Here is a 72,089-nt window from a genome sequence, read left to right as displayed (position 1 = left end):
TGTTGTGTTTTCTATCTGTAAACATGGAGCAATTCAGTGTGTGAAGCAGGAGCGGTCACACCTAGACTGACTGATGTTAGCCAAAAGTAAAACTAATTCTGATTGGCCAGGGCAGCCACTGCAACACACACCCAAAATGATAGCAGGAGTAGGGGGCTTTAAAAGAGCTTGTACCTTACCTTGTGAGCGGGCGCTGAGTAAATGTGGGTGCAATTGTGCTAAATAGCAATACTGTCTTCACGAGGGCCAGACAACATTGGTACTATACTGACAATAGCGCCAATATGTTGGTAATCTCACCCAATTGGACAGGCATCAACCATTTAACACAACCGCAGATCAATTAAGTTGAACACATAGGGGGTTGCCACACAAAATGTTGTGTTATCCACAGTAGTCAAAATAAGGATCAACCACAAATCAGTCAAATATATCAGTCTTGTTAAAAATAAAAATGTAACTATCAATTTGAAACTCTCATTAATAATTAAATGAATAACTACAACCAAAGTTAGTTTATCAATAGTAAGGTTGAAGATCTTTGGAGTTTTGAATAGAAGAGGTTGGCAGCATTCATTCTTGTGTAACATCAAATAGACCAGCGTATATATATAATCAAACCATTTATAAACACAATCAGAAATAAAACACAATATGTAATCTAAATAAATGTATCTAGATAATGAATTAAAGGAGGTGTGTGTGTGTGTGTGTGTGAGAGTGTGTGTGTGTGTGTGTGAGCTGGTGTGATCGAGTATGCGCTGTCGGGTGCACGCCAGAAAGAATCTCTGTGTGTGTTTTATTCGATCACCGTAGTTCTGCGTGCATGTCTGTGCTCGTTCGTGAACATAAATGTGAACAAAGGACGGCCTATGTGAAGAGCAAAGTTCAAGTGTTCCCTTCGCGTGTGTGGCTATGTGAAGGCCGATGAATCCGTGTGATTACAGTGCCAAGTTATGAAAGGGAAATGGTTAATTATGCATGCAAGAACCTATGTCTCTAGGAAGCAATCCAACATTAACTTGGATGGTGTGGCAAGGCCAACTACAAAATTGTCAGGATTCTTGGACTGCAATACCCCTCAGTGTTCCCGTTTGCCAGTCACATGTTTGAGTCTTGTCTTTATTGTGTCATTATGTTCACCTGAGCCTTGTTTGCCTGCTTATATGAGCCTCCTTATTTTCTGTGTCTGCTCAGTCTTGATTTGACACCCTGTGATGACTTTGCGTGAGTTTAACTTTTTTTTTTCTCTAAGATCTTTGTTACCTGTTTTTGGATAACTTTTGTTGGAACTGTTTAACTGCCTGGACTGAGTTTCCTTGCCTGGAGGTTTTCTGAGGTTTTTGTTTGCCCTGTTTTTGGATATTTTACTCAAGTAAAGACTCTTTGACTTGAACAAATCTCTACTGAACTTCACCTTGTCTCTCCATCTGAGTGTCTAACACCTCCAGATGAGGACCATTTTCTGCATTATCTTCAGTCTGTTTTACGGTAAGCTCTATGCTTGATATGTTAACTAAATGTAATCTTACAGGCTATTAGTAAGCTTAGTGCATAGCCTTATGTTCATGAATGTTGAGAATCCTGATTTTATGTTTGTGGACTCACATATATGCCCTTGGTCCTGTCGAACTGGCTGACCTGATACATCCCAGAATAATTTCAATCACTTGTGGATGTTTTTATTCAATCCTCAACAAACTGCTTTCTGAATTATAATGAAACGGTTTATGATTAAATAGTTGTGTCGGAGAGGAGAGTTATTCTGTAGTGTGCAAAATGGAAAAAGGATTGGGGGGGGGGGGGGGGACTTTGTCCCCAGGCCGAGCAAAACACATGATGGGTCTGCTGGTAAATTTGCCTTTACAACATACTGTAGGTCACATAAAAGTGTCACATGGGTTGAAGCAGTGCGGTGTATAGGGTTTACGCTGATATATTAGCAGAAAAAGAATATAGTATTCATTATCATGTTTTAATTAGTCTATAATCACCTGTAACTACAAAGTGGTGTGTTTCCGTCAGCTTAGAATGAGTCCTTCATAGCTACACAGGGAGCAAGTCCGCCATGTTGCGCCATCATGTTTCAACTGTAGCCCAGAAGGGGCAAACCAACACACCGGCACTAGAGAGGGCCTTTCACCTTTTACTTTGTGCTGTCCATCTCCAATAAAGAGCAACTGGTTTACCACAAATGCCAACAATTAGGCTGCATCTCATGAGTCAAGTCAAAATGAACACAGGTCAATCAAAAACTGTCTAATCATTACACTCTCTAACTAGTCTTTTTGCAAGTTGTGTTTTGGTCAAACTTTGAAAATGTCATTGGATAATGATATGCCTGTGGAAATTTTAGCTTGTATTTTTTTTTTTTTTTTTTTACAACAGCATGAAACAGTAATTTCTCATGAAACATTGGCATCATAATAAGTGAATACATATCTGTTTCTTTTCAGGGGTATCCTCAAAAACCATCAATGTTGCCTCGAATGGGATACTATCTTTACAGCCCCTGGTTGAAGGAGAGATAGAAGACATTCTGTGGAGGCACAATGGCAACAAGATGGTGGGAGTGGGACAAAAAGGCTGGAAACGTCAGAGAATATTTAAAATTCAAGGGGCGGATTAAGTTGGATGTAAAAAACTGGGGATGCAACTATTATAAATCTGGCCAAAAGATGACAGTGGATTGTATGACGCAGACATTATAATTCAAGGAAGGTTAATCAGCATAAAGCACAGCGTTAAAGTAACTGGTAAGCAAAACCAGCTTTATTCCACCTAATGGCCGCATTCTGAAAGTGGAACAGTCATTCTGTAGTCTCTTTACAGTCCTTTCCATGTTGTCAGACACTAACATTATGAGCCTTTCATGGACGAAAACAAGCGGTTTACTTTGATACAGATTCTTGCCCCATGGGATTACGTCGTAAAGCAATTTTGCGGTTGCCGTTATAGCGTTCTAGTTCAACACTGGACCAATTTTTATGGTTAATTGTCCTAGTGAAAGTTAAGACTCAAAAAGATCTTAAAATAGTGCCCTGGTTGAAAAATCCCCAAAGTTTCCATTTAAGGAATTGTACAGACGACAAAAATACCAGTACTCTATGTTTGTGTATGAGATGTAATTTGATGTTAAATTAGATAATTTTCAGGCTCAGTTTGATAAGCGTTTGACTTACAAACAATTCAAGCAGTAATACAAATAATTCCTATAACCAGGAAGATCAAATAAATACATTCAAGATGTGTGAATTATGCAAATGTATGTCCTGTTCCATCTATCACAGTGAGATGTTAGATCACACAAACTCCTTATTAAATGCCCTCTCGTCCCTGTCTTGTGATATCTCATAATACTTTTGTATCATTTCATCTGTTTGTTGTAGACCCTGTCACTGAAGCTAAGGTCACCTGCCTAAGCAATGCAAACACTTCACTGTGAGGCAGAGGGTGACTCTCTGGACTACAGCTGGTCTGGGCCTGGACTGAAGACTGCAGAGATGAGGGTCAGACTGGACCACAGATCAGTATGGAGAACCAGGACTCAGTCTACACCTGTGTGGTGAACAACCCAGTTAGTGACAGCAGTGTGACCTACCATGTCAGGGACTGCTTTACCTCAGGTGATTATTTCCATTTCATGATATAACTATCTACAATCCTCTTATGGAAGTGTGATGGTATTGCTGTTAGTTCCACATTGTACAGGCTATTACATGTTAGATGGCCACATGGAACTTTAAACTAAAACACCTCACCATTCACAGCAGATATATCAATAACAGTCATTCTGTTGTAGACGCAGGAGATCACCAGCTCATCCTAGGTGTAGTGTGTGCTGTTGCTGTTATTGGAGTTATTGGTGCTGCTGCTGGGTTGGGCTATTACTGCTACAAGATCAACTCAAGAGGTAACTCCCTACAAACACAAACTATTATATATGATTAAATATGTAGACTGAAGATTAATCTAAATGTATCAAAGTAATGTATTTATTTCTGAATAACAGGGCAGAAACACACTGGAAATGAGATCAAACATGAGACGGATGGAAAGATTATACCCAACCAAAAGAAGGAAGAGAGTGTAGTATTGCTCACTGGAAAACATCAAGCTTCATCTTGTGCAGTTACACAAAATACCTGTAATCAATCCTTAAACTCAATTGAACCTACAGGTAAAAGGCTAGAGGAGAGTGTGAATGTAGGAGACAATTCAAGTGGAAAATCAATTATAACAGGCAGTCAAGCTACTCACACAGCAGCAACAAATACCTGTGACGGGTCTTCAGACGCTGAGGATAGAGTTACAGGTGATGTTCAAGATGACAAAATGGATACCACTGTAAGGCTCAGCAATGATGACGTCACCAATATACCGACACAAGAAGGGCAGAAAGAGAGAATAGGGGACGGGGGGAGTTTAGATGGACAATCAACAAATTCAGTTCAGGATGAACCTGCTGTTCATGATGGAATGAAACAGCATGAAGAAGTGAACAGCATTCCCACAGCTGTAAATAGGTTTTTAAGAGGAGTCCTGCTAAAAGTATTTGATCCAAGTATTACAATGAACCTACCAGCTTGTAATTTGATCAAGAATGACCCGGGCCCCTTTAAGCAATTAGACTCTGCACCAAGGTCTGATGAGAGTGCTGAGCCTTCCCCAACAGTTGTAACATGCCCACATGCCGATTCCTCCTCTGGATCTCCCAGACAGTCCAGATACACTGATGCTGTTAGAGATGCAAATAAGTGTTCAGGTAACATGAATATGGAGGGGACCTGTGAATATGAGAGAGGAACAAACACAGTAACAGAGGAACAGAACCAAACCGCCGACCCGTCACTCTCTGGATCAGCAGGAAGCATCAGGAATGATGACATCATCAACACATTACCACATGGAGGGCAGGAAGAGGGAATCCAGGTTGACGATAGTTCAGCACACTTCAAAAGTGAATGAAGATCCAACATTTCCTGAAGAACCAAACGCATATGCTAATTCTTCCAACACTACTGTAGACAAACCTACAAGTGAGGATTAAGCTGAAATATCAATGACTGAAGGTAAAAGTAATTCAGCATCTGTGAAGTGCTCAAATACTGACACTGATCCCACTGAAGAAGCCAGCTTCCCCCCAGCTCAGCCAAATGATGAACAGAGTCCTGGTGAAAACACTAAAGAATCAGTATCTGACTAAAAGCCTGATGGTGAAGCTGAACGCTCTCCAAAGATACTTGAACCCAGAAGCAGAGGAAAACCCAAACTACAAAAATGAGAGCGAAAGACTGATGATCCAGTGATTACACAATCTGCGGCACACAAGTTCATTCACAAAGTGATACACTTGACACAAGTCACCTCTCTATAGACACCCCAATAGGACCCAAGACCAAGTCAAAATGCTTGTAAAAACTGAAAGAACCTTCAGGCAACCCTTAAGCTTAAGGTATCAAATCAAATAAATCTAAAATTATTTTATTTTATAACCTGATTGTATTTCGTTGTCTTTTTCTGCAATCCTATTTGCACATACTGTATGTATCTGGATGATGCATGGGGCAATATCTTAATTCTTGGCTTTTAGATATGTGTTACTGCGCAGGGCCCCCCTGTAAGAAAAAAAAAGGCAAACTAAACAAAAACTGCGGACAGAAAAGGTGATCATTGTACTGAAACCTCATGGTCAGGATATCATTCACTTAACTAGCCACACACTTCTTCATGTTCACTACAGAAGAACTGGCCTGTTTATGATTCTTTATGGCTCACAGAGACAATCTGCTGTGAAACAGCTCTTTCATTTTATGACATGTAGCATGTGTGATATGTGTCCTTAAAAACCTGCATATGTTTAGTAGCCTTGCTAGATGATCACTAAAGAAGTCCATCTTACCAAGCATCTTCATCAGTCACAAATAAATTCTACTGCTGCAGTTGGAGTGTCAGTGTCAATGATGTGACAACAAGCAGCTATATTTTCTCTCATAAATGTTGTACGGCAGTTCATGATATTGGCTACACTACCTTTTTATTTTTTTTTTTTTAGGGTCTTTTGATATATTTACTCAATATTTATATCGGTTTCAATGCAGTTTCTCTGATTTTGTTTTTATATTTAAAGCATTTCTATATTCATTCATCATCTCATTTGTAAAGCACTGAATTACCATTTTGTATGAACACAAATAAACTAGTGTTGCCTTGTCGGTAGGGAAAACGTATGGCTAAGGAATGTGTATAAAACCGGATGTCGTCACTTAATCCGGTCTCTGGTTGGATAAAACTTTTCAACAGAAATGGACAAGGACCTTTACTTTTTAGTTGAGGTTGTGTTGATCGCCTGACATGCAAACGATCGGTTTTCTTTAAATTATTATTATTTTTGTGAAGTTATACGGCTTATGTGAATAAAGCTATCTACACAACTTTTTATATGTCTACATTGACTCGTTTAGTTGTTCATGTGGTACACGTAGGTCTTAACTGAAGCTAACGCTTAGACCAACAATCCATTGGAACACATAGTAGCTAGCTAGCCTCGCTGCTAATAAGTCTAAGGTTAGCATGCTGATATGAATAGACCCATTTATAGTCAGGTGGCTTAATGCTCAATTGACTTGTTAACCGAACTTTTACGAAGTCATACAACTAAACACACAAGTGACTTGTTAACCTATGTCTACATTGACTCGGTTAGTTGTCCATGTGGTACACGAATGTTGCAGAGTATTGTCCTATTGTAGGACTTAACTGAAGCTAACGCTTAGACCAACAATCCATTGGAACACATAGTAGCTAGCTAGCCTCGCTGCTAATAAGTCTAACGTTAGCATGCTGATATGAATAGACCCATTATAGTCAGGTGGCTTAATGCTCAATTGACTTGTTAACCGAACTTTTACGAAGTCATACAACTAAACACACAAGTGACTTGTTAACCGAACTTTTACGAAGCTATATGACCAAACACAAAGCTAGCACTGTTAATTCCGCTATAGCTAGCCAGGTCAATTAGCTCGCCTAAGATACTGCAATTTAAGCTAACCAATTACCTCATTTCCCCCAAAACCCATCGATTACATGTGTTTGTGATGTGTAACATATATCCTTAATCAGTCATTCAAGTTATTAACGTTTATTTACCGCTAGCGATTACACGACACAAGGATAATTCAATCGCTATTCATGTTGAACTTGAACTTCAACAACGTCACACAACATTAAAAGTCAGGCATCGGCATGGTTCCTAAAGAATAAATCAAAGGTCCTTGTCCATTTCTGTTGAAAAGTTTTATCCAACCAGAGACCGGATTAAAGTGACGACATCCGGTTTTAATACACATTCCTTAGCCATACGTTTTCCCTACCGACAAGGGATAGTAGTCCCTCACATTGCGCATGCTCAGACACAAACGGTTTATGGCATAAGGCTCAACATAATCGCGCATGCTCAGACAACAAAACGGTTTACAGCATAAGGCTCAACATCAACATCAACATATCTGGCTTGTCTTAACGCATAATGTAGGTTTATTTAACGTAATATTTAATAATGTTGTAAACGGTTTAAACGTCAACATAAACATATGGGGCTTGTCTTAACGCATAATGTGGGTATATTTAATTGTAAACGGCTAACAGCATAAGGCTCTACGTCAACAGATGAAACGAAACTGGGGAGAGACTTTTTGATCCTCCACCTCATCTGTTTTGTCCACTGTGACAACATCTTCTTTGTTTTTAAATAAATGGTCAAGTTTTCAAAAAACTGGCTTTCGTCGCTTTTCTCCATGATTGAAAACGGATCTGTCGTTGTGACGCATGCGCGGCTTCGCTGTCGACAGTGTCGCAAAATGACGCATGCGCAATGTGAGGGACTACTATCCCCCAAAGGACTACCATCATCGACAGCCTGTGCCGGCAAAAAGTACAGGCCAATGGCAGGAGGCGGGACAAGGCAGTGAGCCGCCAATCAGCATCATCGACCGTTGACATCCAATTGCACGAACGAATACCGAGCGAGAAGTGTTAAAATTAAATGATTAAATTAAACAGGATTAAATTAAAGTTCGTAGTTAAACTGCTATTTAGCTACAAGCTAATAAATGTTGTGGTAGACCTACCGTGTGTTGAATATTAAAGTTTCAGTACGTATAACGTTATAGTTTGATGAACGATAACAAGCTCCTTTTAAAGTCAAATAGGCTATTGCTTTTACCGTGGTAAAGATAATTTCAGCCTTTGTATTTATAATACAACAGAGCAATCCGGCATAATTACAATACGGGTATGTTAACTCCACTCCAGTGTGTGGTATTAAAGGCAAAAAATATTCTCGATGCCGACTGTGCGTCGAAAACTGTATTTATTTATTTTATGAAAAGCTAAATATTTGACACCACAATCAGATCTTTGCCTCAGTGCTTACCATCTTTTCTGTGATTTTCTCCAGATTGTGATTTAGCCTATATTGTTACTGGACTGTGTGTAAAAGTGTCAATCAATAAGACTGTGCTCTACATAAACAAAACCACAAATCACTTTTTATCATAAGAACATTTAATCAGGACGAAACAATAAAAAAAAATAGTGCTTTATCAAAAAAACAACGTATTACACACACACCGACCAACCATGGCACACAAACATATGGCAGTTTTTATAGAGTAAACAAAGGTACATCAAAACAAGAAACATTGATGCACAGAAATGCATAACATTTTAAAATAGAACTTAAGAGTAACAGAGGCACTACAGTTCACCATCGAACATAGCATGAACTTCGAGGTCCTGTTGATCCGCACAATCTTGGAGAAACACCTCCATGTCCGCTTGTTGTGTGAATATGAACAAGAAGGGGTCTTTAGCCTCCAGGTCATCGGTGGTTCTCAGCGTGCGCAGTGCATCCTCTTTTTCCACCTCTGTCATATAAACAATTGTGGGAAAGGAGACACGTCCCTGGAACCGAGTCATATGGCGCCTTGTCCACTCCACTGCAGTTGTCAGGTCTGACATGATGTTGGTGGTCTGGGTTAGGGAAAGGGAAAGGGAAAGGGAAAGATAGGGTTAGGGGGGCTGGACTGACCCAAACAAATCAAATACTGTTTTGCTCCTGATCCACCAATCAAAACGGAGTCTTATCATTTGAACGCAAGTTGCACCCAAGCTTCCGAGTATAAAAAAAAACCGCAGGCATGGTAAGCGCTCACCCTGAGACAACACTCTGCAGAGTTTGTTCAATTTCTCTTGTTTCCTCTATCATTCAGATATTCATTGCTTTTTAAACAGTCTTTTTAAAGACTCACTCCTTCCTTAGTAATACCTTACTGCACTTGCAGTAGGTCTATTCGTAGCCTATTCTAAGGAGTAATTTGCTCCACAGTCTTTTGAAAAAGCTCGTAGCCCCAAGAGCTAGCCTAGCTAGCTACCTTCTTCCAACTGCAGCTAGCCCTTTTCTCCTTGACACCTACCTTTACATTTTTTGATCATCCACCGTGTTGCAAACAATAAAACACCAGCACTTGAATACTATTTTGTGCTGTCCGTGTCTACATTGTGTAGCAGTTCGTTTTGTTAGGAATCATTGCCTAGCACAGCCTTATCCATTATTTCGTGGTGCAAGTCATTCACAACCACACATCACAAGAACACAACGTTGAAATTAGAACTTTATTAACTTCACACACACTGTATTAGCAAACAAACATAACTATGGACAAGTTTCTGATTCGCAAAAGTCAGAAAGAGAAGCCTGTGGACTTCTTTAAACATAAACGAGATGGCTCCAGCAACAACGAACCACCATGTCCAAGCATAGCACTGTCTCCAAGCAGTGTCTGGAGTACGGTGTTTATATTAGGACATCCTCAGATCTCAGACTCAAGTGTCAGACTCAAACGAAAAGGCGTCGTCTCGGACCAAAAGTAGTCAGACTCAGGCGAAACGGCTTCAGTCTCAGAAAAACCTCTGTCATCCTCACACAAAACTTTGTCAAACCAAACGCCGTCATCCTCACACAAAACTTTGTCAAACCAAACGCCGTCATCCTCACACAAAACGTTGTCAAACCAAACGGCGTCATCCTCACACAAAACTTTGTCAAACCAAACGGCGTCATCCTCACACAAAACTTTGTCAAACCAAACGGCGTATATTATTTATATTTTGTGTAAACACACTGAGAGTCACTTTACCAAGTCAAATTCCTTGTTTGTGCAAACTTACTTGGCCAATAAAACCTGATTCTGATTCTGATTCTGATTCTGAATTGAATTCTGTCTGTCTTTTTCTTTTTTTAAACCCGGGAATATTCAATGCCATGCTTGAACCCGTCCAAGACAAGAGGATAGTGGCTACAACCAAAGAAGAGTGGAATGGGTTTAATAGTTGGCTTGTCTCTTTAGTGCATTACATACGCATCTGTTATGGATATGGCAATTGTAGGAAGTCAGTTACTGATAATCTAAAGAGCAGGATTCAGTCAATGTCAGTGGTTTAGAAACCAAAGTAAATGGTTATGTTGTTTCAATCTGATCCCCTTACCTGTGATGTGTCCCCTCTGCATCTCAGAGGCAGGCTGTCCATGAGTCCACCAGGGTGGAGTGGGAGTTCTCAGTGCCCTGCCTGAAGCCATCTCTGGAGGGAGGGACGTAGACTGCAGGTGGAGAAAGAACACCGTTACCCCATGATCAGTGTGACGTACACACGTCACAGGATAACATTTACCAGCCCAACATAGCAGTGTAGGTACAACGGGTATCAGCCTCACATGGGCACCAGAATAATGTAGGTACTGTCGCGTCCAAGCAAATTCACCACGCGGTGATGAAACAGAGAAGTCGAACAGCAGATTTAGAATTTTTCAGCACGGATTTATTGCAGAGTTTAAACCACAACTAAGAGAAGTCTCCGGAGCGTTCTACCAGAATAAACTTGCGCCACCGTATTTAAAACTTTATCTGCCACTCCCACTACAGCCCTAACTGGCTGACCCTTTGACCAATGAAACCTCTGACCTCTCATCCAACTCCTTCCAATCAGAAAGCTTAAAATGTATCCAATGACCCACCCCTTAATTCCCGTATGCCAAATAAGTCCATCCCCTTATTTCAAGTAATACCATTGGTTCTCACCTGTAGCCAATGAATTTCAAGACCTGTGCTTAGAGTAAAATCTTACCCAATTGGTTACTGAATCCACCCGCCCAAATATGAAAATCCCAAGTAACTCATCTCTGTTAGATCTCATTCTTACTAATAGGCCACAGCACTACCTGCACACCTGTGTGTTTCCCTTGGATTTTAGTGATCACTGTCCAGTGGGCTGCATCAGGGATGGACGGAGAAAGGGTGCTGCCCCTTTAATTGTTTATAAAAGGTCCCTCAAAAATCTTGACGATCAGGCATTTTTATTTGACTTGCTATCCAGCAATCCTACCTCTATAGAGCTTATTCCGGACGTAGGTGTTGCCTTGAGTCATTTCCTGTCGGTTTTTCATGCTGTCACTGACAAACATGCACCTTTTAAGAAATGTAGGATAAAAAATCGTTTTAATCCCTGGTTTACTCATGATATAAGTGAGGCCACTACTAATAGAAATAAGGCCTGGGCATTAGCAAGATCCACTGGCTCTGCTGCAGCTTGGCAATCTTTTAGACACCTTCGTAACAAATGCACACATCTGGTAAAAATGGCCAAATCCAAATACTTTGTGAATCATTTGTCTGCTTGTGGTAGTAATCCAACAAAATTCTGGAAAACAGTTAAGTCTCTTAAAGGGGTTTCCCCACCTACACTACCCCAGCAGATCATGCTGGAAGATAAAGCAATTAATGATCCTAAGGAAGTTTGTAATGCTTTCAATAATCATTTTATCCAAATGCGGCACTTTGTTTGACCTTTCTAATTTCCCTGATGTACCGGATGGAGTGCTAGATAACTTCACTGTTGATGCCAGGTCACTGGGAACTGACCCAACCACATCCTTCTCTTTAGACCAATACAACAGCATGAAGTCCTCTCTGCTCTTCGTAATTCTAAATGTATGAAGAGCTCAGTGGGTGCAGACCAGTTAGACCCACGTCTCTTGAAGCTTGCTGCCCCCATTATAGCCAGACCCCTGACCCACATTTTTAATCTATCACTTTTTTCTGGCTACATTCCTAGCATCTGGAAATCTGCATTAGTGGTGCCCCTTCATAAAGGGGGAGACCCAAATGAAATGAACAATTATAGGCCGATCTCCAAGCTCCCATGCCTAGCCAAAATGTTGATGAGCAAATTAGCTCTTTTCTATCTTTAAACTCAATTTTATGCCCCTTTCAATCAGGTTTCAGAGCTGGCCACAGTACCATTACTGCAACAACCCTTGTGGTAAATGACATAGCCTCTGCTGTAGACAAGAAACAATGTTGTGCCGCTTTATTTATTGACCTGTCGAAAGCTTTTGATACAGTAAACCATGAGATACTTTTTGGCAAACTGAACTCCCTGGGATTTGATAATGTCTCCCTCAGATGGTTCAAAAACTACTTCACGGGTAGAACACAATGTATAGATGTTGCAGGCCTTACATCTGAGGCCCTAGTAATTAATTCTGGTGTCCCTCAGGGCTCTATTTTAGGCCCGGTATTGTTCTCACTTTACATTAATAATATCTGTGACCATCTAGAACATTGCAAAGTCCATTTTTATGCCGATGATACAATTTTGTATGCCTCAGCGCCCTCTATAGATCAAGCAGTTTCAAACCTTCAAACATGCTTTTGATTGTGTACAGGATTCCCTAAAGTCCCTCAAATTGATGCTGAATGAGTCTAAGACTAAATTCATGATTTTCTCCAATGGTAGAAATAATGTCCCCTCCACCCATAGGATATGCACCCGTTCTGGGACTAATATTGAGCAAGTTCCTTGCTATAAATACCTAGGTATCTGGCTAGATGATAGGCTGTCATTTAAATCACATGTTCTTGACCTAGCTAAGAAGGTTAAAATTAAACTGGGTGCTCTTTATAGATAAGATCTTGTTTTACTTTTGAAAACCGAATGGAAATAGTGCAATCAACAATTTTGTCAGTTCTTGACTATGGTGACATTGTTTACATGTATGCTGCACCCTCTACCTTAAAACTCCTGGACTCTGTTTACCATAGTGCTATTCGCTTTGTTACAGGAGACGCTTTCAGGACCCACCACTGTAACTTATACAAGAATGTTGGTTGGTCCCCTCTAGCAGACAGGAGGGAAAAACACTGTCTTTTATTTGTTTATAAAGCCTTAGTGGGAAAACTGCCTAATTATCTCATGTCACTTTTAAAATTAAAATCCATCTGTCATAATATACGGTCACAGAGCCTCATCTCCCTTGAAATCCCCCTTACAAAAACTAATATAGGTAAAATAGCTTTTAAGTTCTTTGCTTCCCATAAATGGAACACTATTCAAGTGGAGTTGAAATTAACCAAGTATTTGTCTGTCAACCAATTTAAGAGCCTTTTAGATAATAAGGATGTGCCTCAATGCTGTTGTTTTGAATGATTCTCTGATTTAATTTTTTTTACTTTATGTTATTTTATTTATTTATTTTTTATGCTTAATTTCTGAGTTGTTTGGTGTGTTTTTTTTTTTTAATGTATTTTGTCTGTTTCGTTTTGTTGTGGTTTGTTTATGTATTGTTCTTCTGTACTATGTGGCCTCAATCAGGGCATTGCTGCAAAAGAGCCCTGTGCTCAGTCAATTTCTCCCTGAATAAACAATGATGATGATGATGATGATTCATTCCTTTAACTTTAAACTAACTTACCTACCACCACATAAAATGACCTATTAACATACTAGCATTCCTACAGTACCTTACCTTGTGAGCGGGCGCTGAGTAAATGTGGGTGCAATTGTGCTAAATAGCAATACTGTCTTCACGAGGGCCAGACAACATTGGTACTATACTGACAATAGCGCCAATATGTTGGTAATCTCACCCGATTGGACAGGCATCAACCATTTAACACAACCGCAGATCAATTAAGTTGAACACATAGGGGGTTGCCACACAAAGTGTTGTGTTATCCACAGTAGTCAAAATAAGGATCAACCACAAATCAGTCAAATATATCAGTCTTGTTAAAAATAAAAATGTAACTATCAATTATATAATAATAATTCAATTAATAACTACAACCAAAGTTAGTTTATCAATAGTAAGGTTGAAGATCTTTGGAGTTTTGAATAGAAGAGGTTGGCAGCATTCATTCTTGTGTAACATCAAATAGACCAGCGTATATATATAATCAAACCATTTATAAACACAATCAGAAATAAAACACAATATGTAATCTAAATAAATGTATCTAGATAATGAATTAAAGGAGGTGTGTGTGTGTGTGTGTGAGAGAGTGTGTGTGTGTGTGTGTGTGTGTGAGCTGGTGTGATCGAGTATGCGCTGTCGGGTGCACGCCAGAAAGAATCTCTGTGTGTGTTTTATTCGATCACCGTAGTTCTGCGTGCATGTCTGTGCTCGTTCGTGAACATAAATGTGAACAAAGGACGGCCTATGTGAAGAGCAAAGTTCAAGTGTTCCCTTCGCGTGTGTGGCTATGTGAAGGCCGATGAATCCGTGTGATTACAGTGCCAAGTTATGAAAGGGAAATGGTTAATTATGCATGCAAGAATCTATGTCTCTAGGAAGCAATCCAACATTAACTTGGATGGTGTGGCAAGGCCAACTACAAAATTGTCAGGATTCTGGGACTGCAATACCCCTCAGTGTTCCCGTTTGCTTGCCAGTCACATGTTTGAGTCTTGTCTTTATTGTGTCATTATGTTCACCTGAGCCTTGTTTGCCTGCTTATATGAGCCTCCTGATTTTCTGTGTCTGCTCAGTCTTGATTTGACACCCTGTGATGACTTGGCGTGAGTTTAACTTTGTTTTTCTCTAAGATCTTTGTTACCTGTTTTTGGATACCTTTTGTTGGAACTGTTTAACTGCCTAGACTGAGTTTCCTTGCCTGGAGGTTTTCTGAGGTTTTTTTTTGCCCTGTTTTTGGATACTTTACTCAAGTAAAGACTCTTTGACTTGAACAAATCTCTACTGAACTTCACCTTGTCTCTCCATCTGAGTGTCTAACACCTCCAGATGAGGACCATTTTCTGCATTATCTTCAGTCTGTTTTACGGTAAGCTCTATGCTTGATATGTTAACTAAATGTAATCTTACAGGCTATTAGTAAGCTTAGTGCATAGCCTTATGTTCATGAATGTTGAGAATCCTGATTTTATGTTTGTGGACTCACATATATGCCCTTGGTCCTGTCGAACCGAACTGGCTGACCTGATACATCCCAGAATAATTTCAATCACTTGTGGATGTTTTTATTCAATCCTCAACAAACAGCTTTCTGAATTATAATGAAACGGTTTATGATTAAATAGTTGTGTCGGAGAGGAGAGTTATTCTGTAGTGTGCAAAATGGAAAAAGGATTGGGGGGGGGGGGGGACTTTGTCCCCAGGCCGAGCAAAACACATGATGGGTCTGCTGGTAAATTTGCCTTTACAACATACTGTAGGTCACATAAAAGTGTCACATGGGATGAAGCAGTGCGGTATATAGGGTTTACGCTGATATATTAGCAGAAAAAGAATATAGTATTCATTATTATGTTTTCATTAGTGTGAAATAACCTGTAACTGCAAAGTGGTGTGTTTCCGTCAGCTTAGAATGAGTCCTTCATAGCTACATAGGGAGCAAGTCCGCCATGTTGCGCCATCATGTTTCAACTGTAGCCCAGAGCGGGCAAACCAAAATGCTGGCTCCCGTGCAATGCATAACTTTCTCTCCCTTTCCAAGTGTGTAGGAGAGGCTATGGTGGCCATCAGGTGCCATAAAAAGGTGAAAAGCCTTCTTTAGTGCCAGTGTTTTGGGTTTCCAATTCTGGCCACTGCAGCCTCTCCTACACACTTGGAAAGGGGAAGAATCACAGACTGTGTTTTTAAAGAAGTTGCCTTGGCTTAATGTTAACCCTTTCAACAACTGAGTCGCCACTAGCAGTCAAAGCAAATTATCTTATATGGCTGTTTTATGATTTAAATCAGTGGTTCTCAAAGTGGGGGGGCGCGAACACTCTCCAGGGGGGGCGCGATGTCACAGACGGAGAAAAAAAAAAAACTACCGCCGACCTGTCACTGGTTAGTGAAAGCTCCCTCAGTGGCGAAATGCAAGGGGCTGGACTGACCCAAACAAATCAAATACGGTTTTGCTCCTGATCCACCAATCAAAACGGAGTTGTATCATTTGAACGCGAGTTGCACCTAAGTTTCCGAGTATTAAAAAAAAAACGCAGGCATTGGTAAGCGCTCACCCTGAGACGACACTCTGCAGAGTTTGTTCAATTTCTCTTGTTTCCTGTATCATTCAGATATTCATTGCTTTATAAACAGTCTTTTTAAAGACTCACTCCTTCCTTAGTAATACCTTACTGCGCTTGCAGTAGGTCTATTCGTAGCCTATTCTAAGGAGTAATTTGCTCCACAGTCTTTTGAAAAAGCTCGTAGCCCCGATAGCTAGCCTAGCTAGCTACCTTCTTCCAACTGCAGCTAGCCCTTTTCTCCTTAACACCTACCTTTACATTTTTGTATCATCCACCGTGTTGCAACAAATAAAACACCAGCACTTGAATACTATTTTGTGCTGTCCCTGTCTACATTGTGTACAGTTAGTTTTGTTAGGAATCATTGCCTATCACAGCCTTATCCTTATCCATTATTCGTGTCGTTCACAACCACACATACAAGAACACGACGTTGAAATTAGAACTTTATTAACTTGACACACACTGTATCAGCAAACAAACACAACTATGGACACGTTTCTGATTCGTAAAAGTCAGAAAGAGAAGCCTGTGGACTTCTTTAAACATGAACGTGATGGCCTCCAGCAACAACGAACCACCATCTCCAAGCAATGTCTGGAGGCATCTTATGTAGTTGCTCATAGAATTGCTAAGCTTGGCCAACCCCATACAATTGCTGAAACACTGATTTTGCCGGCCGTGCAAGACGTGTAGAATAGGAGCTAAACTCAGCGCAATACCTATGTCAAATGACATTGTATCACGCCGAATATCAGAAATCAGTTTGGGTCCTATTTCAAAGAGGACTACCGTTCATTCGCCTAAGTTCGGGATCCATTTCTCTGCTCAGCAGACGAGCTGTCAATAGACATGAAAGAGCAGCTGAAGAGTGACAGTAGACTTAAGCATCTCCCCTATTTCGTCATTCTGGATAGCAATGATCAGCTTTGCGACATAGCCTTAAAAATGCTCCTCCTTTTCGCGTCGACATATTTGTGCCAGGCAGGCTTTTCAAGACTGACTGCGCTCAAAACTAAATACCACAACCGCGCACAGATCGAGGATGACCTGAGGATATGTTTGTCAAACATTGCCCCAAGATTTGAGAACCTTTGCAGTGCAAAGCAGGCTCATGTCTCACATTGACAGACCTGTAGGATTTTTTTTGTAAAGATCACAAGAGGCCCATAATAATAACAGTATCCAAATGATAGCAATAATAACACTAATTATTATTATGATAATAATACAATAATAATAATTGGTCGATAATCATTAATTATAATAATAATAACATAATGATGGTGATAATAATGAATAGCCTACTAATAGGCCTACTATTACTGATGATAATAATAACAATAATAATAATAATAATAATAATAAATAGTTATAATAATTGTCTGTATGGGCCTAACAATAGCCTAACCTTGACATGTCAGGCCTATCAATAACAATATGCTATCTATCTATCTATCTATCTATATATGGTGGTGTAGTTGAGGGTGGTGGCGGCGGGCCGCGCGCTGGGGGGGCCCCAACTACCCCTAACCAGCTTTGGGGGGGCCCAGCTTGCAAAAGTTTGAGAACCCCTGATTTAAATTAATACTGAGTGATTGTATTATACTGTATATCTCATAGGCTTTGTGCTGTCCATCTCCAATAAAGGTCAAGTCAAAAAGACCACATGTCGATCAAAAACTGTCTAATCAGCACACTCTCTATGTAGTCTTTTTGCATGTTGTGTTTTAGTTAAAACTGGAAAATGTGATTGGCTAATGATATTCCCCTGTGGACATTTTTGCTTGTTTTTGTTTGTTTAACAATAATATGAAACAGTAATTTCTCATCAAACATTGCCTTCATAATAAGTGCATCTTTGACCCCTAAATGATTTCTAATATCCTTTTTTTTCCCCAGGTGCATCCTCAAAAACCATCAATGTTGCCACAAATGGAAAAGTGACATTACAGCCCCATGTTGAAGGAGAGATAGAAAACATTGTGTGGATGCATGATGGGGACAAGATGGTGGACTGGGACAATAAGGCTGTAAACGTCAGAGAATATTTAAAATTCAAAGGGCGGATTAAGTTGGATGTAAAAACTGGGGATGTAACCTTTATTCGTCTGACCAAAGATGACAGTGGATTGTATGAGGCTGTAGTGATAATACAAGGAAGGATCATCAGCAGAAAGCACAGAGTTGAAGTAACTGGTAAGCAAAACAAGCTTTATTCACCTAATGACACATTCTGAAAGGGGAACATTCTCTACAGACTCTTTACAGTTATTGAGGTAAACAGACACAGATCTACGTATATCTGTATGGATCCTTTCCATGTTGTCAGACACTTATAATAACATTATTAGCGTTCTAATTCAATACTGGACCTATTTAGATTGTTAATGGTCCTTAGTAAAAGTTTAGATCCAAACATATCTAAAAAAGGGCCCAGGTTGAAATATCCCAAAGTTTCCTTTCAAGACGACAAAAATACCTTTACTTGTGTATGTGTATGTGATGTTAAATTACATAATATTCAGGCTCAGTTTGATGAACGTTTATGACTCACAAACAATCCAAGCAGTTATGCAAATAATTCCTATAACCAGGAAGATGAATTCAATATATTCACCAAGATTCTTAGTGTGAGTTATGCATTTTCTATAATTACACTGTACTCAATCATTCACTTCTATATCCTGTACCATCTATCACAGTGAGATGTTAGATCACACCAAAACCCCCCCCCCCCCCCCCCTTATTAAATACCCTCTCTTCCAAGTCATAATGTTTTATATTCCTTTTGTATCATTTCATGTGTTTCTTGTAGACCATGTCACCAAAGCAAAGGTCACCTGCCCAAGCAATGCAACACTTCACTGTGAGGCAGAGGGTGACTCACTGGACTACAGCTGGTTTGGGCCTGGACTAAAGACTGCAGAGATGAGGGGCCAGACTGGACCACAGATCAGTAAGGAGAACCAGGACTCAGTCTACACCTGTGTGGTGAACAACCCAGTTAGTCACAGCAGTGTGACCTACCATGCCAGTGGCTGCTTTACCTCAGGTGATTATTTCCATTTCATGATATAACTATCTACAATCCTCTTATGGAAGTGTGATGGTATTGCTGTTAGTTCCACATTGTACAGGCTATTGCATGTTACATGGCCACGTGGAACTTTAAACTAAAACACCTCACCATTCACAGCAGATATATCAATAACAGTCATTCTGTTGTAAATGCAGGAGATCATCAGCTCATCCTAGGTGTAGTGTGTGCTGTTGCTGTTATTGGAGTCATTGGTGCTGCTGCTGGGTTGGTCTATTACTGCTACAAGATCAACTCAAGAGGTAACTCTCTACAAACACAAACTATTATATATGATTAAATATGTAGACTGAAGATTAATCTAAATACATCAAAGTAATGTATTTATTTCTGAATAACAGGGCAGAGACACACTGGAAATGAGATCAAACATGAGACGGATGGAAAGATTATAACCAACCAAAAGAAGGAAGAGAGTGTACTATTGCTCACTGGAAAACATCAAGCTTCATCTTGTGCAGTAACACAAAATACCTGTGACCAATCCTTAAACTCAATTGAACCTACAGGTAAAAGGCTAGAGGAGAGTGTGAATGTAGGAGACAATTCAAGTGGAAAATCAATTATAACAGGCAGTCAAGCTACTCACACAGCAGCAACAAATACCTGTGACGGGTCTTCAGACGCTGAGGATAGAGTTACAGGTGATGTTCAAGAGGACAAAATGGATACCACTGTAAGGCTCAGCAATGATGACGTCACCAATATACCGACACAAGAAGGGCAGAAAGAGAGAATAGGGGAAGGGGGGAGTTTAGATGGACAATCAACAAATTCAGTTCAGGATGAACCTGCTGTTCATGATGGAATGAAGCAGCATGAAGAAGTGAACAACAATCCCACAGCTGTAAAGAGTTATTTAAGAGGAGTCCTGCTAAATATATTTGATACCAGTATTACAATGAACCCAAAAGCTTGTAATTTGATCAAGAATGACCCGGGCCCCTTTACGCAATTAGACTCTGCACCAAGGTCTGATGAGAGTGCTAAGCCTTCCCCAACAGTTGTAACATGCCCACATGCCGATTCCTCCTCTGGATCTCCCAGACAGTCCAGATACACTGATGCTGTTAGAGATGCAAATAAGTGTTCAGGTAACATGAATATGGAGGGGACCTGTGAATATGAGAGAGGAACAAACACAGTAACAGAGGAACAGAACCAAACCGCCGACCCGTCACTCTCTGGATCAGCAGGAAGCATCAGGAATGATGACATCATCAACACATTACCACATGGAGGGCAGGAAGAGGGAATGCAGGTTGACGATACACACTTCAAAAGTGAATGAAGATTCAACATTTCCTGAAGAAACAAAACGCATATGCTAATTCTTCCAACACTACTGTTGACAAACCTACAAGTGAGGATTAAGCTGAAATATCAATGACTGAATGTAAAAGTAATTCAGCATCTGTGACATGCTCAAATACTGACACTGATCCCACTGATGAAGCCAGCTTCCCCCCAGCTCAGCCAAATGATGAACAGAGTCCTGGTGAAAACACTAAAGAATCAGTATCTGCCTAAAAGCCTGAGGGTGAAGCTGAACCGCTCTCCAAAGATCACTTGAACCCAGAAGCAGGATAAACCCAAACACTACAAAAATGAGAGCGAAAGACTGATGATCCAGTGATTACACAATCTGCTGGCACACAAGTTCATTCACAAAGTGATACACTTGACACAAGTCACCTCTCTATAGACACCCCAATAGGACCCCAGACCCAAGTCAAAATGCTTGCAGAAGAACTGAAAGAATCTTCAGACAACCCCTAAGCTTAAGGTATCAAATCAAATAAAATGTAAAATCATTTTATTTTATAACCTGATTGTGTATTTCGTTGTCTTTTTCTGCAATCCTATTTGCACATACTGTATGTATCTTGATGATGCATGGGGCAATATCTTAATTCTTGGCTTTTAGATATGTGTTACTGCGCAGGGCCCCCCTGTACGAAAAAAAAGGCAAACTAAACCAAAACTGCGGACAGAAAAGGTGATCATGTTTACTGAAACCTCATGGTCAGGAATATCATTCACTTAACTAGCCAGACACTTCTTCATGTTCACTACAGAAGAACTGGCCTGTTTATGAGTCTTTATGGCTCACAGAGACAATCTGCTGTGAAACAGCTCTTTCATTTTATGACATGTAGCATGTGTGATATGTGTCCTTAAAAACCTGCATATGATTAGTAGCATTGCTAGATGATCACTAAAGAAGTCCATCTTACCAAGCATCTTCATCAGTCCGAAGAAATTCTACTGCTGCAGTTGGAGTGTCAGTGTCAATGATGTGACAACAAGCAGCTATATTTTCTCTCATAAATGTTGTACGGCAGTTCATGATATTGGCTACACTACCTTTTTAATCTTTTTTTTTTTAGGGTCTTTTGATATATTTACTCAATATTTATATCGGTTTCAATGCAGTTTCTCTGATTTTAGAGAGAGAGAGAGAGAGAGAGAGAGAGAGAGAGAGAGAGCATGAGATTTTTAAAAGGCTGTTACAGATGGTCTTCTTGGCATAGTTTAATGTGAGGTCTGTGGTTCTACCACATTGACATGCTCCAACTCTAACTACATACTGGTCTCTGTAGATTGGTACATGAGCTTTTGTTCATGAATGGAAAGGTGAGGAGTGCTGATATCTCACCCATTCTGAACATGTCCACACATGCGACCCTGCCTCTCTGCAGATTGGGATGGCCAGGCATCCAGTCAGTGTAGCCCCAAGTGGAGCCGTCTAGCCACTTGTACTGCTGACCCTACACACACACACACACACACACACACACACACACACACACACACACACACACACACACACACACACACACACACACACACACACACACACACACACACCCACACACACACACACACACACACAGAGGGAAAACATATGTGTGACTTTGAATGTTGACCCTAAAAAACACTTCTGCTGATATTACCCAAACTGACCAAATCATGTCAATAAGTTCATATCATGGAATGCAGTTGCTGCTATTGTTACACAGCTGTATCTTTGATTGATAGATGAGCAGGAGCAGGAGGTGGGGTATTAACCTTTTTGACTCCTCCCAGCCAGGTGAGGGAGGGGCCATTACTGGCCATCATCACCATGGAGACGACGCGTGTGTGTAGTTCGGCACTGGTCACAGCAGCAATATGTGTGTGACATGGGTTGAAGCAGTGCAGTATATAGGGCTTAGGGAGATCTATTAGCAGAAAAGGAATATTATATTCATTATTATGTTTTCATTCGTGTGAAATAACCTGTAACTGCAAAGTGGTGTGTTTCCGTCAGCTTAGAATGAGTCCTTCATAGCTACATAGGGAGCAAGTCCACCATGTTGCGCCATCATGTTTCAACTGTAGCCCAGAAGGGGCAAACCAAAACACTGGCACGAGAGGGCCTTTCACCTTTATATAGCACCTGAGGGCCACCATAGCCTCTCCCACACACCTGGAAAGGGAGAGACTCACAGACTGTGTCTTTAAAGAAGTTCCCTTGGCTTAATGTTAACCCTTTCAACAACTGAGTAGCCACTAACAGTCAAAGCAAATGATCTTATATGGATATTTTATTATTTAAATTCATACTGAGTGATTGTATTATACTGTATATCCCCTAGGCTTTGAGTTGCCATCTCCAATAAAGGCAACTGATTTACCACATGCCATAAATACGGCTGCATCTCCTGAGTCAGTCAAAAACAGTCGCATAAGCACACTCTCTATCTAGTCTTTTTGCAAGTTGTGTTTTGGTCAAACTTAGAAAACGTCTTTGGTTAATGAGCTACGCCTGTGGACATTTTTGCTTGTACTTTGTTTTTTTGTTGTTTAAATATAGCATTAAAAGTAATTTCTCATAAAACCTTGGCTTCATAATAAGTGCACATTACCCCAAATTATTTTCTAATATCCGTTCTTTTCAGGTGCATCCTCAAAAACCATCAATGTTGCCACTAATGGGAAAGTGACATTACAGCCCCATGTTGAAGGAGAGATAGAAAACATTCTGTGGATGCATGATGGAGACAAGATGGTGGACTGGGACAATAAGGCTGTAAACATCAGAGAATATTTAAAATTCAAGGGGCGGATTAAGTTGGACATAAAAACTGGAGGTGTAACCATTATAAATATGACCAAAGATGACAGTGGATCGCAATAGTGATAATACTGGTAAGGATAATGAACATAAAGCACAGAATAATTGAATGCGTAATGGAAAATGGTAATTGGTTCGATTCCATGTAGCACACATAGTGTATTGTATATTTCATACTGTGTGCTCAGATGACCACTTGCAGCCTGTCTTCTTAACAGGTTAGGATAGGTGCACCAACAGTGTGGTGTCTTGTGTTGACAGCCTTCCCATGTACTGCCCAGTTTGCTTCACAATAGGGGATGCCATCAGTGAATAGCTGCGGAATTTAGGAATTTAGGAAATATGCAGCAAAAAAAGTCACTGTTGTCTATGAATTATTCTAATTTTTTTTCAGTAAATGTACTTCATCAATTTAGCTAACAACAGTATATAGCAGTATAGCTTTAATTGATGCATAGGAGGTGAAACTAATATGACCAATATTTTATATCTGTAGCATCTATAGTCACAATGTCTTCTTTGTTTTGAATCAGCTGTCATTCAAGAGCTGCAGAAGAATGTTGCTACGCAAGATGAGCCACCTGATTGGTCTCAACTTCCAAACAAGCAAGCACCTAAGTAAAGTACAGATACCTAAAAATGTACTTAAGTACAGTAACGAAGTAAAAGTACTTAGTTACATTCCACCACTGATGCACAGTGAGATGAACTGGCTCTTTGGGAAAATAGTATACCTGTTTAAACATCAAGACTACCAGCACTAGCACACAGAGATTAAACCTCCTGAAAAGGTTTATGGAACCCTTAGCCTTGCATATGTCATGAGCTGGCCTGTTCTGGCATAGGCATAGATAGACTTCATGAATCAAAACCATGATTGAGTAGAACATAACAAATAGAAAATAATCATCCTGTCTCTAATAAACTTGGTGGTCTTGTAAATTCATGTTCATTTGTATGTGATTTATAGCTCAGGGTTTAGAAATGCATACACAAAAAGTTTATCATTTCCAGCATTTCTGTGACCTCTTATTTCATTCGCATTCGTCAAATCACAGAGGTCACACCTGTGACAAGATGTTTTTGATTACAGAAATACAAAATAATTTGTACAGTCCTTGATTCTGGCGAAAAGTTCGACATCTTTACAGCCAATCAAATTACACCCCAGCCTTCTGTGCTGCTGAAGAATAGAATAGAATAGAATATATTTATTTGTCATTGCACAAGTACAACGAAATTGAGGTAGCAGCTCTCAGACACAAAAACAATAAAAATATAGATTGAACATATATATATACATATTTACACTATAAAAACACAAGACATATAACACAACAGAGAGACAAATACAGGTCAGTTTTGTGCATTGTTAAGTGCTATGATGGCTCTGGGATAGAAGCTGTTTTTCAGCCTGTCTGTTTTTGCTATGATGGTCCTAAAGCGTCTCCCTGAGGGCAACAGTTCAAATAGGTGGTAACCAGGGTGTGTTGAGTCTCTGAGGATACTGTGGGCTTTTCTGAGGCAGCGTGTTTTATAAATGTCCTCAAGAGGTGGAAGAGAGCCACCTGTAATAGTGTATGGTTCTGTCAGAGCCACTTTGTTTCCAATTTCCAGAGACAGGACTGTGCATGAATACCTGAGTTTTTTTTTTGAGCCAGCACACTGGACGGATATGACCATGATATGTCATTAGAGATTAAGGACAAGTGCAAAATTGAAATACTGGCTTCTCCGACAACGATACTACAGCCAATATATTCTCCTTTTAAAATGTCCGTTCCGGAGCCTAACGTCTGTTTGTGTATTGGCCTGTGTGATGTTTAGAAGTTGTGTTACATGATATGAGTTTAGAATTTGTATTACATTTGTTTTGCATTTGTATTGTATTACATATGCATCAGGCTGCAACAAGGAAGTACAGTAGGCTACTACGAAATTGATACATGTAGCCTACATTATCTCTTAACATGTTAAGAAGTGTGCAATCCCCCATACGCTTCAATCTTTTAATTTAACTCTACATATAACTTTAATACAGGATGTGGAAATAATACATTCTGTATTATTTTATATATAGGCCTACACAAAAATATGTACACAGGCCTACTGTCTCGATTATTCGCAAATAGTCTATCAGGCTCCATTTGAACATTAGTTGGCGTCAAAAAAACACACACCACTAGAATTCTTGTCTGAAGGGAACTTGTTTGAATGTTGAGCCTGAACATGTGGACAGTGACGCTGTTAAAAACTAAAACGATATTTTAACATGGCAGCTAAGGCTTTTTAAAAGGCTCCTTTGACTTTGGCCATTGGTTCAGAGATTACCACGTGACCAAAACAGGAACCAAGAGAATGGGACTAGTAGACTCTAAACACAGCAGATCTCACCTTTGGGATGAAAATATTCTGTACGTTAAACAGTAATCACTGGAGTCTGATAATTATGAAGATGGCTGTGATTTTTTTTCTGGGGGTGATTTTATATGGCGCAATGAATTCACAAGTAAGTCTGTGTAAACATTTCGGAACAATCATATGCTGTAGTAGCTAGCTAGTTAGCAATCCGGGCTGTTTTAGGGTGCCCTGTGCTACACATAGTGAATTCTGGTTAGCTGCACGATAGAAAAGCGAATCTTCTTGGCATTCACGTGGCAATACGTGCTTTTGCAGCGAGATTCGTCAGTAAAACGTAAACATTGAAAGTCCTGAAATGGAAATGGAATATTGCATAATCATGTATTAGCCTATAAAGTCTGCTTAGGAACGTGTTCTAACCTTTAGGCACCTGTCTACTCACTGCGACCGGCTATACCGACCAGAGACATTATAAGGACTTTGTACCCTGTCTTTGACTACTACTTTGACCTGTTGTTCTCCTTCGGTAGCCGTTATGTGAGGTCCTGCACAGCCTGACGTGTTTGAGATTACAGCAGGTTGGGTTGAACCTGGTATGAATATGCATTCATTTAAGATAGTGATGCTGTCAGATTAAGCTGTAGCATATTCTTTTTTTATATAATATTATGTCCTACTGTTTTTGTAAAGGCATTTGCTGATATTTTGGGCGATCTAGAATTTAAGGTGAATAGGAGATGTTCGTAGACTACGAGGTGTAGGCTACAGGACACTCACGAAATGAAATCACGTGGTTGGCTACAAGCTGAGTCCACTTCCCTGCTTGAGTTATTGGGGTAGAACGTGTAAACTAATGACAGGGCGAACACATGCCAGCGTAGCGTTGGAAGCGTAATTCTAAATCCCATTTATTTCTGTTGGGAGGCATGCCGAACAGCACAAAGGGGTCCTGGAGGCGGATTTATGTGCAGAACTGAAGTGAAAACTGTTCAAATAATACCACTAGGGCAGGTTCTTCAGATTGCAATGAAGCCATGATCAGATTGCTGCCCACATCACAAGGATCAATTAAAGAACACACATGAATATATATATATATTCATATACATTTGCACATAACTTGGAAGTCACAAACATCCATAGGTTCTCCAAGTGACAGCAGGAAAGGTTGTAGCGAGCGGGAGTTAAAAGAATGCATGATATGGTCATTTGTTTAGCCGTGGCCAGGTCACGTTAGTCTCTCTGATAGCACTCAATGTATGGGGGTAGCTGTGAATACACACAGTGGAGGTCTTGTGGGGTGAGAAGATCAGAGAGAGGTCCTCTGATAAGATGTCGTTTGGCCCTCTGGTCAGACTTTGGAGGTCTGGGAGTCCATTGTGTAGATTTGATCATTGTTAGACTGTTTGCTGTATGACAACAACAGGTATGACAGATGGTAGGTGTGATGCATTTTCCTAAAATGACTGAAACTGTAATGGTACTAAAACGAAATAGAAATGAGTCCCTTAAATAAAAACGTAACTGAAACTAATAAAACCACTGGTCAAACTTAACAGAAATTGAGTTATTTGTCTTTTTTTTAAAAAAATGACTGTTTCTAGTCTGCATCAACATTTGTATAAAAAGTGCAGTGCATTCAAGCGAGCTAGCGTTGAATGAGCCCTGAATATGATCACCCATTCCAGAGGGTTAAAGGTGCTATATAATAATAATAATAATAAAACTTTATTTATATAGCACCTTTCATGCAAAAGAATGCAGCTCAAAGTGCTTTACAGCAAATACATAATATGCACAAAGAAATGACATGCACATAAAAATAGACATCAAAGAAACATAACTCAGATATAGTGCAAAAAATATCTAATTATAATTATAGAGATATATTTAATCTAACCCCTTAATATCACCAGTAGAGATTTAAATTAAATTAAAAGTATTTATATATATATATATATAGTGCGAAGTGGTAGCTAGTTAAAGGCTAATGTGAAGAGGTACGTTTTTAGTTTTCTTTTAAAGATGTTAAGCGAGCTGGCTTCCCTGATGTCTATAGGCAGTATGTTCCATAGCACTGGGGCGTAATTGACAAATGCTGCGTCCCCGATTTTCTTATATGCAGGACTGCCTAGCCGTCGGCTTGCGAGGTCAATTATTGTATACTCCACACTCCAAACAAATTATATTATATATGATTGATAGATATCTGGGCGACTATTCATTTCTACATCAACATCAATTGATGGTTATATGCTTATATTAGTGTAATAGAGGAAAGTAGACCCCTGAAGATCTTCATCAGAGCCTTTGAGCTAGCTGACGGGTTAACCATTCATTTGAACTGATAGACTTTCTAATAACTACTGGATATCTAAGCTTGCTTGCTGTTTTAGCTACAGTGACTCACTATCGCCTCTTGAGATACAACGTGGTATTTCGAGAGAGGATGTGCTGCAGCTAGGACTGCTGCTAGCTGGTTACCAGGCTACATTTAGTTAAGGTCTCAACTTACAGTGGGTAACAAGCATCAATAAATCTTTAAATTAATCTGTTGTTGTTTTTTTTTTTTACAGTTTACTGTTGCATTAAAAACAGATTGTCGATTAATGGGAAGACCTCTGTTCAAACTGGATTTGTCTTGGCCTAAATACACTGAGGAGTTTACTGGTGAAGCATTTGGGGTGGCCGTTAACCAAGTATCTGGTTTGGTATATGTTGCTCAGGTAAGATTGCAAAAAGAACATGTTGTATTTGTACAATTAGGCATGTTCATGGTAAGCAGTTTTAAAAATATGTTTGTCTTTCCCTAACCAGAGAGGAGAGAATGTAGCGAAAGTACTTGTCTTTAACATAGATGGAGACTTCATGCAAGCTTGGAATACCACAACTTTAGAGATGCCCCATGGAATTTTCCTTGCTGGTGCACTTACCAACCCTTCGGTGTGGATTACAGATGTTGGAACAGGTGGGGTTGGACGTGTGATTAATCTAATGCAATGTTCGTAATGATATGCATTGTGAATAATCCTTATTTTGTTCTCTTTTGTTCTCATCAGGTCCGTATGGCCATACAGTTAAGCAGTACACTCCTTCAGGGAAGCTTCTGCAGATTCTGGGCACGCCTGGGAAAGCAGGGTCGGGTGTGAATCCACTTCAGTTCGATCAGCCGGCAGAGATCTTTGTCCATACCTCTGGGGAAATCTACATTGTGGACGGGGATGGAGGCATGAACAACCGTCTGATTAAGTTATCGGAAGGTAGACACGACTTTACTACCTGTTGAACATAATTATCAGTAATTATGAATATGGTACACGTGCGTCTCGTATTGACTGTGCCAAACATGTAGATCTCCAGGTAGTGTGGGTGCATGGGGAGGAAGGCCAGGAGCTGGCACAGTTTCACATTCCCCATAGTGTGGCCGTGGATAGCTATCAGAGGGTATGTCCAAAAATATTATTCTTATATATATATATGTCTATTCCAGAAGCATTAAGCAGTGTTATGGCCAATTGTAAATGCCTGTTTCTCTTTTTTTCCTGTCTGTATATTTATAATATTTTCTATAGCATTGTATACAAATAAACACTTGTGTGTCACCTCCTCAGGTATGGGTGGCTGATCGAGGAAACAAGAGAATCCAAGTGTTCAATTCAGTGACAGGAGACTGGCTCGGCACATGGGGAAGCTGCTTTAGTGAAGATGGACCATACTCAGTTAGGTAAGAGACAGGCTGTCTTCATGAATTGGGTTAAAGCGTACATGATATCCAAAGTGTGTCATGTTTGAAGTTGGAGTCAGTGGTTTGCCCAGACATTTTGAGACTGTAGGGAAGGTTTGGTTGTGTGAAAGGTAGTTTCTTGCAATTAAATGAATGAAGGCATTGCTTGGAAGGCAATGAATTCTCCAAAGATTTTACTCAGACATGACAAATATGAAATGACAACACGTAGATAACATACTTTAACACGTATCTTTGTATCTATGTATACTGTATATAGTGACCATTTATCCAAAAACAGGGGAGATTCAAAGAGGTCCAGGTAAAGTTTCCACAATGTGATGGGTTTATTAATACAAATGGATGTTTGGTAATAAATTAAATCAAGGCAGAAAGCTTAAATTAGAGTACAAAGAGCAGCGAGGTCTATCCTCGACAAACAAGCAGGCAAGCTTTAACCTTTAACCTTTAGAGGTTACAAATTCTCAGAAAATGCAAACCAATGCCAGCATTAGAATTACTTACTTATTAAATAAATAATTGTTGGATATTTTAGTATCAACAAGACGCAATGTTTATAATAAGGCAGAGACACACAGTTGTAAAATTTAGACAATTGTATTTATCTTTGCAAAGAGGGAGAGAAGTTACATCATCACTGCCGCCAACTCAAGTCCGAAGGCGCAGTTCCTTCTTGCAGCGTTTACAGCCATGTGTTGTTCCTCATTATGGGTGGAATCACAAACGTGTGACCTTTCCTAATTTGGTATTAACAGAACCCATCTTTAAGACACGTTTACTCTGACATTTTCTGTGACATTTCTCAGAATGGATGGTTTTTCTTGGCCCGGCCTCCTGTTCTGCTGCTTCTAGGTGCAAGACGCAGCCTGCGAAGACAGTTTCAAACTATGATCAACAGAATTTAATACATTAAACATTAATACACTGCATATACTCAATGGGCCCTAATTTAATAGACACACACCACAAGTTCTTACGTACAACCAAGAAGGGCATCACGTAATGCTATTTTCATTACTAGGAGCACATTCCTTTGGTCGTTTCATAACATGCGCAAAGTTAAACACCTTCAAGGGTGGATGGACGCCTCATTTGGGTGTGTCTGATCAAAAAGGTGGGCATTTGGTGTCAATGGTTTTGAGGAATGCACAATCCCATTTCCATTGTTTTCAGATATTAACTGCTATTACATATATTTGGTTGCTAACACAGGCTACTGACACTATCATATAAGTTGATATTTCACAGTGCAGGGAGCACCACGAGTCTATCCGTGTTCAGTAATGTTATGTAACGAAAAACAACATTGGATAGATGACATTTTCATTCATACTCCTTCCATAATGATACAGTAAGGTATTCCTACCAGAGCTTATTTAAAGGGATGCTATGGAGTGCGAACCTCCGCAAGAGGTGTGCGATGTCTCATGCCATGTAACCTGGCTCTGAACTATCCTAGCTATCTCTATCTTAAGCACAAGCATTCACACATATACAAAATGGCCGCCCACAACAGAGGACAAGGGTAGACAAATCACCAATGCATTAGGAAAACCACACTCGCACAAATCACCAACGCATTAGGAAAACCACACTCGCACAAATCACCAACGCATTAGGAAAACCACACTCGCACAAATCATAAACACGCTGACACTGATTGCTTAGCATAGCCTACGTGTACTTTTGAAGTTTAGTTGAAAAAGTAATACTTTTGGTGAACTGAAGTTATCTACTGTCCTTAGCTAACATTTCGTTCTCACGTTGAGTTTGCTGGTCAGAAGCACCAATGGATTGGTTTTTAGTGAGGAGAGGGACAGACTGCCACGACAGAGGGACAGGGACAGGCTTCCACCAAAGCTACAACTTTACAGGATACAGGGAAACTAAGTCGAAAAAGAAAATGCAATGAGGAATACATCAAATATGGCTTTAGAGTGTGTGACGGACTGAGCCTCGGTTGCTGTCAACATGTCTGGGTTTGGCCCAAAAAGACAGAGAGAGTGAGGGTTCAAATATAACGGTTTATTCCGCATTCATTATTCTGGAGAACTGCTAAGCCTCTCAATAGGCAGAGAACAAAAAGCAGCAGTCTCCAGGAATATCACCTGCTCAGCCTCTAAATGGGGTAGAGGTCACAAATCAGCAGTAAACATAAGGGTCCACAAAAATGCACATACCTGACCAGACTTGACTAACTGAACAAGACAGAACAATGAACATATATACACCTGGCGGCCAGCACCATTTTTACACACGGGGGGGGTAGACACAAACACTAAACAATACACAATGACAAGACAGACCCCGAGACACGAACATAGCATTTCTTCAGATTATAAAACAAAGAGATAACTATGTAATAAAATAATGTTTGAAAGGGGTGAAAAACCAACCACTTTATCCAGGTGGTCTGGCCCAGGCCATTTTTCATGACCCCTCTGCCAGTCTAGGCAATTAGTCTCCATGAGGTGGATTCAATTGTAATCAGTGGTATGAGTGTTTGTGTGTGCAAACCATGTCTGTTTGGGTGCGCTAGTGGGTGCAAATATGGGGCAGGAGTGTGTGGTTCATATGCGGTCGCACCACGACCGTCACAGAGTGACAACAGACAGAGCAGGAGAGGAGGTACCACTGTGTTTCGTGTGTTCAACAATACTGTCAAATGAAGCCATGAAGCCGTCAAAACTATTGCGGCATATGGAGACGCAACACGTTTTCTTGAAGGCCAAGCCTACTGAGTACATGCAACAGATGTTGCGTGATTTCAAAGGACAGCAGACGATCATGAGAGAAAATGCACTGAAAGCATCATATCTGGTCGCTCTCAGGATTGCAAAATGCAAAAAGCCCCATAAAATTGCAGAGCAGCTTATTTTGCCAGCAGCTGTAGACATGTGCAGAGCTATGATAAACGAAGAATGTGCAAACAAATTAAAAACTATTCCGTTGTCAGACAACACAATGGGAAGATGAATTGGGGAAATGGCAAATTATGTCAAGACCAGCTGATGGCCAATGATTTTCACTTCAAATCGACGAGACCACAGATGTAACCAATGATGCGCAACTGTTAGCATTTGTGCGATACGAGGACAATGGCACTATGTGCGATGAATTTCTTTTTTGCAAACCACTGCCCGGGCGAACTACCGGTGTAGAGATCTTTAAAGCACTTGAAGATTTTTTTCAAAGATCACAATATCTCATGGCAGAAGTGCGTGGCATTATGTAGCCATTGGGGCCAGAGCCATGAGTGGCAACCAGACATGTTTGCGCATGTAAGGAGGGTGGCTCCGGGGATAATTTGGACACACTGCCTGATTCGTAGAGAGTCTCTGGCCTCCAAAGATCTCAGTGTTGAGCTCAGTGATGTGTTTGATGTCGTTGTCTTAACTTCATAAAACGTAATGCATTGAATACACGCCTGTTTTCATCCTTATGTCAAGAGGAAAATGTTATCAAATGTTAAAACTTCCTTCTATCCACATGCACGCACGCACGTGCAGGCACATCAGTGGGCCGCGGATTACTTTCTAGTCAGAATGGTGGTCCCTGGGACAAAACCAGTTGAAAACCCCTGGCGTATTGTATTGTCACATGATCAAATAGAGACTTGACATTGGACAACAACATACATAGCAATCATCATTGCTAATCACAAAAATACCAAAGAAAATAAGAACTTATTCATTTCATTGAATAGTTTTTTTTATAGTTTCTATAGTGTATGTAGGATAAGCATATGATTTTGTTATAAATTGCTACTTTGCCCCAAAAAATAATAACAACCATGACTGAGATAAGTTTGCCTTTTAAGTGTATATATAGCATTTGACACTGCTGATGATTTAAAAACAGTGCAAATTTGAACATCTGCATATCCGAGAAAATTTTACGCCGTACTGAGACTGAAGGTGGGCCCGTCGAGCGATGCCTGTCGCTGTACTTGGAGGGGGGGGGGGGGCCCGTCGAGCGACGTGTGTATATCTTTGGACCCGGCTACGGGCCCTGCCACACCACGGGCCCAGGTGCAGCCGCCCCTGCTGCACCCCCTATAGTGACGCCCCTGGTGCCACTGCCACAGCACTCATAAGGACAACAGAACTAATATTGACTATGATCAGATGCTTCCAGAGCTAACACAATTGTGGCTAGGCTCATACTTTCTTTCACACATTCAGTTTTCTTTGGTATCATCGACAGTATTGTATTTCTTATCAGTGATTTAAAGGATTGAAATTGTGTATGTGTTTGTATGTAAGTGTGTGTACACACAGAGACATTTGACTCAATATCAGTACAACATCATTCCTCTACTGCATTATTAAAACGTGTATCTCTATTGTTTTCCAGGCAAACTTCGGATCAGAAGTATTTTGTTGTGGTTCAGCTGAACAGTAACCGGATCACCCTGCTGGAAGCTCCTCCAATCGGAGTGATCGGTCAGTGTCATGTGGTCAGTGTCATCCAGCTGGCTGAGGATGTGAAGCCCCACCTGGTTGACATTGACCTCAAAACAGGAGCGTTATATGTGGCAGAGATTGGTGCGCAGCAGGTTCAAAAGTTTATGCCTTACACTCTAGACAGAAAAAGGGCCTCTGAAACTCCTTTCAAGGCATGACAAGCTGATCAAATACAAAATGTCACCCATAAAGAATGCTTAGAATAGCAATATTTTCATATTGTTTGTGTAAATATATCGTTTTAATGTCGTTTTACAAATGTGTATGTCGATTCTGTCAAGTAATTTTCTTGCACCTCACCAAGCACCCCTTCTCTCAGTATTTCCCCCACCCAAAGCATTTGGACGAGGCTCCCAGTAAGTGCAAGAGGATATGCACAGATAATCAAGTATTTAGATAACCATTTGCAGAATAACTATTCCAATATTAGTATCACCATTTGATTATTATCAATACACATTCCCATATCACAACTGACAATAAAGAAATGTACTGTTCAAGATTACATTTTCCATTTACTGTAGTTGTGTACTTTGTGCTTCAGGAGAAACACTGTAATTTGAATATTTTAAGGGATATTTCTCATTCCCCCATAACGCCAACACAGCATAGTGTCACGATATATACTCTATCATGTGGTATTCTGCACCTCCATAACATGTCGAATATTGTGGCTAGTGTTGTGTTACATACATTTCCTCTCTAGTGAGTTTAGCACTGACGTTTGTGCAAGTACGGCAATCTAGACTGTTCCCATTCTTAGTTCCACATTGGTGGAACGAGCTGCCTAGCACTACCAGAGCAGGGACGTCCCTCTCTAACTCTTCAGAGAGCACCTCCCTTCCCTCCTCTCCCAACTCTTCAGAGAGCACCTCCTTTCCTAACTCTTCAGAGAGAACCTCCCTTCCCTCCCTTCCCAACTCTTCAGAGAGCACCTCCTTTCCCAACTCTTCAGAGAGTACCTCCTCTCCTAACTCTTCAGAGAGCACCTCCTCTCCTAACGTGCACTTCCTCTCCCTTCGTCTTCCTCCCTCTACCTCTCCTTATCTTTCCTCTAATGCTATCTCCTCTAACTACTACTTAACTCGCACTTACAGTAGTTACATTCCTGCACTTTTTATTTCTTATGTAAGGTAGTATTTATTGTTACACTAGGTCTCTACTGCTCGTAGCTTGATTGTTCTCTCCTTTGTATTGTCGCTTTGGATAAAAGACTAAATGTAAATGTAAATGTAGCATTATGTTAGCTAGATTCACAGGTATTGCAATGAGTAACCTGAAGGCTTCAAGGAGAACTGTTAAGTTATGGTATGTGTGTAAATGTCTGTCCCACCAGGAACTTGTGAGGGTTTGTTGTGATTTTTGCAGCCAAGAATAACTTAATTACTGAAATGGGAATTCTCAGAAATGAAATTGAATTTGTGATGATGTTGGGGTTATTTTTGCAGTTTCCAATTTCTCAAAAAATGTGATCAAATTATTGTGTAATGTGTGATTAGTCTTAGCTTGAACTAGCCTTGAGCTTCATCCACAAAGAGCCGGTGTGAGTTTGGAAGTTGTTATACATGTTATGTTGACTATTCAAATCTTAGGTAGGCTTTTTCCCCTGAGTTGGCGATGCAACTGGTAAGGTACATCACGAAGTCAACAGACAATTAGTCTGTTTCTTTGCCAAGTGGTGAAGCGTTTCCTCCTATTCCTGCCACACTCCTCCTGTGTGGGCAGAGAAAGAAAAGTCCAGTGAAAGGGAAGAGAGTCTGGGAAGTTGGGAAAGAAAGAGGAAAACCAAACATCATCATCAGATGAGAAGGAGTGTTTCGGCCTTGTCTGTATGGATATTTTCAAACAGCTGGCTACCAAGGAGACTTTGGTTCAATGTGTGAGATACATATATTGCATGTAGGCTTTCTCAGGAGAGACTATTTATTTTTTTGCCAGAATTAATCAGTTTTTACTGATAGGCATGATTTCCCATACTGTTAAAATTGATGGTTACTTTTTTGTTCACTTAAGGTGTTGAGTTCCGTTTTGGATATGAAATAAAAATGAATCTATGTTCACAGTTACAATTACGTGTTCTTATTTGTTTGATGATCCAATGTGTGTGATGACTGATGTTAATGTAAAATATTGTAAAATGAAATACTATATATATGACAATCTAATGAATTTGAAATATGTGCCCAACATAAAGGTCATTTGGAACAACATTTTCACCATTGTGATCATGGTATCATTTGCAGTCATTGTGAGAAAAACTGTGACAGCAGGCCCCACTTTCAACTAAACAAAAAAGATTTGCATTGGCAAACATGACTTTCCAGGGAGATCATATGTGTATCTTCACTTGATGATCATATGCAAATCTTCACTTGTTGAAGAACCACACACAGGACGCAACCATTCAGGAAATGATGGGTGTTCCTCAGAGTTAAGGAACGATCCTTGATGGATCCTTGACAGCTGCGTTCCAAGAATACTAAGTCATCGAATCCCGCCGAAGGACGGTTCCAATGCCTAGGATCCTTCCAATTCTACCGAGGACCAAGTCTTTTGGTCATAGAATGTTCAAGGATGCAGTTAAATTAAGTCACTATTTACGTTAGCCAGAAATGGCTAGAGAAGCGCTGGTACCATTGCATGAATTTAATGTCCATCTTTGAGAATCTCACTGACTGATTAGGACTGACATGTCACATCAGGATAATAATATAGAGCGTTTAACTAGTTTCATGTTAGCTATGTTCAAGGGTAAGCATTTTCAAACATAAGCTAACGATACTTTTCAACAAAATTAGCCAGCAAACTGCAGTAGTATCAATCATTATTCAATCATTTCACAAAGGGCCTGTTTGTGCTGGATTTAAAGAGAAGATAAAACTTTATTGCCACACAACAATGTTGGTGGTATTCCTTTACATTTAGTCATTTAGCAGACGCTTTTATCCAAAGCGACTTACATATGTGCGACTTACAATGTATACACATTTTACATTTACACTGATGGCACACTGCACATCAGGAGCAATTAGGGGTTCAGTGTCTTGCTCAAGGATGCTTCGACAGGGAATCGAACTAGCAACCTTCTGATTACTAAACGACTTCTCTACCCCCTGTACCACTGTCACAGGTAACTGAGTCCAGTATGGACGGGGGGAGATGGGGGTAAAAGAAAGTCCAGGCCAGCTTTGGGAGTTCAGGAGTCTGATAGCAGAGGCGAAGAAGCTGTTATTGAGGCGCGTCGTTCCAGCTCACATGGCTCTGTAGTGTCTCCTAGGAGGCAGAAGTTCAAAAAAAGTCATGGCTTGGATGGGAGGAGTCTCTGATTATCCCTGATTATCTTCTATTACAACTTTAATACTCACAACTTCAATACTCGCCTTCCATGTGAATTCTCTGACTGACCAACCGAAATGTCCAACTGTCAAGCTTTGGTGACATATAGTTTAGTGTTTGGTGATTTAATGCATATCCCATTCCAGATATAGGACAAAATAATTCTTGCCTCAGGATATCTCACGATATTATTCACACTGTCTCAAATTCTGGATATGGACCTATTATGCTCCGTACCTGTGGCGTGTCCAGTCAACCAGTCAACCAATCAGACTTGGGCAGTGATGGTTTGTGATTGGCGCATGCAAAGGGAGGAATATGTCACCACGCCTATATATCCAAGATCCACGCCTAAGTGAAAAGTTTACTTTATCACCAGAGTTTAAGATAACCCGCCCAAGGCAGGCTGTTTCTGCCAGATGCTTTTGCTGTAAAAAAGGCCCTTAGTCTGCCATCATTATTTTTACTGCTGCTGATTTTCCATATTTTGTTTAGAAATGCCGGTTGGTTACTTTTATGTCCACAAGGCTGGAATTCTCACGATCAAGACAGGAAGGAAGTGGTCTGCATCCGAAGCAGTAGCACAAGCAGAAGGCACCATAGACATAGTATACACTATACATGTATACTATGTCTATGGAAGGCACACTCAGGCACAAACCCATCGTCGGGCTCGTATGCCAGAGCCAACAAGGGCCACCACTGCAGATCCAATTAAATATGAATCCCGATTATATGTACAGCATATTTGAGGGGTTCAGATATCTCATTTATTATACTAAATAATGTTTTTTTTGTGTGTTTGTGTTTGCTCTTTATATATTATATGGGAGAGCTAATATTTCGACATGTTTCGAATATTTTCAGAATGGTATGAATTTCAAAGCATTTCTCGAGCTTCAGGCCTCTGCCATTGGAGTCGCAGTTTCTCCTTTCTTCAGTTCATGTGTGTACGCATGGATCAAAGTGTCTGTGGAGGACCGCATAGTCTCCCTATCAAGCTTGCTTTTTATAAATCCCAAAGTTTGCTTAGAGAGTGGTGTACGCCTTCTTGTGTGTCTACGCCCCAGGTCCTCCGAGAACTTGCTGCCTGCTGAAGATGCAAGAGGAAAGGCAAGGCAAGGCGACCAATCAGAGACCTGTGTCCATGGTGTTCGTGAGGACAGAGACCTGTGTCCATGGTGTTCGTGAGGACAGAGACCTGTGTCCATGGTGTTCGTGAGGACAGAGACTGTGTCCATGGTGTTCGTGAGGACAGAGACCTGTGTCCATGGTGTTCGTGAGGACAGAGACTGTGTCCTTGGTGTTCGTGAGGACAGAGACCTGTGTCCATGGTGTTCGTGAGGACAGAGACCTGTGTCCATGGTGTTCGTGAGGACAGAGACTGTGTCCTTGGTGTTCGTGAGGACAGAGACCTGTGTCCATGGTGTTCGTGAGGACAGAGACCTGTGTCCATGGTGTTCGTGAGGACAGAGACCTGTGTCCATGGTGTTCGTGAGGACAGAGACCTGTGTCCATGGTGTTCGTGAGGACAGAGACTGTGTCCTTGGTGTTCGTGAGGCAACCAATCAGAGACCTGTGTCCATGGTGTTCGTGAGGACAGAGACCTGTGTCCATGGTGTTCGTGAGGGAGGGGCGTGTCCTTGGTGTTCGTGAGGGAGGGGGGGCGTGGACCAGGGAAAGAGCCAGAAGGGGAAAACAGGGGCATCCTGTGCCATGTCATGACTGGAGGATGGTGGCTGATTTGGACAAACAGAACAGCTCACATTCACAGACATTGTAACAACAGCACAGAGGTCTGACATCATCCTGTGGTCACCCAGGACCAAGAGGATCATTTTTTATAGAATGTACTGTGCCATGGGAAGACAGCTGCTAGGAAGCCCAAGAGAGGAAAAGATCGAAGCATGTCACCTTGATGATGGCCAACTGCTGTCAGCAAGGCTAGCAAACATGGCTATTTTCCCAGTCGAGATGGGAAGCCAAGGCCTTCCCGGTCCAATCAGCATGGTGGATGTTTAGTGCTCTTGGGGGTGACTACTGCACTGACAACTGCAAGTGCAGAAGATCTCCGTGGCTGCAGAGTGAGCATCCTTTTGGGTGTGGATGAGGAGAGACGGTGATTGCTGGAGACCAATCCCAGACACCCAGTGACTGATCACTACTGCGCCCCCCCCCCCCATCTTGAGAGTGCACTGAGCTAGGGGGTTGAGACACTAGGACTGATGCCCTCGGCTGACGATGGTAGTGGTGTAGCAGCCTAAACATTTGACCCTGTCATAACATACTCAGTTAACACTCTCAGGTTAATGTTTCCAACACTTGTCAACATTATGATGATGTAATGTTTGCAGTCATTGTGAGAAAAACTGATAAGTGTGACAACATAACCTGATCTCTCCTACTTCGTGATGATGCCGTCTGTCGCAGAGTGAGAAACCCTATGTAAGGTTCACTACAATCTGATCTTATCTGAACTTATCCCTAGATATACTCAAAGATAATAGATTCCTATAACGTCTTGCGTCACATGCCCCGCCCATCTAGCCTGAGGAAAATACGGAAGCGTAGAAAACATTGAAGAGGTAACGTTAACGACAGTTAGGGTATCTGTTAATGTCACAGCCTCGAAATCTGATTGCAGTTTGTATTACTATATGGTTACAAAAATATGGATTCTTAGATTCATAAGCAGAAGACATTACAGTCTCTTACTATGTGGAGTCATAGTATATTTACTCTCCGGTAAGCACAATACTTTTCTAACTAACGTTAGCAGGCTAAGAAACAGGCTAACTGAAGTAACCTTAGGTCAAACGCTGTTTCTGCTAATATTAGCCAAGTGCATTTACCTTCTAGTTCGTTGCCATGAATGTCGTTTCAGGCTTTTCTTGCGGTTTTTCATGATTAGTCTAGGTGCTAATGAACAAGTCGCGACATTCACCAACGTTATTAAGAACCGAAGTGCTGGTCTGTTAAGCCAACGTTAGCAATCAACCGGTCCGTGGAACTTAGCGATAGTAACGTTATAATGCAACATTGTCTTTGGTAACGTTAGCTAACAGTGCACATGTCGCTGTAAAGAAACATATCGTTAAATCACCGTCTTTTGTTAGCGCCAGTCTTACATTTTGGTTGGTTTGGTTACAACGTTCTCTAACTGAACTGGCTAGCAAGGGTGCTAATGTGCTAAGTTAGCTAACTAGCATTCTAGCCAGTGATTGTAAAATAAATCTAGTGGACTGCCGGAGTGGGTACCAAAAGAAAAGTCAGCCCCATCTCTATCGCACCCCGTGCTGGATGCAGCTTAGGACCACCCACTATCTATTCTGAAATTGCGTAGTGGTTTTTGTGTTAATTTTAATGCACGTTATGCAGGTTTTTACCTTGGTGTATGGTTATAGGTAACGATATGCTTTTTAAGGTGGAGTTTTGTTGGTTACTTCCCTATAAGATCATGAAACCCCAAATGTTGATGCATGTGTGGTGGACATGAGACCGATAAACACACCTGCCGTTTCCACTAGCCGTCTAGGTTATCCACTATGTAGTTTTGTGATCCGGCCGAAACTCTGTGAAAATGTAAGAACACGTTTTACAGCACGGTCGTTACAAATGTATGTGACATCAGCTAGCACCTCTTGGCTGCTAGCTAGTTAACGTAACTGGTTAGATTAAATGTATTGTGGCTGCTAAACAAATTGTCCTGCCTGATTTATTTGTTTTTGGTCTCGTTCCCCAATTAGGCCATGTTACAATTATTTACTACTAATCGAGCAGTTTAATACCAGGCGTACTAGACCATGTTTCTACCCTCACACTGTCGGATGGATGAAAACCACAAGCTTTATGAACACCAACATGTTTGAAAGTGACAAATTGGAAATTGTTATTAACGTTTTGTTAACCCATCTCCGCCCTTTATCTGCCATAAGATGCCTAGGACTAAACATCAACCTGCCGCATGAAGCTAAATTGAAGCATTTGTTATTCTGAACAAACCCTGATTTGTGCATTGTGTTCCTTCAGTTTAGGCATGTTAATATGGCCCACCCTGGTTTGAAAGCAAAACACCACATGTATTGGGACTTACCCTATCTGTCCGTCCACGAGAGTACGGGGATGAAAAGGGGAGAATAAACGTGCCACTCCAAATGCTGAATCACAAAGTAACCTGTTGTGTGTTCAACAATGCAGCTTCCCTGATCTGAATCTGTGCCTACATAGTGGCTAACTTTTTATGCCTGGTTGGTTTTTTGAACTGTGTAATGAATTGGTAGACGGTACACATCAAGGATGGTAGATCCCAAATGGTATCTTCAAAAGAGACAAGGCAATGAAGTATGTCTAATATTTATTTCTTATAATTTATTTATTTATTTTATTCCACACAGTCTACCACAGACCACGTATGACTCATTTATTGGATTCAGGAACAGGTTTTCCAGCTTCATTGAACTTGGAGGCCTTGTCTGATAAAACCAAAATAAGAGTTTTTAGCTCTAAACTGTGACTGGTATCAATGACAGAGAAATCTGCAGGCTGTTTGTCTTTCTGACAGATTAGAGAATGAAGGACAATTTGGAACCCTGTAAATATCAGAGAGGCGTTTAGGAGGGGTTCCTTCATGCCGAAGGAATATCTCTGAATGTACAAATATTATAAACTTCTTTCCCTCCTTTTGGTTAGCAATGTGCATTTCAGACAACTTGCCAATTTATCTATTTTGTTTCTGATTTGAAGAAAACAATTCGTTTATTTGAGGTGGTGCAACTAGCTGTCTGGAATCGGTTTGCGGTTGCTACATACGCAATTTCCTTGATGGCAAATAAAATCCTGTTATAGAAATAACAGTTGACATTGTAAAATACTGTTATCTAGAAATTACTGATTCTTAATGGAATATCTAGCGTATTTTTCAGCCATCACTACTGCAACACTTCCTACTTGAGTTTTCATGAACTTCCTCCAAAAAACGGAATATTCCACACAGTATTTGCATTTGCAACAGGTCCATATACCTGCCATTAACACTCCATATCACCTGAATCTCCCAGGAACGTCATGTTTTCATATACCTGCCATCAACACTCCATATCACCTGAATCTCCCAGAACGTCATGTTTTCAAATGCGGAGGCAACCTCTATTACTATATTAGGAAAATCGCTGTAAAGGTTAGGGGGGAAAACGAATCGTCAAATTCTCGGGCGAATTGTTTGTGTGTGTGTGTGTGTGTGTGTGTGTGTGCGCGTGTGTGTGTGTGTTTGTTTGTGTTTGTTTGTGTGTCTGTCTTTCTCTCTCCCTGTATGTCTCATTCTCTGTAGTAGTAGTAGGTGTGTGTGTGTGTGTGTGTGTGTGTCTCTCTTTCTCTGTAGTAGTAGGCTTATTATTTTTAAGGAGGCTTATTATGTATTAAGACTGGCGCTATTACACAATGTGTTTCATCCATAAGCTTACTGTAGTCTCCTCAACCCTCAGATCACTTACATTTTTATGCATTTTGATGTGGATGATATTATGGATAATTTTCTGCTGGCTAAGTTGGCTAGTTCAAATTGAAATGGATATACAGAAGACATTTTTGTGTTCAAGTAAAGTGAATTGGGCCATGGTCAAACAGCAGCCATTCATTACCTAGACTGCTTTCTGGCATACTAGATCAATGATTTAAATCATTTTAGAGTAACTAAGTAACATTGTATATGTCTAATGTGATGTCTATGGAGCCTACCAGAGGGTAACAGTTATCTATTGGCCTACATGACTGGAGGTCATGTTACAGGTCCCTCTTAATGATGAATGATTATAATGCAAAAACATGTTATAGGTCTAATCATAGAGATTTCCTCCTGAAAATCACAAACATAAAACTTCAGAATGACTACAAATTTAACTGCAATATTTTGAAGAAATCCTGTTACAAATGCAGTCTTAATCGTACTCCAAAAACACCAGTCTCACCAGAAGGTCATATCTGAGACTGACCAAATAGGGTACATTATTGAAAGAAAGGGAGTCAAAGACAAGCATGGCAATATTTTGTTGTTGATCTGTAAAACAGTGAAATAACTAAGCTGTTGTACATCTTTATTTATTGATTCACTGACTTACTGGTTCTAATTGGTAGTAACTTTCAGCACTGAATTTAGATGTTCCTGGTGTTTTTGTTTTGTCTCGAAAACAATACACAGTATTTCTAACACTTTTTGAATTGCCTAACTGTTATCCTCAGGTACACTTTTGGTCACTGCTATTGAGGTGTATGCACCAGAGGACGCGCTCTTTGAAAATGGGACCACAGGAATACTTAAATGTTCTTTCAAATCAAAAGAAGTTGTCAGCAGTGGAGCTTCGGTTACTTGGTCGTTCACACCGGAAGGAGCTTCAGACAAAACAACTTCCAGTAAGATTGGCACACATTTTTTCAATCTTAGCACATTTCTCCTCTGACTTTCTGAAGGATATTGTGTGCTCTTTGAGCAAGGTATACTACGAATATTGTTACCTGTAAAATGGTGCAGTTGTTTGTCAAGGATTTGGGAATTTCTCTTGATAACCCACATTTTTTGTTTGGAGTACCGTTCTTACTTTAGAATGTGCATAATATGTTCTTATTTATTCAGAATGGGTGTGTCACAATATGTGCCTTATTACCTGAACTCTTACCGTGTCCAAATAGCATCTGATGCGAGTGAGCAACAGTGACTGAATCAGATAGATTTAATTGTTTCAGTTATGTCCTAACTGGTTCTGATTATTTATTTGATGCTCGCATTGGCAAATGGAAAAAAACATTTTAAGCAGTTATAGCTCACCAATTGGGTTCTAACTAGAGATGAAAATGTATTAGGACAGTTATTAGTAAGTGGTAAATGGACTGCATTTATGTAGAGCTTTTATACTCCTAGTACTCAAAGCGCTTTACAGATTAATCCCTTAGACATCTACCCATTCACACACCGATGGCGGAGGCTACTATCTAAGGTCCCAACCGGCACATCGGAGTGGTTGGGGGTTCAGTCGCTCAAGTACTGAAACATTTTTATATTGAAAACCACAAATTTAGCTGCACAATGCACTTTGTGTTTGCATAATAACATTATGTAAACATATGAAAACCATAAAATGTGCATTAAAGTAACACTATGGAGTTTCTGGAGCTGCCAGCTAGGGGGCTTACTTTCTGCTGGACTATTCAGTAACTTAGTTGCTGTCTTGCTTTGTCTTGTGTTGCACTTGCTTGATGTTTGACTGTGTTAGGCAAGCTAGCCAACGTAGCAATAACATTACAAAGAAGCCAACGCGAGACCACTTACTACTAGCATCAATGTCCAAGCGTGTTATAACAAGCTTGCTAACATCGCTAACGAGATGTCTTGCTAGCCAAACCTGTTGAAATTTGCTTACTTTGTTTATGACAAACTAGCGAGTCAACCACTTTCCTAACACTTTCAAACATCAAGCAAGTGCAACACAAGACAAAGCAGTCCTTGAGACCGGTAATGGATTCCTCCCTAGTTCTAAGATGACGTGAAGGACATGCGTGTCATCAATTTCAATGGAAACAGAAAGCCACTGATGTGACACAATTCGTTGCACTAGTCGAATGGTCAGATGCTGTTAGGACATAGTGTCATTCACTTTAAGTTCAATTTTAGTTATATAGCGCCAAAACAATCAAATTGTCTTAAGGCGCTTTACAGAGCCCAGTGCCTGGAGCCCCTTAGAGCAAGCACAATGGCAAGAGGGGCAAGGAAAACCCCCCCCCCCGTTAATCAGTAGTGAACCTTAAGCAGCATTAGGTAAATGTACATTTATATATATATATATATATATATATATATATATATATATACACACAAACATTATATGGTATGATACATATACAAAACAAGCTTAGTGGGTAAACTGTCTGCTAATAGGGTTACTGTTACAGGGGTAAGAAGTAGGAACAGAAAAATGAAAAACAGAAAAGTCGGTGGTGGCAACAATAATATATATATTGTATATAAATACTAGCATAGGCATAACATGTATTGTTTACATTAAAATCTCTCCAGAGTAACTAAAGTGCAATTTTGCTCGGTGTGTTGGGTTGTGATTTCAAGATCAAGTAAGTAGAGGTTCCAACAATGCCTTATAACTGTTCAATTTTTTTGCTCTTTGCAGTTCTTCTATTATACCGGCGGCAATTCATACCCAGGATCTCTTGCTCAGTTTCAAAAACGAGTAGTTTGGGCAGGGGACCTGAACAGAAAAGATGCATCAATCGAAGTTGCTCAGATGCAGTTTAGTGACAATGGCACATACCAGTGTGATGTGAAAAATCCACCAGATATTACAGGATCTGCATCACAAATAAAAGTTAGGGTTGTTATGAAAGGTGAGTCCAATATAATTATTGTCTTGTTTATGTTCACAGAATATTGGGAATACCTCTCAAAGGCCTGTATAAATCCTGGTAACTGTGATGCATGTATCAATGTAGAAAATAAGTGACTGAATGCTGTCTTTCAGTACAGTTGGCATTAGTTGTAGATGTTGTGTCTTTCTCTGAGTAGTCTTCTAACACCATTGATCTTTATTTTTCAGAGTCCCTACCTCAAAGCAGCCCAGCTATTATTGCTGTTGGAGTGATAGCAGCTGTTATATGCCTCGTTATCATTGCCGTTGTCACTTATTTGATGATAAGGAGGCAGGGGCCAAGTCGTGACTATGATGGGTAAGCTATTTCAAAAAAAGCTATTTCCTGATGGGGGCTGGGAAGTATGTTACAAATATTGCTCTGAGTTATCTGTTGCTGAAAGCCAGGTGTAGGGCAGGTTTAGCCAAAGAGTCCTTCAGCCTTCCAATAATGGCCTTGGTATTTTATATTATATGTGCTCAAACAGCTAAACACAACCATCACTTGGTTTTGACCAATAACGCTGTGAGACCCAAGTTTATTTCACACCAAATCATTTAGCAAAATGTTGCCGTCATTCATAGCACTTTCAGGGTTGCAAAAACGTGAGGGGCACCGCACTGCCTTTTTTGTTGAAGCCTACTATTTAAAAAAGAGCAGTTTGTTGTGCTGTTGTTGCTAGGCAACCACTGAATCAGCTGTGACGTTGCTATTAAAGGGAAATGTCTGGATTTTTAGACCTGTATAAGTCCAAATTTGTACTTAAGACAATTAAAGATCAAAATCAGTCCAGCATTAAGTCAGAACCGGCACTTTTCTGCTCGGAGTTGAAATTTTTTCAAAGTGCTCCTACCAAAACGTGAGGCACAGTGGGTGTCTAAAAGGCTGCTCTAAGCTGTCTCACTTCGGTCCCTCTGAGAACTGAGGTTTCAAAGAAACTGGACGTTCTCCTTCGGTCCCTCTGAGAACTGAGGTTTCAAAGAGACTGGACGTTCCCCTTCGGTCACTTCGTGAGACACAGCTCACATATGGAGATGTTGAAAAGGTGAATGTGAAAAGGCTATAAAGCAACCTGCGTCTTGCCCAGTGAAACCCCATAGGCAAAGCCTACATGCCACCAGGCCCTGTTCGCAAAACGACGGTTTTACTGCGCAAACAACGCTTTATCCAGTATAGCAGTCGAAAATCCGTCCGCTCACTGGGCAAGACGGGCAGGTCTAATGCCATTGTTCATGGATGGTGCCAGATAGCTAGCTAGGGACTGCTCAACACTGGGGCATTGATGCCAGGCACATTTGTTGGTTGTTTCCATGTTCTGGAACAGATGGAAGCCTAAAGTTGGGCCTCGAGCTGAGTAGGATCTGTCCCATGTTGCTGACGCATAGCAGTGACATCATCAACTTAGTCAGGGAAGGGTGGAATTCCATGCCAGGATAAAGACTGCATCTCGGGGAGGAGTTTGCCATCCATCCAATTCCTTTATGGTGGTGCAGGGGCTACTGACCAATCAACCCCTAGGTGTACTGCAGCCCTGAGGCAGGTGTCCAGAGAATCTGGCCTAGCCTGTAGTGTGCTGGCCGTCTGGAGAGGAGAGGAGAGGCTGTAGTGTGCTGGCCGTCTGGAGAGGAGAGGAGAGGCTGTAGTGTGCTGGCCGTCTGGAGAGGAGAGGCTGTAGTGTGCTGGCCGTCTGGAGAGGAGAGGAGAGGATGAGCCTGTAGTGTGCTGGCCGTCTGGAGAGGAAAGGATGAGGAGAGGAGAGGATGGAGAGAGGATGGGAGAGAGGATGGGAGAGGAGAGGAGAGGAGAGGATGAGCCTGTAGTTATGAGGGGGGGGGGGGGCAACTAGTTATGAGGGGGGGGGGGGCACTGTAGGCAGTGAGTTCTAGAGCCCCTCCCCTGCCCCATGGTGGTTGCAGGTGTTTCAGTGACGTAGACGCATGCATCTGGTTCCCCTCTGTGAGCTGTGTCTCATGAAGTGACGTGTTTCAGTGACGCAGACGCATGCATCTGGTTCCCCTCTGTGAGCTGTGTCTCATGAAGTGACGTAGACGCATGCATCTCGTTCCCCTGTGTGAGCTGTGTCTCATGAAGTGACGCAGACGCATGCATCTCGTTCCCCTGTGTGAGCCGTGTCTCATGAAGTGACGCAGACGCATGCATCTCGTTCCCCTGTGTGAGCTGTGTCTTGTGAAGTGACCAGAGGAGAACACACTGTGTGTTGGGCCTATGAGGAGTCTGTATATGAGCTGCTATCTATCAAAAAGCCTATAAAAGTGTTGGCTGCCATTCGCTTGGAGGTAGTCACCTTGAGCAGCGATATACAGCTCCCAACACTCCTGCCACGCTCGGAAAGTTCCCTGGAGGTCCCCATTCTTTAAGCACACCCAGCACCATCTGTGGGCAACGTTCAGTTTGTGTTTTATCTTTGGAAGGAGGAAGAAGTCGCAGGGAGCCAAATCCAGGCAAACTTTAGATCGCGTAGGGTTTTTTGCTGTTTATAGCTAAATTCATAGCAAATCAGTTACTAGGCTTAGTAATGGGAAAAGTTTGGAAATTTGAAAGCAGAAACCCTGACTAAATACACATTCATTAAAAATGAAATGCTACCTGGCCTTTATAAAAACACTAAGCCATTATTGGAAGGTTTAGGATCCTAGTCTGTGTTGGTGAAACGACCTGCATTGATTAGGCAGGTTATGCTCCACTCCAGTGGTGTCTATAATATCCACCAATCCTGTTCCAGCATGTTCCAAGAGCAGAGCAGCATGTCACTCGCATGTGATTATTAGAACAACATTCCTAATAGTGATTTTGGATGTTAGCACTGTCTGTCGAAGACCTAAACACAAATGTCTTCAATTAGCCAAGGCTAGCCATATTTGCCTTGCTGCTGCATATTCTGCACATCATGTTGTTAATTCATTTGATACTGCACCTCAGTGCCGAGGCTGTTGGGCCGGTCTTTCCTAGGAGCAAAGCACCTTTCATGGTCACATAGTGGTGATACTGGTGTTTTACGATGATTTTGTATCAGTATTGTATCATTTTATCAGTAATAAGTTATCCCAGACTTTTAACTTTGTATCCTTTGTTTGGCAAGGGTACACGTTTCATCTGCATGTTTTGCCCTGCTTCTTTGCTACAACAGCGTGACCTCAGCTGAAATGCCACAGTCCAATACAAACCAGCCTATTAAGTGGATTGGATAAGGGGGGGGAGAACTGTTATGATGTGAAAAGAAGTGCATCATCTTGCCGTTTGGTGCCTTCTCTCCAGCCTACTGCCTATGGTCACATGTCAATTAACTACTACCACAGACACTTGCTGCTGTTCATGTCTCATGCTCTGTGTGACGTTAACGAGGTGAAGTCAAAGTGGCAGTCCCTTACTAGCCCTCTAATCTTCTCTGTTGTTAATATCTCTATTTGCCAACACACTCACTCACAGCCCGTTTGCATGGAAACTAAGTGTTTGAACCTTCCCCTTGATGTCTTATTGCTTGATTGCAAACAAATAGGCTAACAATTGTTAATGCCTTTTTGTTTTTTTCTGTATAACTCAACTGAAATGCCAAGACAAAAAAACCTTGGAAATTGATAATGAAAATGGAAAGATAGATTTTTAGTTGGCCTCTTATCTGTACTGCAAGTACTGAGTTGGAGTTATAAATAAAAAAACTACATAAAAACAGAAAAGCCCCGATCATCTCGACATTGCCCCAGAAAAGTGCTAAGTCCTGCAGTAAAATTCCCACAGTACTAGTTTTCTTTAAGATAGTTGTAAAGGTTTGAACTTCTCGTCAGTCAGTCCTGCCTCTTGTGCTTAGAGAAGAAGAAGAAGTAACCCACGAGATGGTCACACTGGTCATTTCTCTAAAACTAGGGGGCCCAATCTCAAAACTCAAATAGCTACATTGTGTGTCAACATCCTGTTTTACCTTTTAGTCAAGGTCACCCGAAACTGAGTTTAACATAGCTTCTCCCCTACCAAAGTTAAAACTGTGGCATACCACTTTTCATGTGATGGTTTGATTTACAATTTTTACATTTCTATGATAAGAGGTGTTAGTACTACATTTACTAGCTTTGAGATTTGGCCAGAATGGGTAATGGGTTTGGGGCAAGTTGTTGTCACATGTTGGGTTGACTATTCAAAGCCCTGGCAGGTTTTCTCCCCTGAGTGGGAGATGCACCTAATAGGGATCATCAGTAGGTCAGCAGACATTCACTTTGGTTCATTGGAAAGTGGTCCTATGTGGGAGGGAAGAAAAGTGTCCACGTTTGAGTTTGGGAGAGAAGGAGGACAACTAATAAGCATTACATTAAACATTCAAACCACTCGTCAGATGAGAACAAGCGTTTCTGCCTTGTCTGTCAAACTATTGGCTGTCAAACAGCTGGCCAAAAGACTCTTGCCAAGTTCAGTTATTGTAAACAAATACACCGCTACAACCATAGAGATATCACGAATACTGGCAATGTACTACTTGTACACAATCCATTGGGTCTTCTGATGCTAGCCAGGTACAGTGAATAACATAATATAGGCTCTGCTACTTAATGATTTTAGCCTACCTACCTGTAGAATTTTTTCATTTTTATAGAAGTTGTATTTACAGTGCAGTAGGCTACAAAATATTTAGTATTTAAACATAGGCCCACTGCTGGGTAATCTTTGAAAAGATTTCGTAATGTGAGTCTTCCTAATTTTTTAAAACAGCTGTTAATTAAACATTTTAAAGGGAAAATAGACGTAACATTTGAGTGGTTGTGTTTATGAATAAAAAAAAGCATGAAGGACAAGATGCATCATGACTCATCAAGAATCGTCCGATAATCAAATCATTGCTCTCTGAATAGTAATCGATTCATGTGGCCAGTGATGATTGACACATTTTCACATGTAATATATCATAAACTATACATATAAATACAAATAAAGTGTAGAACTAATAATACAGTATACCGTATGTAAGGGATAATGGGTGCTGAGGTGTCCCGTTATACGAAAATAGAGAGGAATATTTTCGTATAACGGGACACCTCAAAAGACGTTATCCCACGTGTACCCCGGTTGCCACAGGTGTAGTTAGGCATGCATGCATGTATAGCCCACAGAGGACACATTTGGTTCAGTTTAAAAAGAAGCCAACCTGTTTAGCTTATAGTGCTTCTTTCTTTTGGACAAAGGATAATTTGCCTAGTTATAATTGAGTCCATTGTTGCTAAGCCCAATTCATTTAGCTTGCTAGCTGTTTCTGATTGTACGCTTGCTAGCCTGCCAGCTTGCTAGTTCTCCAGATAACATGTTATTTTACCACAGAATTCAACACGTTTGCTAGTTCTCCAGATAACATGTTATTTTACCACAGAATTCAACACGTTTGCTAGTTCTCCAGATAACATGTTATTTCACCACGGAATTCAACACGTTTGCTAGTTCTCCAGATAACATGTTATTTCACCACGGAATTCAACACGTTTGCACCACTTGGCAAAATTAAGAGAATGAGCTCAATGGCTTCATTCGCCGAGCAAAACAATGCCACAGGGCTCTTCATTTAGGGGGGTTTAGTACTTACTCGAAATTAACTTATCTAAGATAAGACACAAACCAGGTACTTAGGATACCTGTGTACGAACATCAGAGGGGTCTTTTCAACGTACACATTAGAGGGACTGCTAGAGGAACGTGATGAGAACGTCGCTCCATTCAATAGAAAGTGGAATGAATTCTAATGCAGGACTATGCCTTTTAACCCAGGCAAATATGGGTACGCACACCCATTTGAATTTGACGTTAAGCACACAGCCATCGTTGCGGTGCAGATCCACCAGTACTCATGAGAAGTCCAATACTAAATATTCACTGCAAATACTAAGAAGCAGCAAACGTTTATTTTGTGGCAAGAAAGGGAGAGAGCATTCAAGCCTTTTATTTCAGAAGATGGAAGTGATTTGGATATAGACCAGGTTGCACAATATGCATTGGTAAAAGAGACGTCAAGTAGTGTCATCTTCAACAACAGTCACCTGTGTAAAATCACACACAAAGCAAGCTTTAGCTCTCCACACAAAGCAAACTTTGTTTGCTAGCATTAAATAAGTGTTTTGGTCTGCTTTCCACTTCCATCCATGCAGTCTAAGATGAGTCAACCCGACATTACAATAAAAAAAACAGCAAAGAAACCGCAATGTTCTGAGGCTTCGGCAGCGTCGAGCATGGCTTTCACCTAACACCCTCCTCACTTTCATTGCTAACAACTCATCCCTGTTGTGTCACTTTGCTTTTCCTCAATTTTCACTTTTGAAAACGGTCATATAGCAAAATCATCATTTGAACCTATTAGCATTTCATTTTTTTTTTTTTTTCAAATTTACCGTAGGGCTGTTGTTTTAGCAGGGACTTAAAGTCTATATGAAAGTGCCTGACCATTGTAGTAGAATGTATTGCTTAAAGTTAGTCACTCCCAGTCAGAAGCAGTTCACACTGTTATTTAATTTAAAAAAAGGTACCAAATCAGAGACTGTGTAGAATGTACTCTACATGCAGTCATTTGTATTCAAACTGTAATTGTGTGTGACAATCTTGATTTTTTTTTTTTGTTGTTGTTGTCTTATTTAGAATACATGTCCATTCAAGTACAGTGAATACTTCCCATTTCTGATCGCTCCTTTCTCATGTCATCTTGTGTTTTATCTCCATCTTTGCGTGCGTGTGCTTGTGGTTGCTTGTGTGTGTGTGTGTGTGAATCTGCCATGTGCTATGTGCAATTGCTTCCTGAAACCTCTCAAAATGAAATCCATCCCAATACTGCCAACACAAACACGATACTTGGCAAAATCGCTACTCAAACTAGCTGCAACTCCAATGAGACCATTAGCTCCCAAAACCTGCGTCCAGGAAAGAAGGTTCCAGAATCCAGTATGGAGAGTTCACGGTGTAGCAGCCCATCTGCTCCGGTCCAGGTAGGAGTACTCCAGTCCTGCTGCCCCTCCGGTTCTTGTCCCCGGGTCCCGTGGTCTGCTTCTGTCCCTATGCTTGTTCACTTGTTCCTGTCAAACACAAACAAATTGCTGCATTTTTTAGAGGGAGGGAATGTAAAGGTGGCTTCATATTTTTTACATGTGGTGTTTCTCATTGCTGGTGACTGGGAATATCTTTGTCCTCTCCTAGAATCTGGTGTAATGGGTTGTAATGGTCCGTCCTCTTTTACGGCAACATAAAAGGCATTTGAAGTCTATTAGCGGTGTGTCAGCAATGGATGTCTTTTTCTCAAATGTATTTCTGATTTCCAGGACCGGTGATTTATGCTCAGCTCGATCATTCTGGCCCCAAGAACGCAAACTTCCACAAGATGGAGCCAGTGGTCTACGCTGACATCCGCAAAAACTAAATAATCGACACGAGACCAGACGGGGACCGGCCTATAGGAGTCATTGTTCGCTGCTTTTGGATGGAGTACTGCTTTTGATGGTTTTGTTTTAAAATGTGATGCATTGTGGTTTATAAGTTGCATGTCTGTGTCAAGTTATATATGTAGAGACCTTAGCAGTCTAGATAACTAGATCTTACAATGTAAGTCATTTGGCTGGAAGATTGATATGATTGGCCATATAATTTTGGATGCTCGTAGTGTTGGTCTTGCGCACTATTAGCATCTCACTAGGTCACTATGAAGGTATTGCTATAGTGGCTGTATCCTCTGGGTTGCAGTATATCTAACAGTTTCTTGTAAATACCAGTACTAATGTTGAATAATGACAGTAGATAGGAATGAGAAATTTGACCACAGAGCAATGTGAACAGAATTTTATTGTACATAAATGTTGTGCTTGCCTGTAATTTATTAAGAAACAATTGCAAATAGTTACTTCAACATCGGAATATGATACCGTGGGAAGGTGAGAGTATCATAACGCCTCAGAAAAGTAAAACAGGCAATCCTTGTTTTAAACTTAACACTCAGACAAATTTTGCAAATTTTATATTTGTTTTTCTCTGCTTTTAAGGCCACCTTTGTAATTATAATTTTAAAAGATGTGTGTATTTCTTTTATATATATTGCATTTTTTTTTATTTTTTTTTTTAGCTTTGGTTGTCAAACTTTAATTTCAGATTTATCACTGTTAAACCTTTGGCGAATTTGACCAATGCATATCTTGTATGCAGATACCGTGCATATTAGTGTCACACCAAGGCATGAAAACACCCAAAGAATGTTAGACTTGCTACTGACTTTTTGTAAATTACCACCACAAATATTGTTAACTTGAACCATAATTAGTTTGTTACTTCCAACCAGTTTGCAGTTAAATTCCAGCTAGTTCTTCTCTAAGTGTCTTAATTTGTCTGCCAGTGTTGACAACAAAGCTTGTATGGTCAGTGCTTGTTATACTATGTGTCAACAGTGAAAGCCATTCCTTTTCAGGTTTGTGTAAGGTCTGCTTAACCAATGACCTTGCCTGATCTAGTGATCCATTCCATTTAAGTCCAATAAGTAGAAGAGCGTGTGTTTGTGAGAGTTTTTGGTGTTGGAAACGCCAGTGATAAAAGACTGCCATAGTTTGTGCACAGGCATGAACATCAGTGTAAGCAAATGGTGTACTTTGCTAGGTGGTTAGAGGGTTATTATTTCTGTCAAGTTCTTGTTGACAGTTGCTGTACACACTTAATGGCCTTCATGACACATGCATATGCAGGTTTACTCTTTCGGGTGACCATTTTGTTACTAGTGCCTGTTCGCTTAAAAATGGCACCACAGTCTTGCAGTACCATGTCTTAAGAAGTTTTCAGTGTATTTTATCATGAAATATTTTAATTGTTTTCATGTTTTACATTTGCCTTTGGCTGTATTTGGTACATCCCATCATGTCTGTGCTTTGTAAACACCATTATACAGCTTTATACACAGGTTTACCTTAACTTACTTTGTAGACATTCCTAAACCAGTGATCAAATGCTGGATTGTTTATTTTGCATATTGTCTATATTGTCTAACTGTCCAATGCCTTTTTCTAATTTCCAAATGGCTTTGTTTTCTGAATGCATTGCTATCAAGCATTCCATTTAAAGAATGAAATATAACGTTGTTTTAAGGTATGCATCTATTTTCAATATTATTTGTCATAACTGCACTACTTCCTGTGTATTAGTTGCAACAAGCACTACTAAATGTGTTATATTTGCCCCTGTGTCTCAGAACTGGAATGACATAAAATAGTGCCTTTTGCATTTCATCTACTAACTTAAATGTCCGAAACTCACTGAAGCCGAGAAGTCAGTTTTACTTGTTTCATTGTACTTTTGTTTATGAAAACACATGTACATGTACCAGATGCTCCAATTTTATATAAAATAAATGTCAAAGTTACTTACATTCGTTTTTTTGATATGTTGCTTGTGATCTCAATGGTGGCGAGGCAGCAAAGCTGGATAGGCACCCATTGTGTTACTATATATTCTTATTAATCATCATCTTTATTTTCTTCCTCCTTCCGCCGTTGGAGTCTATGGCAGCCCCTAGTTACCTGTGGTCAACAGTTTGAAATTTGGCACACTGTGCCTGGAGCACTCTAGCGCCACCAATGGGTCAAAGTTGGAAATGCGTTCATGCATGTAACATTTTCAACTGTATAACTGAATGCCCAAAATGAAGCACCCTTGCATTCCTTCAATCAAGCCAAGTGCAATGCCATTTCAATTTCAACATGGAATTTCAACCATATTGGAGCTATTAGCACAATTCAACTCTCTGGACACATCCTTTGTTAATCATTAAGACACCAACGGAATGATGCTTGATAATGGGGCTGTGTAGCTTTATATGAATAATTAAATATCAGTTATTCCCAGCAGTAATATCTATTAGTGCCAGCAAAACAATAGGGGAAGTGACTATTTAATCCAGCCTAAGAAGAACATATCATTTAGTTTAGAGTCAGTCAAATGATTGGAGGAGTTAGTGACACTTACAGAAACATTCACAAACAAGGAAAGAACACCTATGTGTTTCAATTAATTGCACTGCTAAAAGCAACATTGTTACCTCCATCAAGTTGGTTATGTTTTCATTCCCGTTTGTTGGTTTGTTTATCTCAGCAGGATCTGCAAAAACTGAAACTTGATGAAGGGGTGAAACATGGGCCGAGGTAGAACCCATTAATAGAATGGCTTCCATGATTTTGCTTTGAGATCAACTTTATTGATTCAGGTTATCATAGTTTGAAATTGAAAAATTAAATTTGAATAGTTTAGATTTTTTGTAACAAACCAGAATGATGTTGCACAGATGATATCACCATTTGATGTGCCTCTCCGAGCTGACCAAATAGCTGGTTGAATATTTGATGGCATGGTGATGACGGTTACAAGTCAGGGCGTGTGGGGCAGTAGCTACCACTCACAGGTAGAGTTGTCAGGGCTAACACGAAGGACAAGACATATCGTGTCATGGGTGAGTGCAGGGATTGGCTGGACATGTGATGCGAGTTGCTGTCTGTTCATGTAACCAAGAGAAGTTTCATAATTTTGAAATGGCTTGACATTATTACAGTGAGTAGATTACTGCTGTTCAAACACTGGAAAATATGTGCTGTCGAATAATTTCACCGTACAGTTGTAATTTTGGAAAATCTTTTTTATGGGATTTTACATTTGCATGCTTTCCAATAAGAATGCAACCAACTCCTTTTCAACTCCTCTCCGACTGACACCATTCATGTCGACCAGGTAAGGCAAGGCCACAGTTGAAATCATACACACATTTGTTTTCTGAGAGATGAATGTGGTATTTTTGTCCAAAATCTGCCTGGTTTGTACATCCTGAACAGTTGTCATAATCACCACAATTCCTGCTGTGGTGCTTTAAAGTGTAAGTGCACCCTAAAGATGTTTTACTCTAAACTAAATGATATGACCTATTCAGTTTAAATGAGAGATTCATGTATCCACTGCAACCTTCACCGTGTGGAATGGTAGGTGATGACTGAGTGACGTTTTTAGATTTGCAACAAAGACTGAATAGACTGTTTATATGTTCTTAATCTTATCCACGGTTCTCACTTTATATTTCAGTTGCGATTGAACACATTAATACTGGTGTTAATATTGACAAGATTTGCGCTTTATAAAAATCTGCATTTTAAGGGTTGAAAATGGATCAACACACTACAAACTTAAATATACTGTTTAAAATCATCCTGAACCTTGCGAGGCTGATGCTGACGTCGAGTAAACCGTTTGGTACAAACTTACTTCAAGATATTCAAAGCCTATTGGAGAGATTGTTTTTTTATCTCCACCTGCTGGTTGGAACGTTGCTTTCAATGCTGACGTGAAATATTCGGGACTAGGAACAAACAATGATAACTTGCTCAGAGCTAACAGCCTATTCAGTTTGAATGAGCGGTTTATGAATGAACGGCTTCTTTCATTCGCATGCTAATTGAACGTCTATCTAAGAGCACGTTGCAAGATGCGAAATTGTTGCGAAAGAAAATGTACGCTCCTATTTCTGTTTGCGTGTGTTTGAGTGATGAGGAGGGAGAGAGTGGAAGAGAGTCAAAATCCCAAATAAGGCATGGACTAAAACGGAAAGGGGAAAAACAATGATTCAGGATATTCCCACAGGATGTGTTGGCTGAAACTGGAAATGAAAGGTGTAGGAGTGAGCCCGCTGCACGGACAGTGAGGATGTGAGAGAACTAGCGTGTCGGACCAGTATGTTCATCAGCAGCACATAGTAGGATACAACGCACAATAAAGGTAAAGTTCGGCGTTGCAAATGGGTTGTCTGTTGTAATTCAATCTTATTTTGTACTGCGTGCAATTCGCTTCAGATTAAAAGTTTCATGTCTCTGAAGCGACAGGAATTTAGTGTTTTTTTTAAAAGACCATAATATGGTTAGGGCATATAGCTGCTGGTGGACACACAAGGATTTTTATCTTCGATTGTAGAAAACATTAGGCTTTTCAGATTGTAGGTCATTTGGATAGTATGACATTTCATGTGGATTTTATTGATCAACCTCACAGTTTTTAACAATTATATAACTGAGTGTAATAGAGCCTAGCCAATAGCCAAAATGTTGGTCTCAATTAAGGTTATTGTCCTTAAGTCTAGACATTACTTTGTTAAGGTTGCAACCTGCATAGTCTCTGTTTGAATGTAATCTGTAGGTGTTTCCTCTTAAAGGCATTAAGAAGAAGTGTTGGTGGAAATGATTAAATTACTTTGTGTGGAATAACACAATAGGAAACTGGTGTTCTATTAATAGAATGTGGTGGTTTCTATTTGAAGTGTATCACTTTTAAAAGGCACTGAGAGCCTTGCAAATGATGCCTAAACACATAGATTAAAAACAGCCTAGTCATAGGTCAGGCCATGACATTTAGGGACTACTTCCCTGCTGAAAACGTTATTTGCTTGTTCAGTCTAGCTTGTCACCCAGTCTTTGACCGAAGCATTATGTACTCCCTTACACGTTGTGCTCTTTACAGAACCATGGGTGCCAGGTTCTGGTTTATTTTGGTTATTGCCAATGAAGTGGCTGCCTTCACACGTCCACACCAACCTCCACCATGTGAAGTGGGTAAGTGATTACTGAGTGACGATTTTAGATTTTTGTAACAAAAAACTGAATAGACTGTTTTTTTATGTTTTAAATCTCATCCACAGTTCTCACATTATATTGTAATAAGATGCTTGCGTGTTTTTGAAAAAATAACAACAGTTTGCAGAGCTTTGCCTTTGAGTGGTAAGAGAGTGGGCTTAGACTCTATCCCCCGTATTTGGAAGAACACTTTGAGCCACTGCGCCCAAATGGAGTTGATCAAATGCTAATGCCTTGGGCTGTGCCCCAATTGGAATGCCCTTACCGCCCGTGCGGAGCGTATGCATTTGAACAACAAAGTATTATAGACTGTACAATACATTTGGACTCTATGCTAGCTGAGTCTGCTCTTCTCTAAAATGCTAGCCAAATAAAACATAAATGATGTTCTATGTGTATTTTGTACCAAGCAGGAAATCATTTTGGTTGTAGCAATTCATTCATGCCAGCATAAATAGATACTGCTTTAATGCTTAGTCAAGCTCTGCAATTTTTTGCAATTTCTCTGTAATTACCTACATTAATCCACTCTGTGGTTTTTAATTTAAATCATACACTAAGGAAGTAGCTCTTTGTTTTGAACAAATATTACATTCACTTTTTTGTAACTATTTTGATTTCCTCAAGTCATAAGATTAACATCTACAGTCCTGACCTGCTATCAACCTCTTCTTTCGCCAGGTCCAGATGGATGTGTTTTGCAATGACATGAACTTAAGAAGCATTCCAGACAAGCTGCCCCCTGGCATTCAAAAACTCGATCTTTCCCCGGAATCTGCTCCAGAATCTCACACATGAAGTCTTGGCCGTCTACACCAGCGTTCACCACCTGAACCTTCATTCAAACAAGATTCATTTCATCCAGCCGGGGATCTTCAAGGCCCTTACCAATCTTCAAGTCCTGGATCTTTCGCAGAACAACCTGGATGCTTTTGCTGCACTGAAAACAGATGTGGGCCGTCTCCCCCTCTGTGGAGAGCCTTGATTTATCTGCCAATGGACTGTACACGGGCATGAGCGACTACTTTCTGCGAGATGCCCCCGCATTGAGGAACTTATCTCTAGACGGAAAACAGCATCACAAAGATAGACAAGAGCACTTTTGCTGGATCTTCAGAACTCAGAAAAATTAATCTGCATAATAATGTCATTCTCGAGATTAAGGAGGGTGCATTTGAATCCTTGATTAATCTCTCTGATCTTGACTTGTCCATGAACTCTATTACCTGCATCACTGACTTTAATCTCTCCCAACTTAAATTGCTGAACCTCAGTAAAAACAGTCTGGAGCTCTTCCAAGCCATCGACATAGACACCGAATATGAACTCCTTTACCTAGATTTGAGGGAAAATAAAATCCCTTACTTTCCCGTTCTCCCTCAGATGAACAGGCTAATGTACCTTGATTTGTCTAGAAACCGCCTGAGAGGTGTTAATACCTCAGGCACTGCTGAAGAAGGAGAGCACCTGACCGAGAGTTCCTTTAAAACTCAGTTCTCTCAGCTTCTTTACTTAGATATGAGCTTCAATCAAATCATGTCTTTGCCTTCATTTTTCTTCAAACACATGATATTACTTGAGACACTCAATATTAGCAATAATTGTTTAGAGACATTTAGTGTCAGCCATGAAACCACTTTACCTTCATTGAAAACCCTTGACCTCAGTTTCAATGCAATGCAGAACCTCTCCTTCGAGCAGAACACACTCCTCTCGTTGGAGAGCCTGTACCTACAGGGCAATTATCTAAGCACTTTGGACTCCAGTATATTCTACAGACTGCCTTACATAAGAGAACTGCATCTTCAACAGAACTACCTGAGAATCTGTGAATCTCAGCCTGAGGTTAGCCCGAGGCCACAGGCCCATGGCTGTGTGTCATTCTCCTCCATACCAACCCTTCAGTATCTGTCCCTCTCTGGGAACAGTCTTGAGTCTGTGCCTCAGTATGCCTTCTATGGCAGTCCCCTGCATGTACTGGATCTGGCATGGAACCCAGGCTTAACTATTCACCAGCATGCATTCTGTGGTTTAGAAACATCCCTGACTCACCTGACCTTGAAAGAGAATCGTCTTCGAACCCTTAACACTGACCTATCTTTTTTAAGTAAGCTCAGATTTGTGGATCTGTCCATCAATAGCTTAAATTCCCTTCCTTTGAGGAGCAAAGACTCGTCAATTGAATTCCTGAATTTACAGAACAATAGTCTGGCCACCCTAGATTATGACACAGTAGTGGTTTTGGAGCGGACACTGAAAGTTCTCTACATGGGTTCAAACCCCTCAGCTGCTGCAGTAACCCCAGGTTCCTGGACATGGTTCAGGGGTCAGAGGTGGTGATTCCTGATATCGCTAGGGTTACGTGTCAGTACACACTGGACTCAAAGGATGTGGAGATCAATATTGCAAAGGTGTTGCAGGAATACTGCAAGGCACTGGACAGTAAAAGCTTGAACATCCTCATTGTCGTGGTAACCTCTGTGGGTTTGCTTGTGATATTAGTCGTAGCCTTTAAGCTCTGCCACATGAGGAGGCGGAGACTCAACAGTAGCTTTAAGGCATGACACAACGATCAGGAGATTTCTACAGTATGAACAGTAGCTTTAAGGCATGAAACAACGATCAGGAGATTTCTACAGTATGAACAGTAGCTTTAAGGCATGAAACAACGATCAGGAGATTTCTACAGTATGACCAGTAAGGGAGGTTCATAAGAAAACAACTGCATTAAAAAAAGGACACAAGTATCTTACATAGATTTCACAGATATTTGTAGGCTCTCTGGATGAATTAAGACTTTCAGAGTAGACATAACATGAAATGGAAATGATATAACTGTCATTAGACATGATACTTTCAACTTTTAAATGAAAGTTGTATGACTCTGCACTTTTTTTGTATAAAAACACTACATTTTCTTAGGTAGCACTTTAATGATTTTGCCATGTGAAAATGTGTTGAAGATGTTCAGGAGTCACAAACTATGAGAATATAAGAAGAACAGGAAGAAAAAGATTAATTTAGCCCATGTTTAAAGTTTTGTTTTTAATATCAGTAAATAACTGTATGTTTATGTTTTCACAACCCTACCACACAACATCATTAAATACCAAACTGTGATACATACAATGCATTTTCTTTTATTTACTTTAAAAAAAACGGACTATACCGACAGCTTAGAATTGAGCTGAGGGAGTATTTCCAATGGCGGAAGGTTGGTAGGAACACCTGCATTAAAATGGTTTGTTTTTACAGCTTGCTGGCACAGCGGATTCTTTTCCTGTTATTGACTGAGCTCCGCTAAATGCTTTCTTATGGTCTGAGCAGAACATGTGTTTTTGGGTGCTGTGTACTAGTCATTAGAGCATTGATAAATAGTCACATTTTGTCTAAAAACTAAAACTGATGAAGCTGAAAATCCCACTAAATTGGATGACATTAACATTTTTAACATGAAATATCCAAATTCTTTAAAATGACACTTGCCAGCACTACTGTTAGACACATAGGTACATTATTACTGTTAAGCCCAATTTAAACCAAAAGCAGAACCAGTAGCCATTAGCTACTGTTATAGCCTAGTACAAAATTACACTTTGTATTGCACGTGTATTGTATTACACTGAGTATTGCTTACAAAATGTACACAGCACAATCTAAGAAAGTACTTTTTTTTTTTACCTGGATTCACAAGTGAATTAAGAATACAGCCTACTTCTCAATTTGATTTTCCACTGAAGTCAACTGTGTCATAACAAGGAAGGCTCCTGTTTAAGGAATAGACACTAAGAGGACGGACACTCTTGCCTTCTCCTGGTTCGTTCATGTGGAGCTGACTCATAGTCATGTCTCTCTCACCCTCTTCTGCTTTTCTTGGTTCACATGACCCAACTTCAACTGAAACCTCGAAAGGTCACTTATGGTGACAGTGAAGACCACAAGTTAACATAAAATAGAAATATACCACAAAACTATTTTCCTGAGTCAGTTATCGCTACAAAGACTGTAAATATAGGACTGTTGAATTAAAGTATTTTGTTAACACTTTTGATGCAAAAGCAACAACTCAGTTGGGTTGATATCCATCACTACTCAATGCTCCGGCCATCTGGTTTGACCCTATCAGAGCTGCTCAGATCTTTACACTCGACTGTTTTCAGATATGCCAGACCTTGACAAGTCCTGCTTTTACAAGCTATACAGCATTATTTGATTCATCTCGGAGTGGACATGTTTTGGTTCATCTGTGTATTTTTGTATTTCTATATACATAATTTACCTATAAAAAATGTATTTACTGAGGGTAATTTGATAGCTCAGATGCATTTTGGTCTGTCTAATTTCTGGGTTTCTTTTGATGCCCATGATTGGTATTTACGAACCAAATCAGAATAATCTGTGCTTCTGTAGAAGAATGTGTGTCTATTCTTGAGAACATGTCTTATCTGCCAAGGAAACTTTCTAATGGTCTCTCAAGGGACCTTGTGCTGGTTCCATGTGAAACTAGCAACTAGACCCATTTTTACATCCAGCTTTGCGCCCTTATAGGATTCTTCTAAAAACTACATCCAGGCCCCCAAGGACACAGAAATATAAACTGTCACATATTTAGAGGCATTCTGATGAACGTCTTTCACTAATGGTCCAAAAAATACTGGGTCTGTTGTTTGGTTCCATGGTGCAGTCTCCCACATTTGACACAAACAGCTATTTTCAAGGTAAATTAAAAAATATTCTAAAAAAAGTATAACATGGTCATGGTTCTTCTTCCAATCAAAGTAGGCAGCTACTGGCCAGATTGAGAAACAATGTTAATGATGTGTGAATTCATTGCCATATTGAATAGAACAATTACAGGATACTTCTGCAAATCCCTATGGTCACAGCATACCAGACTGCCGTAGTATGAGACTCCATTAGGCTCCTGTGAGGCTAGAATACTCAAGGGATCACAGTGTTGTTGTTTTTTAAGTCTAAGCTTACTAATAGTCCAATCTGCCATGCACAGATGTACAGTATGGTTATCTCCACTGTCTCAGTGGTTTAATAGCTTATGGTATAGTTGAACATACACCAATAAACTCTTGTGTTCCGGTGAAAACAGCATGATGTGGCTGGTGGTGGGTATATTGTGTGAGGAAAAGGGGTGTACATCTCTCTGCTATGTTTGTTTCAGGATGGTTTCGACCTCTCTATTCCGCTCTAGTTATCAGTCATAAGGTTGCTGTTATCTGCTGCTATCTAAGTCATCCAAATACAGCAGAAAGGGCGTCGCTAGGCTGTAGGCGCTAGCAATAATCTGTACACTGCAAAATGATTTCCCCTCTGCCGAATCTTAAATATCCATGGGTGTTTCTCAGTACTTGTTCAGATATTTCTGAATAAACCAGCGTGGCTCTCACAGTTATTGTCGAAGATTAAAGAGATACAAGATACACTTTGCAATGGCATTTATACTTTTTTTCCACCCGAATGTAATTCATGTAAAATTAGGGTTAAGTGTACGAAACACTGTTACTGTACAGAACACCGTTAAGTTACAGGTACCTAAAAACTAAAAAAAATGGCCTACAGCTAGCTATGGCTAAAAGTGTGTTACCCTGCATGATGATTAGTTTTACGTAATCTACAGATTCTTATTAGTGAAAAAAAGTAGCTAGAATAATGCTAGATCACTTTGGTTACTTTGCCTTCTTGTCTCTTCAGTATTTCTGTTTAATCACTGTCATTAGCCAGTCCCTCCAGATTTGAGCAGTTTTGTGTTTTCACAAATTCAAGGATTTCCCACAATATTTCCCCCAAAAAATCAGTCGTGGAAATTCTGAATTAATTGCGACTGATTGTCTTTAACTCAATTTTAACCATAACTTTTGAGAATTTCCGCAGCAAATTCAGACAAACCCGCACAAGATCCTGGAAGTACTGATTGGCAGTACTTTGCTGTTTTAAACGTACATACTTATATCATTATAGCGCAAATCCTTCAGTTTTTTTTAATGTTGGTTGGACATACAAAAATTCATCAGTGCAGGCGGCAAGATGAATAGGCCTACATACATACTATAAATTAAATTGCTATTTGATAAAGCACCGGATGTAAGATGATGGACCGGTGGCCAAGAAGCAGTTTGTTTAAGTAGTTGTAGGTGCAATGCTTGTTGCTCTCCAAATGAATGAAGAACAGACAGACACTCTGAGGCTCATTTGTATCCATCTCTAGTGATGTCCCTGTACAGCAACAATGTACTAGTTTGTAGCATAGGTAGAAATCACAAATACGTTGAGTGTGCTCTCACCTAAAGCATGGACGCTTCCCATGCAACTATTGAAATGCACATATCATCATAATCATTCTTGCATTCCATTTGGCCTTTAGTAAAGCCTCCACTGCAGTTCCAGAGCTGCATTCTCATGTGGTTTCAATTAAAGGACTAGCTACAGCACACAGCAGCCTGATTTATTTTTCTTCCAGCACATGACCCTCCTCCCCCCCGTCCCCAGGAGCGTCTCTCTCTCTCAGACACGGAGACAATAGAGATCCCTCTCTCTCTCTCTCTCTCTCTCTCTCTCTCTCAGACACGGAGACAATAGAGATCCCTCTCTCTCTCTCCAGCCACCGCTGAATCACTCACTGTTTATCAAGCCCATTTTAGTGCTAGTTGCATTCTTCATTCTTTCATTCTTTTGGCGTCTATGCTGAGAGCATGTTTAAACATTTAAAACAGGCAAAACTCTCAGTAGCTACAAAAAAGTCATAGTATATCCTTATTTCCTGTAGTAAATACTAAAATTCGGAGAATGCTGGCATAGAGTATGGGGTAGAATGAGTGTATGACAGTGTGTGTGTGTGTGTGTGTGTGTGTGTGTGTGTGTGTGTGTGTGGTCTAAAGCTAGCATAGAGTATGGGGTAGAATGAGTGTATGACAGCGTGGTGGGGATGGGTACATGTGGGCCGAGGGTTTCTTCAAGTAGATCGGGTGGAGAGACTACAGCAGCATCCCACAGTGAAGATAGTCTAGACTAGGAGGGTGTGTGTGTGTGTGTGTGTGTGTGTGTGTGAGTGTGTGTGAGTGTGAGTGTGTGTGTGTGTGTGTGTGTGTATGTGTGTGTGTGTGTGTGTGTGTGTGTGGATCGGGTGGAGAGACTACAGCAGCATCCCACAGTGAAGATAGTCTAGACTAGGAGGGTGTGTGTGTGTGTGTGTGTGTGTGTGTGTGTGTGTGTGTGTGTGTGTGTGTGTGTGAGTATGTGTGTGTGTGTGTTTAGATCAGGTGGAGAGACTACAGCAGCATCCCACAGTGAAGATAGTCTAGACTAGGGAGTGTGTGTGTGTGTGTGTGTGTGTGTGTGTGTGTGTGTGTGTGTGTGTGTAGATGTACTTGAAGGATATCGGTGATGAGTGTGTGTGTGTGTGTGTGTGTGTGTGTGGTAGATGTACTTGATGGATATGGTGATGAGTGTGTGTGTGTGTGTGTGTGGTGTGTGTGTGTGTGTGTGGTGTGTGTGTGTGTAGATGTACTTGAATGGGATATGGTGATGAGTGTGTGTGTGTGTGTGTGTGTGTGTGTGTGTGTGTGTGTGGTGTGTGTAGATGTACTTGATGGATATGGTGATGAGTGTGTGTGTGTGTGTGTATGTGTGTGTGTGTGTGTGTGGGTGTGTGTGTGTGTGTGTGTGTGGTGTTGTGTGGATCAGGTGGAGAGACTACAGCAGCATCCCACAGTGAAGATAGTCTAGACTAGGAGTGTGTGTGTGTGTGTGTGTGTGTGTGTGTGTGTGTTGTGTGTGTGTGTGTGTGTGTGTGTGTGTGTGTGTGTGTGTGTGTGTGTGTGGATCGGGTGGAGAGACTACAGCAGCATCCCACAGTGAAGATAGTCTAGACTAGGAGTGTGTGTGTGTGTGTGTGTGTGTGTGTGTGTGTGTGTGTGTGGTGTGTGTGGATCAGGTGGAGAGACTACAGCAGCAACCCACAGTGAAGATAGTCTAGACTAGGAGTGTGTGTGTGTGTGTGTGTGTGTGTGTGTGTGTGTGTGTGTGTGTGTGTGTGTGGATCAGGTGGAGAGACTACAGCAGCATCCCACAGTGAAGATAGTCTAGACCAGGAGTGTGTGTGTGTGTGCGTAGATGTACTTGATGGATATGATGATGAGTGTGTGTGTGTGTGTATGTGTGTGTGTGTGTGTGTGTGTGTAGATGTACTTGATGGATATGGTGATGAGTGTGTGTATGTGTGTGTGTGTGTGTGTGTGTGTAGATGTACTTGATGGATATGGTGATGAGTGTGTGTGTGTGTGTATGTGTGTGTGTGTGTGTGTGTGTGTGTAGATGTACTTGATGGATATGGTGATGAGTGTGTGTGTGTGTGTATGTGTGTGTGTGTGTGTGTGTGTGTGTAGATGTACTTGATGGATATGGTGATGAGTGTGTGTGTGTGTGTATGTGTGTGTGTGTGTGTGTGTGTGTGTGTAGATGTACTTGATGGATATGGTGATGAGTGTGTGTGTGTGTGTATGTGTGTGTGTGTGTGTGTGTGTGTAGATGTACTTGATGGATATGGTGATGAGTGTGTGTGTGTGTGTATGTGTGTGGTGTGTGTGTGTGTGTGTGTAGATGTACTTGATGGATATGGTGATGAGTGTGTGTGTGTGTGTATGTGTGTGTGTGTGTGTGTGTAGATGTACTTGATGGATATGGTGATGAGTGTGTGTGTGTGTGTGTGTGTGTGTGTGTGTGTGTAGATGTACTTGATGGATATGGTGATGAGGAGCAATGTTTCCACATCCATCAGCATTCGCGAGCAAAGGTCACACTATAAGAGAGAGAACAATTTTGTTAGCATCAATTAGAGGTAAAATGGCCACTTTATCAGTATCAGTATAAGCACTAGCAATGGGAGACAGAGAGAGGGGCTGCCTGGCCAGGTGTATGGGGGATTTGATTTGTTTAGTTTTAATGAGTTTATGTTTAGTTTTGATGAGTTATGTTTAGTTATGGTTGGCTAACATAGTGTATGCGGATTTGAGTTAGGATAGCAAGGGTGGCAGGGTACACAACAGTGCCCAACTGGCTAGCAACAGCCGCAACACGTGTCGCATGTAGGAACCCGGGATCTATAAAGGCCCTCCTTCACAAAACAACATGCGCTGTCTGTAGCCCACTCCTGCTAAACACAACAACATGGCTGACAAGAAGAGGTGAAGAATGTTGCTACAGGTGATGGGTGTTTGACAGGTGATGGGTGTTTGACTGTGGGATGCACTAAAGAGGAATGTCTTTAGTCTCGATTTGAAAATGGAAAGGGTGACCGCTTTTTGGATGCAGGCAGGAAGATTATTCCACAGGAGGGGGGCTCGATAGCTGAAGGCCCTGCCTCCTATTGTGCTTTTTGATATTCTTGGAAATACAAGGAGGCCTGCACTCTGGGAACGAAGTGATCTTGGTGGGCAATAGGGGACAACTCATTCCTGGAGGTAATTTGGAGCTAAACCATTTAGGGCGTTGTATGTACTTTGAAATCAATTCTACTTTTGACAGGGAGCCAATGCAGAGAGGCAAGTACAGGTGAGATATGTTCATGTTTTTTAGTTCTAGTGAGTGTGTGAGCAGCAGCGTTCCGTATAAGCTGGAAGCTCTGTATTGAGTTGTAGCTACATCAGGACAGGAGAGCATTGCATTAATCTAGTCGGAACGTAATATATAAGAGTGGATTCGTTTTTCTCCATCTTGGAGGGATAGAACTTTTCTGATTTTGGCAATATTGCGTAGATGAAAAAATGATTGATGTCTTTGAGATCTGTTTTATCTGTACCAATCACAAGTAACTCTTGCAGGATCCTGGAGGGACTCCGTCATACTTTACTTGGGGCTTGATATCCGGTTTCTCAGCATCCAGCTTCAGCTTTTGCACTTTTGTTTATAACATTCAACACAATTTTATTTATATAGCGCCGAAACAATAAAATTGTCTCACGGCACGCACACACAGGATATTTTGGTGGTTTGTTAACTGACGGCAGACTCAGTCACTTTCTTTTCATGTGATCTAATAGTGAGTCACTTAGCATCAATCATGTCTGAGGGAGGACTTCCTCTTCCTCTGCAAGATGTCATCCCCTTGGGTGGGACTGGAATGGCTTCACTCACATGAGTCACCTACGTTATTATATTATATTTATCTAAGTGACTTTCTTCTCTTACACACATATTCCTGGGGAACTATGGGGAATTTGAAGTTGGGTCAAACACTTCTGAGTGTATTTAAGGGTTGAAGTTTACAAAAGAGGTTAGAAATACACAATGAAGTCAGATCTGTAAAGGTTCGAACATACATGGTTACATTTCCCTACACCATGGCATTTGATTGGAAACATCCGGATGTGTTTTGTGGTGGACTTGTATCAAATCGACTACTTTTATTGAAAGGGTTGGTAGGTCATTTTCTTGGTAATATCTATCAAATTCAGAACACATGCCAAACTGGATTTAGTAAAGAGCATGTTTTGGGGTCATGCCAAAGCACTAAGGGACTGAATGTTCAGATATATTTAGTTTTCAATGACCAAGAGCTTGTAATATGGTCATTACAATAAAGTCTTGATTTATTATTTTGCCCTTTGAAGATACTTGCCAGTATTTGTCTTTCAATGGTGCAAAAGCATAAAAGATGTCTGATGCCTGGTCCTGAGGCCTGGCTCTGAGGCAGTGTGTTGAGCCACGCTCTGAAATAATCTGAACTTTCTCCCTCTTGTTAGTGTGCTAACAGTGATAATCTGATCTTTCTACTTCTTGTTAGTGTGCTAACAGTGACTGAAATAATCTGATCTTTCTCCCTCTTGTTAGTGAGCTAACAGTGATAATCTGATCTTTCTACTTCTTGTTAGTGTGCTAACAGTGACTGAAATAATCTGATCTTTCTCCCTCTTGTTAGTGAGCTAACAGTGATAATCTGATCTTTCTCCCTCTTGTTAGTGTGCTAACAGTGACTGAAATAATCTGATCTTTCTCCCACTTGTTAGTGAGCTAACAGTGATAATCTGATCTTTCTACCTCTTGTTAGTGTGCTAACAGTGACTGAAATAATCTGATTTTCTACCTCTTGTTAGTGTGCTAACAGAACTGACGGTGAGGTAATAATCTGATTTTTCTACCTCTTGTTAGTGAGCTAACAGTGATAATCTGATCTTTCTCCCTCTTGTTAGTGTGCTAACAGTGATAATCTGATCGTTCTCCCTCTTGTTAGTGAGCTAACAGTGATAATCTGATCTTTCTCCCTCTTGTTAGTGTGCTAACAGTGATAATCTGATCTTTCTCCCTCTTGTTAGTGAGCTAACAGTGATAATCTGATCTTTCTCCCTCTTGTTAGCTCACTAACAGTGATAATCTGATCGTTCTCCCTCTTGTTAGCTCACTAACAGTGATGGTGAGGTGAGAGCTCTGGGAGAGGGAGTCAGGCACGGCCAAGACTTAACAAACAGACACATACCCTCTGATGAGAACCAGGCCCGCTGCGTGTCTGCATGTTTTACAGATGAGGAATTCTGTTTCATCATACTAGAGTGGATGCACACACTTACAAGCCTCCAACCGCACTTAGTCTCTCTCAGTTATCTCTTACTCAGACATGCACACATCGAACACACAGTCCTACAATAGTGTACCTGTCCTCTGTGGTTTGGTAACACTACAATAGTGTACCTGTCCTCTGTGCTTTGGTAACAGTACAATAGTGTACCTGTCCTCTGTGCTTTGGTAACAGTACAATAGTGTACCTGTCCTCTGTGCTTTGGTAACAGTACAATAGTGTACCTGTCCTCTGTGCTTTGGTAACAGTACAATAGTGTACCTGTCCTCTGTGGTTTGGTAACAGTACAATAGTGTACCTGTCCACTGTGCTTTGGTAACAGTACAATAGTGTACCTGTCCACTGTGCTTTGGTAACAGTACAATAGTGTACCTGTCCTCTGTGCTTTGGTAACAGTACAATAGTGTACCTGTCCTCTGTGGTTTGGTAACAGTACAATAGTGTACCTGTCCACTGTGCTTTGGTAACAGTACAATAGTGTACCTGTCCTCTGTGCTTTGGTAACAGTACAATAGTGTAACTGTCATCTGTGCTTTGGTAACAGTACAACATGAGAGAAGAGCAGCGCAGTACTTCACACCGTGATTTAGAGAAGAGAAGCGCAGTACTTCACACCGTGACTTATTTTGGTTCCATTTTTTGACAGGCATTCCTCCCAAACATATTTCATTTAGAGGGCCTCTGGTTGGTACAAGACCTGCACGGAAAACATGTGGCATCAATCTAGCTGTCTAAATGTAAATATGAGGCTAATGTTACATGTAAGGAATCACGACTGTATTGGTTATATCAAATATGTTTTTCTTTCATTTAGAAAAAAATAAAAAATGTATTACAAAGATCTTGGCAAAGCTACAGTGAACCAATGATTTACAAACAAAACAAATATTTACATAGTCATTTAAAGCTTGACCGTTCGAAACACTTCACTAGGGCTGCACCCATTCTAAATCACAGAAATATCAATGTGTGGAGGTAGCAATGAATGCCCAATGCATTTGCCCAAGTTTATTACCATCATATTAGTGCCGGACTGGTTCGTTTGATATAAAGTCTCGTTTTAGGTCACAAGAGGTTCTGCAAGTTATGATTTTGATTATATCTGAAGAGTGAGGGAACACATCCAAGCTGACTTAACAAAACAAAACAAATTGTAATAACCAGCCTAACTAGAAGTGTGCAACTTTCAGATTCCCACCCACCAGTCCAGGTTATCACAGCTATGCTCTATTTGCTGGTCTACCAACTGTGAGAGACCCCACAGATAATAGCAAGGGAAAGATTTATCTTGTGGCTATATGTGATAATTAACCAATTCAACTTCAATGTACTGATTTCTAAAGGGCCACTTACAATAGACATACAGTAATAGTCTGGAGGGGCTTGACAGAGTCCAAGTCCTGAACCCTGGAGGGCCAGCACAAAGCGGCGTGGCAAGGAAACGCTTCCCTGTAACAGGACAATATTCTGAGGAGAACCCAGCTCGAAGGGGGGGCCCATTTGCTTGAGGTTTGCCAGGTAAAGAGGGATAGCAAGAGAGGGGTGAAGGGGTGAAGGGAGGAAAGACAATAGAGAAGCTAGCAGATATTACACAAGTCAAATCAGGAGTCAAGCAGATCATTCATATGTATATCGTATTAGCATACATGACGCAAATGTTCATACAAAGTTACTGGTGGGCCTTAATTAGCATTCAAAATAACGCTCTTACAACATGGTGGGGGGTGTATGGTCTCATGGGGTTACTATCATTAGGTTGAGTGGAACTATGACCCTGAGAGTCATGCTAGGGATGTAGTGTAGCAGTCTTCACAAGAAGTAGTGTAGTGTAGTGTAGCAGTCTTCACAAGAAGTAGTGTAGTGTAGTGTAGTGTAGCAGTCTTCACAAGAAGTAGTGTAGTGTAGTGTAGTGTAGTGTAGTGTAGTGTAGTGTAGCAGTCTTACCCAAGAAGTAGTGTAGTGTAGTGTAGTGTAGCAGTCTTCACA

At 40.6% G+C, this 72,089-nt stretch overlaps 4 protein-coding genes across 4 annotated transcripts in view; all 4 read left to right on the top strand.

Moving 5' to 3' along the window:
* The window catches only part of LOC116221577, an 84,570-nt gene extending 63,805 nt beyond the window's left edge, over positions 1–20,765 (top strand). Inside the window, exons 5-6 of the mRNA XM_031572774.2 lie at positions 19,612–19,716; positions 19,816–20,765. Coding sequence (XP_031428634.1) covers positions 19,612–19,716; positions 19,816–20,765 — 1,055 coding nt within the window. The remainder of the gene's footprint in view (positions 1–19,611; positions 19,717–19,815) is intronic.
* A 5,161-nt stretch (positions 20,766–25,926) lies between these two features.
* LOC116221546 (NHL repeat-containing protein 3-like) lies at positions 25,927–34,668 on the top strand. Its single transcript, XM_031572682.2, has 7 exons — positions 25,927–26,103; positions 28,532–28,681; positions 28,773–28,923; positions 29,015–29,215; positions 29,308–29,399; positions 29,567–29,679; positions 34,057–34,668. Exons 1-7 carry the CDS (start codon positions 25,996–25,998, stop codon positions 34,322–34,324), a joined length of 1,083 nt encoding a protein of 360 aa, XP_031428542.1. The 5' UTR covers positions 25,927–25,995; the 3' UTR covers positions 34,325–34,668.
* A 3,331-nt stretch (positions 34,669–37,999) lies between these two features.
* On the top strand, positions 38,000–55,285 carry LOC105896793 (myelin protein zero-like protein 1). The gene is made up of 10 exons (XM_031572773.2): positions 38,000–38,096; positions 38,573–38,658; positions 38,700–38,811; positions 38,971–39,154; positions 40,186–40,247; positions 43,737–43,907; positions 45,675–45,887; positions 46,097–46,226; positions 52,768–52,876; positions 53,206–55,285. Exons 1-10 carry the CDS (start codon positions 38,000–38,002, stop codon positions 53,302–53,304), a joined length of 1,263 nt encoding a protein of 420 aa, XP_031428633.1. The 3' UTR covers positions 53,305–55,285.
* A 1,231-nt stretch (positions 55,286–56,516) lies between these two features.
* On the top strand, positions 56,517–61,776 carry lrrc32 (leucine rich repeat containing 32). Its single transcript, XM_031572676.1, is given in 7 exon segments — positions 56,517–57,674; positions 58,410–58,501; positions 59,205–59,290; positions 59,292–59,486; positions 59,488–59,592; positions 59,594–60,803; positions 60,806–61,776. Coding segments are annotated over 6 exon segments (1,965 nt in total). The 5' UTR covers positions 56,517–57,674; positions 58,410–58,413; the 3' UTR covers positions 61,087–61,776.
* The last annotated feature ends 10,313 nt before the right edge of the window (positions 61,777–72,089 follow it).

Source organism: Clupea harengus, chromosome 8 (genome assembly GCF_900700415.2).
Source record: "Clupea harengus chromosome 8, Ch_v2.0.2, whole genome shotgun sequence".
In the NCBI taxonomy this organism is placed as follows: Eukaryota; Metazoa; Chordata; class Actinopteri; order Clupeiformes; family Clupeidae; genus Clupea; species Clupea harengus.
The sequence above is the reverse complement of the archived record's forward strand: the minus strand, read 5'-3'. Positions and strand labels throughout refer to the sequence as shown.

Excerpts from the sequence above, each read along its gene's own strand:
- LOC116221546 (XM_031572682.2), top strand. The coding sequence starts at position 25,996 with ATGAAAATATTCTGTACGTTAAACAGTAATCACTGGAGTCTGATAATT. Across the intron at positions 26,104-28,531 it reads ATGGCGCAATGAATTCACAA|TTTACTGTTGCATTAAAAAC; the intron begins GTAAGTCTGTGT and ends TTTTTTTTACAG. Across the intron at positions 29,400-29,566 it reads CCGTGGATAGCTATCAGAGG|GTATGGGTGGCTGATCGAGG; the intron begins GTATGTCCAAAA and ends TCACCTCCTCAG.
- LOC105896793 (XM_031572773.2), top strand. The coding sequence starts at position 38,000 with ATGCCGGTTGGTTACTTTTATGTCCACAAGGCTGGAATTCTCACGATC. Across the intron at positions 43,908-45,674 it reads TTCAGACAAAACAACTTCCA|TCTTCTATTATACCGGCGGC; the intron begins GTAAGATTGGCA and ends GCTCTTTGCAGT. Across the intron at positions 45,888-46,096 it reads AGTTAGGGTTGTTATGAAAG|AGTCCCTACCTCAAAGCAGC; the intron begins GTGAGTCCAATA and ends TTTATTTTTCAG.